This window comes from Helianthus annuus, chromosome 9, assembly GCF_002127325.2.
Source record: "Helianthus annuus cultivar XRQ/B chromosome 9, HanXRQr2.0-SUNRISE, whole genome shotgun sequence".
NCBI classification, from domain to species: domain Eukaryota; kingdom Viridiplantae; phylum Streptophyta; class Magnoliopsida; order Asterales; family Asteraceae; genus Helianthus; species Helianthus annuus.
The window spans coordinates 76,084,388-76,156,476 of NC_035441.2; the positions used below are offsets into that span (position 1 = coordinate 76,084,388).

At 39.4% G+C, this 72,089-nt stretch overlaps 2 protein-coding genes across 2 annotated transcripts; both read right to left on the reverse strand.

The window, feature by feature from the left end:
• Positions 1-30,106: 30,106 nt before the first annotated feature.
• Positions 30,107-30,892, reverse strand: LOC118481736 (WAS/WASL-interacting protein family member 3-like). Its single transcript, XM_035976956.1, has one exon. It carries the CDS (start codon positions 30,890-30,892, stop codon positions 30,107-30,109), a length of 786 nt encoding a protein of 261 aa, XP_035832849.1.
• A 3,913-nt stretch (positions 30,893-34,805) lies between these two features.
• LOC110875918 lies at positions 34,806-35,822 on the reverse strand. Its single transcript, XM_022124110.1, has one exon. The coding sequence runs from the start codon at positions 35,820-35,822 to the stop codon at positions 34,806-34,808; it is 1,017 nt and encodes a 338-aa protein (XP_021979802.1).
• Positions 35,823-72,089: the final 36,267 nt, after the last annotated feature.

Sequence of the window (72,089 nt, forward strand, 5' to 3'; positions counted from 1 at the left end):
ATCAAACATGATCAAGAGATGGGGCCCACCAAATTTTCGGCCATAATGACCATGGGGGGAGGGGTATTTTGTAAATATTTTATAAAAACTTACTAAAAATGAAGATATTTTGGTAATTAGGCAAAGTATGGTGATTACGGTTAATCTTTCACCATTAGGGGGTAATTAGTGTTTTGAAACCAAAATTAATATTAACTAGTTCACCAAGCTAGTAAAAATCATGTTCTGATGCCTTGGATGCCTTTCGTTCGGTCGTCGGTGGGTTTATGGCACTTTTGTGGCGTACCGACGGACGTTGTCGCAAGATGTTATTTCACGTCTAAGTGATGTATAAAGCAATTCCGAGTTCCAAATTTGGCTTAAATAGTTCACTAGAGTTGTCATTTGGTTGTTATAATGGCGGAAATATCGCTTGCTAGTTCGTCAGTTCGCTAACGGACTAGTTTAGTGCATAGCGATATAATATCGGAAGCTTATGATTTGAGACACCCCGTTATCATACTTATATTGTGTTCATATGATTGATATCATTTGTCATAATTCAGAGTTCCGGAAATGCTAAGTTATAGTTTCGGACGAGTTAAAATGTCATATTTTTAGTCGAAACGGACATTTTTGCAATTAGGACGTTATACCGGAAGGTCTTGTATCTTTGCAAGATATGCTTTCGTATTATTGTTTTCTTATTATAATGGACTCAGTTATGTTATCCGTGTGTCGTTTTTCAGTGTTTCGTTCTGTTTTCACGGTTTTGCTGGCATGAATAGTGTAACCGTGAATAGTGCGCGCAACACTTTCTACCAACACTTTTAGGACATTGTTTGGCTGGTTTCGAAATACGACGAAAACCAACATATGTTTTAGCATTGCTTTCTTGTCCTAACTCTGTTATCTGATTTACGACACAGTTACGTAATTAAATTACGCTAAATGCATGAGATTATGAAATAAAAATAATGATTAGTTTGTACAGAATTATCGGTTATTTGCCAGTTGTCACAGATTTTACCATAGATTTACACTTAAATGAGTGTATTTGGCTAAGCTTTAGCTTCCCAAGATGTAGATCTGAATATCTCACACTCACCAAGTGTTTAATCCAAGGAAAAAGTGTTCTAAACTCGATTTTTACACTAAAACGGACCAAAACAAACATATGTTTCGTTCACTGGATAGTGGAACGAGGTGGTTTCGAAACCGTCATGAAAAGCACTTGAAAACACATCCGATTCAGGTGAAAACACAGCTCCGAACGCCAAAAATAGCCACTTATGCGAGCCAGACTGGTTTGTACGAAGCCCGGCTTTGTACGAAGGCACCGGCTTCGTACAGCCCAGCCTATGCTCCCACATGTGACTGAACAGTTCAAAAGACCTCTCCGGCTCTAAGTTTAATCAGTAGCTTGAGGCTGGAGGGATGAACACTCGATTTCCTGAAGAAAGACGCGAAGAACACTCGATTTTGGACACGGAAACAAGCCACTAGTATGAAAGCACTGGCTTCGTATGAAAGCATTGCCTTCGTACAAAGGTTCTGTTTTCCCACTCGACACTTCAATTCAACCGTTTCAGCACTTTGGAAGACTTATGCACTTTTGTTCCTGTACAAATGCTGACCCAGCGCTCTCTCCACTCCATTCCAGACCGTGTTTACTGGTAAACACGCACAGTGAGTATACTTGAACCTTTTTCGCTTAACGTGTGACACCTGTGTCACTGTGACCGTCGAACAAGTGCCAAACCAATGAAATTTTGTGTTTCATATTTGGGATTTGTGAAAATATGTGTATCATTTGCACATATCAATTCTTGTTCGATTTCGGGCTTTAAATCGCTTTCTGGAAGGTTATACGCGATCTGATGCATAAATATAACCAGTTTAATGCAACAAACACTCCGGAATAGTGACATAGGCTTAACATACCTTAAATAACCTTTACATAACTTAGAAATAAGTTTTGGATGGTTTGGTATGCCGAAATCAAGTTTATTCGCTTACAGGGACTAAATTCGACAAACTGCAAAAGTATGCCGATTTGTACTGTAATGAACAATCCGGAACTTGATCATAAGTTAAACATACCATATATAACCTAAACATGGCTTAGAAATAAGCTTTGATAGGTTCGGTGTGTGAAAACATGCTTATATGATCTTACAGGGACTAAAAGTGTCAAAAACGGCGTAAGTTTGCATTTTCTCGCATATCTTACGTTCTGACCACATCTGGACATCCAAAATTTTTGTACACATTAAAATATTTTTATTTTAGTGATTGGCATGATAAAATTCCATTCGTCGCTTAATTTGGACCGTTTTTGCGTTCGTTACGACTTCCGTCGTAATTAACCGAACAACGCGATCGTACGACCAAACGAACCGACATCCAAGATGTTTTTGAGTATGTTTTGAGTTCTCTATACTTTAACTTCATTTTAGAGCCTTGAAATGAGGTTAACGAGGCTTAAACGTGTCAAAAATGAGCCGAAATGCAAGTTTTGCAAGTTCAGGGGCTAAATTGTCATTTTTGAAAGTTGCTGGTCTGCATGTCCCTTACGAACCGTATGGACATGTACTTACAGTCCGTAAGCAGTCCCCAGATCAGCAGAATTGCAGAAACACTGAATCTGGTCATTTCCTCTTGTTCCAATGGTTTTGATCAATGGTTTTTCATGCTATGGGATGGTTTGTGTGGAGAACAAGTCCCCCAATCATTCTTTGACAATTGTATGGCCTAGATCATGCCCTCTTCTCCAAGAAATGATCCTAACGGTTGCGAAAAACTATATATAGGCCATCCCATTTCACTTGTTCCTTGCTCATTTCTTCTTTCTCTTCTTCACATCTGACTTGGGAGCTCTCTCAAGCATTGGGACTTTGTCTTCTTTGTTGAAAAGATAGCAAGGACCCTTAGTGAGCATTCTTTCATTCTTTTTATGGCTTTTTCCTTATGTAGTGCAGAAAGTCAAACGTTTGGCCAACAGTTTGACTTTCGGTTTTGACCATCAATTGGTCAAGTCAAAGTTCAATTGAACTTTGAAACGTGATTGTAATCACGATAGTTATAATCCTTCGCGGTTATAGCTGCTGATTACCACGTTAGCTAGTTGTAGTGTCGAGTCAAAGTTTCGGTCAAAATGCGTTTTAGCACGCATTTTGCCTCGGAACTACTTTAGGGTATCAAAACACTTTGTTTTGATACCAAATCAGTAGGTTGGACATGTTTTGACATGTCTAACTCGACACTATTAGTTTGTGCTTGTTTAGGGTCGTAAGTTAAGCGGTCTAAACAACCGCTTATACTTCCGAACCCGACCCGTTTGGTCGATCTTTAGGATCCGACCAAGCTTAGTTAGTGATTATAGTTGCATAGGGAATAACCACTGAGGTTATACCTTATGATCACATAGGATTGGTTAGTCATTTGCTAGTTAGCTTGTATGCCCATAGGAAATGACCAAAACGCCCTTTTGAAGCTAAAATCCGTATTTTGCCTATGTGAACATATTTTTGACATATAATCTGATTTAGTAACATGTTTAGGGATAATTGGGCATGTAAGACTTGGCATAGCACATAGTTAACCATCCGAATATAGTTTTACGCTAACGACGCCTTATAGTAGCTTATGTTACCATAATGTGTCGAAACGGGTCAAAAGCACTTAGGTAGACTTTCCAATCAGAATGTAAGGTCTATTAAATCATACCATATGAGTTTAATTACTCATTTGATTTATAGAACCTCATTCTATCCTATCTCCCGATTTAGGTCCGGTTATTTACATAGTTACCTATATAGGGTGCCGTTTGATTCCCTGATCACTCTAGCTTTGCTTGGTTGTTGTTCAAGACTTCTAAGCACCCTCAAGTGAGTACATAGTCCCCTCTTTTACTGTTTTCAAACTGTTTTGGGGTGGAACACATGTGCCTACTTGATACTTTCATGTTTCCCATGTTTTTATATCATATACTTACTATGTTCAATAGTACATTATTAGTACACGATTTCATTATGTTTTGCTATGTATGTTCACTTAACATGCTAGCATATTGATTTCCATATACTACATTTTGTCGCATATGCTCATCCAGCATATGGACACATTGTTTTACATTTTGAACCGTTGTAACCATTTGATCATTTGAACCGTTGTAACCATTTGATCTTGTGAACTGTTTGTAATCATTTGACTATGTAAACCGTTAGTAACCGTTGCTTATGTGAACCGTTTGCAACCGTTGACTAGATAAACCGTTGGACTATGTGAACCGTTTGTGACTACTTGACTATATGAACCATTTGTGACTACTTGACATTGTGAACCGATTGTAACCGTTGATTGACATGAACCGTTTGAAATCAGTTTGAACTGTTGGGTTAGGGAAGTGATTAGGTAACGGGGCGGGTGTAATGTGTTAAAAGCATGGTGGATACGCCGCTCGTATGTCACACCCCGGCCGCGTTAAAACAACAAACCGCGGCGGAAACGCCGGGGAGTGAGGCGACTGAATTATTGTTCCACAACCATGGTAGTTAAAAGTTTTGTTTTATTGAAATATTAGGAAATGTTCATTGTCATTAAACCAAACAAACAAACTACATATTGTTTATAATTGTTTTTAAGTCACTAAGGCCTTGTCCAGATCCTAAGTGAACTCGCTTCCTAGTAAGCAACATCAAGCAATACCACCTGAAACATATGTAAAAATAAAGTCAGCAAAGAAATGCTGGCTAGTACATAGGTTTTATGGGAGTATCGGATTCATGGCTCGTTTATATGTTGCAGTATCTCGTTAGACTACAAGAGTCAAAATACAAACCTTGTTTTGAAAAGTGTATTGCAACATAAATAACCAACACAAATCAAATTGGTTATAGTTTATAAAATCTCGTAGCCATGACTCTTAACTCAAAAATATTTGTTTTAGTATAACAACTTGTAAACATCTCGTAAAAACTCGTTAATAAAACTCGTATGGTTTATATCGTTTCGAAAACCTCGTGGTGTGACATCGTTTCAAAATCGTTTCCCCAGTGAACTAAATAATGACACGCAATGTAACATGATAGAAGCACTTATATATAAGATGTACCAACGGCGTATCTACCATGATTCTATCATACTACACCCGTCCCATTATCTAATCACTACCCAAAACCAATCGTTTAATTCGTTTAACTTGTTTCAAATCGTGTATCTCGTTTCAAATCGTTTAACTCGTCCCAAAATCGTATTCGTTTTAATAGTGAAACTACTTTTGGTCGTCTCGTTAACAACATTCAAACCTTCGTGACTCGTCAACTCGTTTCTCGTTTCGTATTAACAAACCACCAAAGGGTAAGTTAACAATCATCAGGTTTGGTCGTTACCTACATAACCCCCATACATAACCATGGGTGTAGTCTGATAACGGGATTTGTCAGATCCTATGGTACCATAACCTAATACTGGTCGGCTCGACCAAAGCTAATGAATGTCATTCGTTATGTAATCACAACCAACAAGTCTTGTTCACCTTATTGAAATCGTTGTTAGTTTAGTATAAACCATCGTTTTCGAAATTATCGTTTAAACCTTGAAATTCGTTTTGTACATATGAATCACCCCAAAACAATTGAAAACAGTAAAATAGGGGAACTATGTACTCACTTGGGATTGCTAATTAGTCTTGAGAATAAGACCAATTTAAGCTCCAAGGGTCACGGAATCAACCGGCACCTAGTATAGTAACTATGTTAATAAATCGGCTCCTAAATCGGGAGATAGGATAGAATGAGGTTCTATAAATCAAATGAGTAATTGAACTCACATGGTATGATTTAATAGTCCCAACATTCTGATTAGAAAGCCTACCTAAGTGCTTTTGACCCGTTTCGACACATTATGGTAACATAAGTCACTATAAGGCGCCATTAGCGTAAAACTATGTTCGGATGGTTAACTATGTGCTATGCCAAGTCTTACATGCCCAATAATCCCTAAACATGTTACTAAATCAGATTACTTGTCAAAAATATGTTCACATAGGCAAGATACGGATTTTAGCTTCAAAAGGGCATTTTGGTCATTTCCTATGGGCATACAAGCTAACTAGCAAATGACTAACCAATCCTATGTGATCATAAGGTATAACCTCAGTGGTTATTCCCTATGCATCTATGATCACTAACTAAGCTTGGTCGGATCCTAAAGATCGACCAAACGGGTCGGGTTCGAAAGTGTAAGCGGTTGTTTAGACCGCTTAACTTACGACCCTAAACAAGCACAACTAATAGTGTCGAGTTAGACATGTCAAAACATGTCTAACCTACTGATTTGGTATCAAAACAAAGTGTTTTGATACCCTAAAGTAGTTCCGAGGCAAAATGCGTGCTAAAACGCATTTTGACCGAAACTTTGACTCGACACTACAACTAGCTAACGTGGTAATCAGCAGCTATAACCGCGAAGGATTATAACTATCGTGATTACAATCACGTTTCAAAGTTCAATTGAACTTTGACTTGACCAATTGATGGTCAAAACCGAAAGTCAAACTGTTGGCCAAACGTTTGACTTTCTGCACTACATAAGGAAAAAGCAAAAAAAAGATATGAAAGAATGCTCACTAAGGGTCCTTGCTATCTTTTCAACAAGAAGACAAAGTCCCAATGCTTGAGAGAGCTCCCAAGTCAGATGTAGAGGAGAAGAAATGAGAATGAGCAAAGAACAAGTGAATGGAGTGGCCTATTTATACTTGTTGGTGATCAACAAGATCATGACAAGTGGTTTGTTTTGCCATTAAGCAATGAAATCTGGCCATACATGTGTAATTGACAGCTATACTTTGCTTGGAGAGGTGCTAACTTGGTCACCACACAAAGGAATTGCAAGAAAGGCCCCTGAATTTACAAACTGATGCTGAAAACTGTTGGAACCCGAAGGTTTATTCATGTAGGTTAGCATAGTTTAAGGGTTGATTATGTATTTGTTTAGCTTTTATGTTTTGGGTCGATAATGTAAGGTTTGGGCTAGTCCTCTTGGTGTCGCATGGACTTAGGTTAATGGCCCAGTTGTTTTGTATTTAAGCACATCTCAACATCTTGTTTGTGGTTGTTGATTTGGTGAAGTGTGGGTTGCGACACAAAGGGAAGGAACCGAGTTCCTGTTGATTTCTTGTATCAGTCATTGCTAGCCATTGAATGCAAGATTTCGGTTTGTGTTTTGTTTATTGTTTTCATCTTGATTATTAGTATATATTCTTGAATCGATTTGTGATTGATTTCCGCACTTTCACAAATTAAAGTTTGATATCATTGAGAGATCCTAACGGGTTTTACAATTGGTATCAGAGCCATTGAAGCCATTCAAGGGCTCGGTTTTGATATCATTCGGATTCAAGAATTGTTTGTGCTACTAATCCAGTTTGTTGCTTGTTTTTGCAGTGAAAACCATTGAAATATTTAGTCTGTTCCTGATCGATTCATTAAAAATTTACTGATTTTGGTTTGTTGATCTTTGAAAAGGTGTTTGCTGATTTTACGGGAAGTTGGTGGTCAACAAATTCAAAGATTACAATATCTTTGAATTTTGGAAGTGCTGAAAAATAGGGATTGCGAGTCAACAGATCTTATCTTTTATTCTTTTGCAGGTTTCGACTCGCAACCATCACCGTTGCGGTTCATCACGTTTGGTTTCGACTCGCAACCATCACCGTTGCGGTTCATCACGTTTGGTTTCGACTCGCATCCATCACGGTTTCGGTTCATCCTGTTTCAGTTACGACTCGCAACCATCAGTCAGTCTCCACTCGCAACCAAAGCTGTTTCGACTCGCAACCACAGTTTCGGCTCATCCTGTTTTAGTTACGACTCGCAACCATCAGTCAGTCTCCACTCGCAACCAAAGCTGTTTCGACTCGCAACGACACTGATTTACGGACCTTTGAACTGTTGACTTTTTGGACTTAAAAATATATTTAATTAATTAATTAACTGATTAATTAAACATGTCGACAAACAACAGTGAATTGACTGCCCTTAATCAACAACAAGAATTGGATTCAAAGCTTGGAACCACAACACGCATTCCTAGGTTAGCCGATGCTAATGATTTTCCCGAGTGGAAGTGGCACTTTGAACAGCACTTGAAGGTTAAGGATTATAAACTGTGGCGAAGCATTTTGAGAGGTCCTAGGGAGATTATGATGGAAAGCTCCACTGAACCAGGTCTTAAGGTAAAGAAACCTAGAGATCAGTACACTGAAGATGATTTGCTTATTGTTGAAGAAGATGATCGAGCTCTTTCTTACTTAACCATGGGTTTGGGTCCTGATATTGCTATTGGATTTCGCACCTGCAAATCTGCCAAAGAATTGTGGGATTCTCTGATCGAAGTATATGAAGGAAACGAAGATATGAAAGAGAGCCGAAGAAATCTGCTGCAACAAAACTTCAACAATTTCAACCATATTTATGGTGAAACGATAGACAATCAGATTCAGAGATTTGTGAAGCTGATCACCCAAATGCAAATGGAAGAAATTCATACAACAAATGCATCCACAAACCGACAACTTCTTAATGCACTACCAAAGAGTTGGGATCATCATGTTGCTATGATCAAGAAGACTAAAGACCTCGCTAGATGCACTCTGTCAGAGATGATCTCTCACATTAAGGCATGCGAACTGGATGATAAGCAAAGAGAAACAAATTACAAGAATAGTATGCTAGCTGCTGGTTTCTCCATTGCTCCTACTTCCTCTAACAACAGCAACACAGCCTTATTGTCTCAAGGAGGTTTTCAGATGTTTCGCAATACTTCATCCGCTACTCCAACTTCAGCAAAGGTGCACTCATCTGGATCCTCTAATCAAGTCGTTTCTCCAGCTTCTCCTGCTTCAATTCCAAATTCTGGAAATATCTCTACTGCTGCTTCTGCTTCCGCTGCAAACAACGAAATGATAGCCTTCTTTGCTAAGCAATCAAAGGAAAACTTGGATATCGCAGCTTCAGTGATCAACTGTTTGAATGCTTTTATTGCAGGAAAACTTGATCCACCAAAGTGGAGTCCTGATGATCTGACACAGATTCATCCAGATGATGTTGAAGAAATGGACATCACCTGGCAGATGGCAATGGCAGCTTTCAGAGCCCAAAAGTTTGTGAAAAGAACAGGTAAAAACAGGTGGGGAAATGCATGGAATGGAGCTGCTAAAGCGCCCTTTAATCTTTGTTGCTTCAACTGTCATGAGGAAGGACACTATGCTCGAAACTGCCCGAAGCCACTTATAAACAGAGATCAAACTCCTGCAACTCCTGCCCAACCTGCAACTCCTAATCGAGAAAGAGCTCTTGTGACCACTACAAGTATAGCAGATGCTGCTGCTTCTGGAAGTCCACAGCCGTAAGGATTAGCACAAGCACTGGTGGTTCAGCCCAACCTCAATTTTGAGTGGACTTCAGAAATTGAGCGTCTGAACATATCAGCTCCAGAGAATCAAACTGCTACATCCAACATTGCATTCATGACTTCAAGCGAACATAGCCCAAAGCCAGAGGAAGAGACTGCAGCTGATGACTTTGCGTTCATGACTCAAATTCTTTCAGCTCCTGTTAAAGGTCTCACCAAAGAAGAGGTAATTTCCGTTTTCTGTACTCCTGAGTGTAGGGAAAGGGTTGAGGCTTATAGAATACACAACGCTGAGCTCATTCAAGATTATAATGACATAAAAAATAAGAACTTTACTTTGTCTAAAAATGAGAAACTGTATAAAGAAAAAATTGAGGCTCAGCGAAAGGACATCATCAAACTAAAGGATGATGTAAGTGTAAAAACAGCCCATTTCCTAGAAGCTCAAGAAAAGGTGTGCATTTTAACAAAGGAACTGGAAGATATTAGAAACAGATATCAAATTAATGAACTTAATATCAAGAAGTTTGATTCTTCCAGTAAATTGGTTAAAAATCTTTGTGATCAACAAATCGCTTTTAAAGAAAAGAAAGGGCGTGGCTTGGGTTACACTCAGACTCCTCCTCCGTACAATGATAATTATACTTATCTACCAATGACCGAGGAGGAGATGATAAATGAGAGTAAAATGACGTATGGTTCGAAAAACCACAAATCGTCTGTTCATGACATACATGTTGAGCCACAAAAGTCTACTCCATTGAATTTTGTTCACAAAGGCACAATTGATCCTAATGTTTCATCTTCGTGTGCAGATGATAGCTCTGAAGTAAAGTGTGATGATGTTCATGGGAGTGAACCGGTTATTATTTCAAATGTTTCTGAACCATATTTTGAACATTATTCTGAACCAACTGAGTCTGACATTGCTTTTACTAGTTCTTTGTTTGCGTCGTTTTCAGCTTATGTTTCGTCTTGTGAGCCTGTTGTTTTGGGCAAAACTGATAATGTTTGTGTTGATGATTTGAACAATAAGTGTGGTGATGATTGTTTTTCAGCTAATGTTTGTGATCCTAACATCTCTAATGTTTCAGCTTGTGAAAATCTTACAGGTGAGGTCCCTCAGGATGCATTCAGTGAAACCACTGAAACGACTTCTCAAGAAAATCAAGAGTATCCTGATTCTTCTTCTGAATCTGTCTCAGTGGGTGTCCCTAATGTTGAATCTAGTGGGACCCCATTGGAAACTGAATTAAACAATGAACCTGAAACTGTGTTGCATGATCAATGCTCTGAGGGAATGCACATTGATGAAACTTCTTCATGTTCAAAAAAGGAACCTGATTCAGTTTCACATGACAAATGCATTGAGGAAGAGCATATTGTTGAGACTTCTTGTTCGGGAAGTGAACCTGAATCAGTTTCATATGATAAATGCCTTGATAAAACGCATTTGGATGAAACTCATACATGTTCAAATTCTGAATCAAGATTAAGTGAAAATGAAAAGGATGCTGATCTAAGAGAGAAATCTTTAAAAGAAAATTTATCTAAAGAAAAACCACAAGTCAAATCATCTAAATCCTCAGAGCAATCACAAGTCAAACATGTTCAGAAAATTAAAACATCAAATCACACGAAATCAAGCAAACAGAGTCAAAATGTCAAGAATATTCAAAATATGAAACGTCAAACATGTTTTAACTGTGGCATTGCTGGTCACATTGCCAGAAATTGTGGTAAACTCCCAAGGACATCGAACAAGAAAACATCAGGGCGAAATCAGAAGGTCACGTATAACCGATATCACTGTTCGGAGTCCATGATGTCTGCAAGGACTAAGACAATGAAGAACAACTATCATAGGACTAGACCTTCTGATCAGGATTGGAATGCAGCCAAACGCTATAATCAATATCAGAATAGACAAACAAATTTTCAGCGTAATCGAAGTAATTCTTTTGGTAATGCTTTTGAAAGTTTCAATTCTAACTGGTCAAGACAGTTTTGGAAACCTAAAGCTAATGGTATGCAATCCAATTTAATAAAATCATGTCATCAAAATGTCGCCAAAAGGGATGTTTCAAAATTTCTGAATAAAGATAATTTAGTGTGGCAGAGAGTGACGTATATTGATGCACAAGGAAAACCCAGATCCACTATGGGCTGGGTTCCTAAATCTAACTAATCCCGCTACTCGTGCAGGAACAGCTGTGGAGGACTACCGTGCGCCTCTGGTACATGGATAGTGGCTGTTCCAGGCACATGACAGGAGACTTATCCCAACTGGTAAATGTCAAAGAGTTTAATGGTGGATATGTCTCATTTGCGGGAGGAGAGTCAGGCAGAATCACGTTAAAAGGAACTGTTCAAAACGGCGTCTTAAGCTTTGAGAATGTTAATTATGTTCCAGAACTGAAACACAATCTGTTAAGTATTTCGCAGATCTGTGATCGAGGGAATTTAGTTCATTTCACGAAGAAGGGGTGTCATGTTCTTAAGCCTGGGATTGTTATTCCAGAAGACTGGTTCTTGATGACAGCTGAGAGAAAGGGAAATGCTTACGTTATTGATATGAACAAGAAACCGTGTGAAGAGATCACTTGTCTCTTTTCAAAGATTTCGGAGCATGATGGTCGGCATCGTCGACTTGGGCATGTGAATATGAAAAACCTGAACCGTCTAGCTAAAGGTCAACTGGTACGTGATCTTCCAATCAAGGACTTCATGTTGGTGGAGAAATGTGTTGCTTGTGCGAAAGGGAAAGCTCATCGAAAACCCCATAAGACTAAACCAGCACCTTCGACAAAAGCTGTACTCGAGCTACTTCACATGGATCTTTTTGGCCCAGTGAATGTGCTAAGTATTGGGAAGAAAGCTTATTGTCTAGTAATCGTCGATGATTACTCTCGCTACACCTGGGTGTACTTTCTCAGTCATAAAAATGAAACTGCTGTATTGGTGAAACAATTCATCACTTTGGCTGAAAATCAAGCGAGTGCTAAGGTGAAGGTCATTCGATCAGACAATAGGACAGAGTTCAAGAACATTACTTTGGATACATTCTGCATTGATAAGGGAATAGATCGTCAGTACAGTGCGCCACGAACTCCTCAACAAAATGGAGTTGCTGAAAGAAGGAATCGTACTCTCATCGAGGCTTCACGAACTATGTTGGCGGATTCGAAGCTTCCTAGCTTCTTTTGGGCTGAGGCTGTTAGCACGGCTTGTTACATCCAGAATCACGCTTTAGTAAACAAACGTCATATGAAAACGCCTTATGAGATTCTGGAGGGACGTAAACCTTCGGTTTCACACTTTCGTATCTTTGGTTGTCCATGTGTATTATTACTCATGGACTCCAACGGAAAGTTTGAAGTCAAAGGGGACGAATGTTTCTTTGTTGGATATGCTAAGGGCTCTGCTTATAGAGTATACAACAAAGTAACTAAAAAGGTCGTCGAGTCGTGCAACATAGAGTGGCTTGAAGAGAATGCTACGGATGCTAGAGTCGGTCCAGATTGGTTATACGATTATTCTGAACTGTTTAAATCATTTAACCCTTTGTCAAGTGATTTCTCAGGTGCAGGTACGTCCATTCCCAAACAACCATTGTCATTTGAAGACACTGAAGACGAAGAACAGATGCAAGAAAGCGTGAGACATCATACCATTGATCCACCGGGAATGTCATTTACGCAGCATCCTACGCCTCCGTCGACGTTCAATCGATCCCCTGAAGGTGCCTCAACTGGTGGTTCTGCATCAAGCAGTTCTGACAATGTACTGTTTCCTGAACCAATTCCTGAGGATTGCATTGTCACCACTCCTTTAGCTCATAGTACAGCAGCACCTAATGAGGGGGAGTCTAGCAACACCACCACTGAAGAGGAGATTGTACCTGATTTGGCCATACCTACGAGCGTTCAACGCAATCACCCAATAGAAAATGTGATTGGTCTTGTAAATGCAGGAATTTTAACCAGGAGTCAATCAGGAACCATTAACACTTGCTTATATTCTTGTTATCTTTCTCAAATCGAACCTAAAACCATTGATATAGCTTTGCAGGAACCTGGCTGGGTAGATGCTATGCACGAAGAGCTGAACCAGTTTGAAAAACTTGGAGTATGGAAACTTGTCAAGTTGCCAACAGGAAAATGTAAGCTTGGAACTAGATGGGTATTTCGAAACAAGCAGGATTCTGCAGGAGTCATCGTTCGAAACAAAGCAAGGCTAGTGGTTCAGGGATTTAGACAAATTGAAGGACTGGACTATGATGAAGTATATGCTCCGGTTGCACGACTTGAAGCCATCCGGATCTTTTTAGCTTACGCGTCTTACATGGGATTCACTGTTTATCAGATGGATGTCAAGACCGCGTTTCTCTATGGAGATGTGAAGGAAGAAATTTTTGTCGAGCAGCCACCAGGGTTTGTGCATCCAGACCATCCTGAGTACGCTTACAAGCTAGACAAGGCATTGTACGGGTTACACCAGGCTCCTCGAGCTTGGTATGCTACCTTAACAGAGCATCTTTTGGCTCATGGGTATACGCGTGGCACCATAGACCAGACTCTGTTTATCAAGAAGGTAGGAAGTGATCAAATCTTGGTTCAAATCTATGTTGATGATATCATTTTCGGATCTACAAGTGAGGATCTTTGCAAGGAGTTCGAGAGAGTTATGAAGAAGAAGTTTGAAATGAGTGCTCTGGGGGAAATGACATTGTTTTTGGGTCTACAAGTCAAGCAGAGTTCGCAAGGGATTCTTATTCATCAAGGGAAGTATGTGGATGATGTGTTGGCAAAATTCAGATTTACGGATGCAAAGCCTGCTGAAACACCAATGGCAGAGAGACCACTGTTGACTGAAGATGAAGAAGGAGAGTCTGTAAATCAACGTCAATACAGGTCAATGATCGGGTCATTGATGTATCTCACAGCTAGCCGTCCGGACATCATGTTTGTTGTTTGCAACTGTGCACGCTATCAGGCTAATCCTAAAACTTCTCATCTTACTGCTGTTAAAAGAATCTTTCGGTATCTTAAAGACCGACCTCGGTTTGGCCTGTGGTATCCGAGGGATTCCAATTTTGACTTGTTTGCTTTCTCTGACAGCAACTTTGGAGGTACTGACAGTGACAGGAAATCTACATCTGCGGGATGCCAATTTTTGGGTGATCGGCTCATTTCCTGGCAATGCAAGAAACAACAAACAGTGGCGATATCTACAGCTGAAGCCGAGTATGTTGCTGCTTCTGCTTCTTGCTCTCAAGTGGTGTGGATGCAACATCAATTGCAGGATTATGGTTTGACTTATCTTAACACTACTATTTACTGCGATAATGATGCTGCAATACAAATTGTTCGAAATCCTGTCTTTCACTCCAAAACCAAGCACATTGATATTAAAGTTCATTTTATCCGAGACTGTTTTGACAGAGGTCTTATTACTCTTGAACAAATCGACACAGATGCAAATGCTGCTGATTTGTTCACCAAACCTGTCAGCAGCTCGAAATTCAGAGTGCTTGTGGATTTTCTAAAAATGATCCGTTTTACTGATTGAGCATGTTTTTTTGTTTTCCGTAGGTAAATTTGTTCATAAAGTTTTCTATTCTTAGGTAGTTTTTTATTTATGCTCAAATTTAGGGGGAGAAAAATCGAAAAATACAAAAACATTAAAAAAATCGAAAAATACAAAAACATTAAAAAAAATTGAAAAATACAAAAAGAAGTGTGGCTGGACTGGGAAATGAAATGAATTTTCACATTATGGTCGAGGGCTGACTCATGTAAGACCAGTATCGAAAAAGTTTGACTCTAGTATGATGTGTTGGTAGGCTCTATCCTTAAGATTGGAAACATTAGCTGTTTCTGTTCAGAACTAAACTAGTACATGACCTCAGAAAAGAAAATCACTTGGAATTAGCTCATGTCTATTTGAATGTCTGTATGTTTTTCCCGATACACACAATTTTGATCTGAGTCTGAAATCTTATCTGAAAAAGTCGTGTACCTCCCCTGCTGCATCCAGATACATGCTGACCTGGAGGTGCTAGGCAACTACAGCTTCTGCTGCATCCAGATACATGCTGACCTAGCTGTACGTTGTCGATCTGTAGATCAATTAACACCCGAAAGAGGCCCTCAAGTGCCCAAAAGAAACCCATGAAACCTATATCAAATTGAGAAAACTCATTTGATTTGTATATTACACCATCTCTGCTTAAGATCTATTATGTTCTCTTCTCAATCTAATCCCAGTTAAGATTTCAGAAATTTGGATTGGACTTGTGAAATATGTGGTAGGGAAACTGCTTGCATGATAGAGTGAGCTGTGCATAATTCCAGGATTTGATTAGTATTTGTTTGGGTGATCATTATTAAAATATCAAAACATGATAAAATGAGATACAGGCAGTGATATGGAAAAGGTCTAGGGAGATGAGTTTAAGAGGACAAATATACTGGCAGTTGTCTAGATCATCCTGTAGTAGATCAGTGTTGATAAGTGAAGTCAAGCCCGAAACCTTGTGATTTGATCCCTGAGTATCTATGCAAATTTCCTAATTTATTTTTGTAAATAATATTTTATTATTTAATTTTGTTTTAGGTTTTTATTTTGCAAACATTGCTCAGAAGGTTAACGGATAATTTTTAAAATTAAATCTGATTTTGAAATGGGGTTAAAGAGAAGGTTTAATAAATCTGTTTGAGCCCAAGTTCTTAAGGCCCAAGCCCATAAGACATGGGCCCGTGATAAAAGTGGAGTATAAAAAGGTGGTTTCGAGTCATAACCTATGTTTCGACTCGCAACTAAATTTTATTCTCTCTCCATTTTCCGGTCATCATTGAGGATTCCGACCTGTCTCCGGTTGCGACTCGCAATCTGCTTTTTGATAATCAAGGTATTATGATGTCATTATTCAAGTTTTTGCAGAAAATTATGAATGTTTGAAGAAGCTCCGACGAAGATTTGAAGATTCCGATGAAGATTTGAAGTTTCCGATGAAGTTTCCGATGAAGTTTTGAAGATGTTGACTCCAATCAAGAACACTTAGTTGAAGTTTATGTGTTTATGTGGTTGCGACTCAAACAATACAAGGACTCGAAACCAGTGATTACGAGTCGCAACATCAAGATTGCGACTCATGGTTGCGACTCAAAGTTGTTAGTTGCGACTCATGATTGCGACTCGAAATCTGTTGGTTGCGGCTCATGGTTGCGACTCGCAGACAAGTGGTTTCGACTCGAGACCTTTTAGTTTCGACTCATGGTCTCGAGTGAACAGTGACAGTGTTTATTTTTATTTTATTTTTTATCACTGTTATAACCAAAATTGGAAACTTATTTGACTTGTGTTGTGTGCAGAAAAATGGATTTAAAGTTTATATCTTCTCATAATCAAGTTGGATACTTAGCACCTCCACCAGAGAAACACAAGCAGTTGTATACGTCGTTGATGAAAGGCCTAAATACATGCCGGATTGTTCATGCTCTTCGTGAGAATCCAGTTGTTTATGAAAGCCTTATCCGAGATTTTTGGAAGAGTGCTAAAGTTGAAATCGTTGAAGGAAAGGGAGCTATAGTTGCTGAGATTCAAGAGATGAAAGTTATAGTGACTGAGCAGATGATTAGAGAAGTGTTGAAGTTTAATGATCAGGAAACAGATCCTATAGAACTTCCTGCTGGAACAGTGGAAGCAATTCTACCTCGTTTAAGCTATGAAGGAAAGTTTCCTCCCCTGGTAAAGAAGTTTGTGCATCCTTACTGGCGTCTATTACTGCACATGTTCCTTTTGTGCATGACAGAAAATAGAGGGGGAGTTGATCAGTTGAATATCACTCAGTCTGCTGCTTTAATATGTGTGATTACAAATGAGCCGTTCAATTATTCAAGATATATCTTGGAAGCAATGAAGAGAAATGCAATTGGTCTTCGAAAGGATAAGTTTCTTATGTATCCAATGTTCGTGCAGATGATTTTGAATGAGTGTTATCCAGGATTGAAGAGATCTGGTAATACGTTGGAATTAAAGCCTATGGGTCCTTCCTGTTTTGGTGCTCTTACTACAAAGAAGGGAACTGAGAAAAGGTTTGAAGGTTTGATTGAATTGGAGAAATTTGGTCAGTTCGCAGAGACGGAAGATGTAGGTGAGAATCCAGTAATGACACGATCTGTTCCAGAGCATAGTGTATCTGCACGTGCTATTGTTGCTGAAGAACATGATATTCTGAGGAGAGTTGAAGGTGAGCCTGAGACAGAGCGTATTACAATTAACTCTGACGATGAAGGTGTTGAAATAATGTGTGACTCTGATAATGACATAGAACTTCCTCCTGAAGTTGATGCTGTTTCTACGGCTGAACCAGTGATTACTGCTGAAAGCTTGGCTATGCTAATAAAGTCAGTAACTGACAAGATGGGAAATCCTCCTTCCAATCTGTCAGTATCAACTGAAGAGCCTGTTGATAGCCCTATGGATTCTGATTCCATTCCATTAAAAAGGAAAAGGAGGGATCCTAGACCTGGAATGTTTGTTGAACAAGGAAAAGATCAATCCGAGAACGTTGCTGATGATGACGAAGGTTTGTATGACTTCGATTTTGAAAAGAATGTTAGCGATACTACCACCACTACAGAGAACATCTTTGAGTTTGACGTTGATACTCAAAGGGATGAGATAGCTACGATGAATGTTGAAGTTCACAATGACGCTGGGCCCTCTGGAATTGTTCATGATGAACCTGGCAGTTCTAGTGGTAAAAGACCTGAAGAACCACTAAGAATGCCATTTGATGATGATTCAAGTGATGAAGATGAATTTATCAGCATGAGAGATATGAAGAAACGAATGGTTGTGCTTGAGCAAGATTCGATTCATAAAGATGCAAAGATTATCCAACTTGAAGATACTATTGTAAAGAAAGATCAACAGATTGAGCAACTTCAAGGAGATGTTAGTTTGTTGTTCAATATTGTTTATGATTTACGAGGAAAGTTGGAGAAGAAGTTTGGGCAAGAATTTTCTGATCCAACTGATGTTGAAAACAGAAGAAAAGCTATTGCTAAAGATGATGCTGAAAGAAGTGCTGCGATGGAAAAATATTTCACGAGAGTTACAGATCCAGTTGCAGACAAAGAGAAGGCAGAGAGGATGAAAAAGAAAAGAGAGTTAGTGATCTTGAAGAACAAGAATGTGAATCCAGATGATGAAGATGCTCATGCAACTCATCATTTAATGGATGTTGGTGAAACTCTCTATGATAAAGTTGGTCATCGTTCTGGTGTAGTTAGCTGGGGATATGACCATGATCGTAAGAGATGGTGGATAAAGAGAAAAGTTGGTCCTGTCGAGTGGTACAAACGTTCAGGACAGTTTCAGTCTTTCACTAAGGTGGATTTGACAGATTTGTCTAATGCACCTTATGTGGATGATAAGCCTGGAGGTGTTGGATATGCATTTTTTGAGAGGTTGAAGAGGGAGGTTCTTAAAGGTTTTCCTTCAATGCGTACGGCAGATTCCATTGTTAAACCAGCGAAAGGGATTAGAGATCCTTACACAAACAAGCGTATGAAGATTGTGCATTGGCCAGCTACGGATAAAGAGAAGACGATTCCGTTAGTGAGAAAGATTCCCAAAGGTGCACTGAAAACATTACACTTTTGGGCATATGATGAACGTCTTGGGCAGGCGGTGATTGTTTGTGATGGAGATGCAAGTTTTTGTTTGGTCGATCAGATTGACTTGTTGAATCTTGCTGTTGAAGATCTAGAAGTATTGGCATGCAATCAAATCAGAGCTACAGAGAAATATGAAGAAATTGCTAAGGGTTGGACGTCTGCTGTAGCGTCTGTTCTGCATATTCATAAGAAGGGATTCGGTGGATATAAAGATCGTATAAGTGGTGGTGATCAAGGCAATTGAAGTCAGAAGAACCTTCATGCATAAACCTAGGGGGAGATTGTTGGAACACGAAGGTTTATTCATGTAGGTTAGCATAGTTTAAGGGTTGATTATGTATTTGTTTAGCTTTTATGTTTTGGGTCGATAATGTAAGGTTTGGGCTAGTCCTCTTGGTGTCGCATGGGCTTAGGTTAATGGCCCAGTTGTTTTGTATTTAAGCACATCTCAACATCTTGTTTGTGGTTGTTGATTTGGTGAAGTGTGGGTTGCGACACAAAGGGAAGGAACCGAGTTCCTGTTGATTTCTTGTATCAGTCATTGCTAGCCATTGAATGCAAGATTTCGGTTTGTGTTTTGTTTATTGTTTTCATCTTGATTATTAGTATATATTCTTGAATCGATTTGTGATTGATTTCCGCACTTTCACAAATTGATCTACATAGTTTAAGGGTTGATTATGTATTTGTTTAGCTTTTATGTTTTGGGTCGATAATGTAAGGTTTGGGCTAGTCCTCTTGGTGTCGCATGGGCTTAGGTTAATGGCCCAGTTGTTTTGTATTTAAGCACATCTCAACATCTTGTTTGTGGTTGTTGATTTGGTGAAGTGTGGGTTGCGACACAAAGGGAAGGAACCGAGTTCCTGTTGATTTCTTGTATCAGTCATTGCTAGCCATTGAATGCAAGATTTCGGTTTGTGTTTTGTTTATTGTTTTCATCTTGATTATTAGTATATATTCTTGAATCGATTTGTGATTGATTTCCGCACTTTCACAAATTAAAGTTTGATATCATTGAGAGATCCTAACGGGTTTTACAATGTTTCTGCCCAGATGTGATCATCGCGTAGCGCGACCACAAGGCCTTACGGCCGTCGCGTAGCGACGATGTAGGCTGAACTTTCAAAGTTTGGCAGAAATGGTCCCTGCACGTGTTTTAAGCCCATTTCAGGCCTTTTTGACCCCCGTTAAGCCATTTTCAAGGCTCTACAAGGTCGTTAAAGTGTAGGGGACCTGAAATATGCTCTGAAATATCACGGATGTCGGTTCGTTTGGTCGTACGGTCGCGTTGTTCGTTAAATTACGACGAAACTCAAACGGACGCGAAAACGAACCAAATTAAGCGACGAATGGAATTTTTTGCATGCCGATCACTAAAATAAAAATATTTTAGTGTGTACAAAAATCTTGGATGTCCAGATGTGTCCAGAACGTAAGATATGCGCGAAAATGCAAACTTACGCCGTTTTTGACACTTTTAGTCCCTGTAAGATCAAATAAGCATGTTTTCGCACACCGAACCTATCAAAGCTTATTTCTAAGCTATTTTTAGGTTATTTATGGTATGTTTAGCTTATGATCAAGTTCTGGACTATTCGACATCATACGAATCGGTATAGTTTCGCAGTTTGACACAAATAGTCCCTTCGATCGAACAAACTTGTTTTCGACACACCAAACCATCCAAAACTTATTTCTAAGTTATGTGAAGGTTATTTAAGGTATGTTAAGCCTATTTCACTATTCCGGAGTGTTTGTCGCGTTTAACTGATTGCGTTCACGCACCAGTTTGCGTATAACTTTCCAGAAAGCGATTTAAAGCTTGAAATCGAATCGGATCGAATTGTAAAATCATCAAACACATAAAACACATATAATAACACCAAAACACATTGATTTATTGATAACTAACATTGTTTTGCATTGTTCATCAATTAAAGAGCACAGTTGTCACATGGTACTTCCTATATATAAGTGCTTTTAACACATTATATATCGTTGCGTTATCTAGATCACTTGGGCAATGGTAAACAAAACAAAGTTGTAATACAAGGTTTTTCCAACAATATATTATACTATTCGATTTTTTATTCCAAAAACGATTTACAAATCTGGATTTAATCAAACAATTGTTTTGGGGTTAAGAATCATGGCTACGAAGTTTTTTTTTTAATAAATTATAACCAATTTGATTTGAGTTGGTAAATTATGTCGCAATACTATACTTTTCAAAACAGGGTTTTTAAATAAGTATTGCAGCATGCAAACTAGCCATGAGTCTGAAACTCATACAAAACCTATGTACTCGCCGGCATTTTTATGCTGACGTACCTATTTTCACATGTGTTTCAGGTACAATAGTTGATGATGCTTGATGATGATATTGGTGTATTCTCACATAGGAATGGACAAGGCCTTAGCGACTTTAAAACTTGGAGGATAATAGTTGTATTTATCTAATTTGTATCAAAACATTTAATTTAATAATTCAATAAAACGAAACTATTTATTCCATGGTTGTGAAACAATGATTCTGTTACAACACTCCCCGACATTTCCGCCACGTTTTGTTGTTTTACGTGGTCGGGGTGTGACATAACGCACTTTTGATGTCACACCTTGACTTTTGCGGAAGCATGGTTATTTGGTGTGACTTCTTAATACCATAGCATTCAATCATAACAACACTATATGATAAAACATGAGATGTTCATCCATTAATTAAGTTTAGAAAATACCACAACATACTTGTCTTGAAAACATCGACACCAAATTAAGTTACAAATCATAACACGTTCAAATGAGTTCACAAGGACTTGACAAAAGAACTTAAACAAACCCGAGCTTGTATCCCGTCCAGGAGTAGAATACATCCCCTAAACTCTACAACCACGGATGACATCTTTTATTTATACGCAGCTTGAAACACATGCAACACTTGCCAGATCCACTAGTTCCCTGAAATACATGTAATTTAAAAACATCAACAAAAGTTGAGCGAGTTCATATGTATGTGTATAACCTTTAAAGTATGTCTTGTATGAATGAAAGTCCCTGGTATGTAGCAGTAAGGAAAAAGAAATCACCAATGGGTTGCAAAGCCAATGGTATGTGTGAAAATGGTGCAGGAAGACTCAAACCTAGCAAATTTGTCTCCGGGATGAAGACATAGTCACCACATAGGCCACCCTGGTCCGCATGGGTGTGGGCTCGCTACACCCAAATAGATCTATCACTCATGTCCCTTGGTCCTATAGTGAGGATTAATGGCCTTAAGTGTTATACCCACCACTCACATGATCACGCAGTAAAACCCTCCTTAAGCTAATCATACCATGTATAAAGCGTTCGTAATAATCATAACATGTATTTCACCCCCGAAGTATAAAACTAAAAATAGTTAAAAGAAAAAGGGGACATGAACTCACAGTAGTGCGTCATGTACCGGCAACTCAAAATCTTTGCAGCTAATCACGACTACCTACAGTGTACTAACGTCTATTAGACGAACGAGCCGTGCCTTGGCTTAGAGTTTAACGTTTTGAGTTGCGTTTCTTATGTCTCCAAGTATTATTCCAAGTTATAATTATTTGTTAAAATAATTAATATTTCAACTTAAATTATATTTAGTGTTTGGAATAATTGTTAAATCAATATTTTTGGTATTAATACTTCAGAAGTATTTTAACTCCGTATTTCCTTCCCAAGGATGGGGTATTTATACATGTATATTGTAGTTCTGAAATATTATATTTTTAAGTCCCACTTAGAAAATATATATTACTTATTGTCAAAAATAATGTATTCCCAAGAAAATATATATTTTTCCCAAAAATTATATATCTTCTAAATATACTAGGAAAATATATATTTTTATCTCCCAAAAATATAATATATTTTCTCTTTTTTGAAAATATGATATAGCTTAGTAATATTCACAAAAATCACATTTTCACCTCTTCCGTTTCCCAAAATAATATTTACCAAAATATATTGTAAAAATAAATTCCGGAATATATCATAAGTTAAGTTTTCACGTTTGGTTTCACAATATCGAGTGTGTAACTTAAATATTTATTCCTTATAATTTTTGGTATTATTTTGGAGTTGTAATTTCATGGTATTTGTTAAGATATATTATTTTACCCTTAAAATAATATAACTAATCCACAAATCATACAAGTATTCACATAAGTGTCTTAATATAAAATATATATTCTAAATATATATTTATCCATTTTTATTTACAAAAACCAACCTCCAATACTTGTATTTTCGTTACAAAAATCCATGGCAAAGTTTATATTTGAAAAACAAGGTTAAAATACACTTGTAAATACTTGTTAGAAAATATTTTTCTAAGTGCTGGAATTTTTAGAAAATTTCGCCATAGTTTCCCCTAACAATGGAGGTGTCCATGCTATTTAGCATATCATTTTCTTTTTCAAAAATCATCCAAACAATCAACAACAAATCACTAATAATCTTACACTTACCAAGTGCAAAAACAATACACTTTACATAGTAACATGAACTTGATCTTTCATAAAAGTGTGTAGTAACTTGGTAAAGTATTTAGTAGCCTTTGTTACCCTCTAAAGTGGGTTTGTTTCCTTAAAAATCCCATTCTTAAAGAATTTAAGTGTTTACAACTTGTAAACACATTTTGCAAAAATGTTTATTTATAACATCTTCTTGTTTTAAAAGTATCTCTACACTTGTATTGTTACCAAAAATAGTGTAGGTTTAATAAAAATCTTAATCTTTCAAAAATCACATTTTTAACTTGGTTCTTTTAGAACAATCATCCACAAGTCTTGGATTTACAAGATTATTAACTTACTTTGTTTATTACTTTTTCAAGAAATCACTTCATCATCAAGTTCATGTCCTAATAAGAAGATGATCATTTTATGTAATCACATAATCACCTCTTATCTTGTTAGATCATGTTTTTATACATAATCTAACAAGTTTCACATGATGATCAAATCATATTACCAAGAAATCAACAAGCAATCATCAACATATATCAAACAACATGATACTAACAATATTTCATCATATTTTCATCTTTATGTTTCAAGATTCAAGTTAAAGTCTTTTAGTGCTCTTGTATAAATCAACATACTATGACCTTTTAACCATAAAAAATATGAAGTAAACAAAGATTAAAGAGTCTTACTACTAGCTTGAAGCTAGGGAAGAACAAGGTTGAAAATGTGGTGGATAAAAGCACACAAGAGAGGTCCTTCAAGTTCCGTGAGCACCGAGCCTCCTGAATCACCTTGGTACACCTTGTGATAACCTTGGATTGGATTGGATTGAACCGAAAATGGTGGTGTGTGGGTAAGGGGGGTCGGCCGTAGCTTTGAGTGAAGAAGATGAGTTCTTATAATCCTCTAATTCTAATGTCCATTGGTTATTGTATTCCTCATAGTACAAGCCATATCTTCATCAAATCCAATAGAAGATTACTAGAGATTTAGGAAGATTTACAAATCTTGGGTGTGGGGCCATGCTATGAGCCGTAAATAATACATGGGGGGGGGGGTAATTGTAATTTGAATGGTAAATAAGTTAATTGGTGGAAGGTTAAAGGTAATATCTAATGTTTAGTGTGTAGGATGTTTTATGTAATATGTTTAGGTGTTCGGGAACCATAACTAGCTCAGAAAAATAAAAACAATGCTTCTAGCAATATTTTAGTGTTCCAGGTAATGTTCGGTTGTTCGGTTAAATACTGGTTTGTGAAAGTGTCAAGTTATACCATATAGTGTCTTTTATGTAACTTTTTGTGACGCTTTCAATTCCCGACACTTAGGAAAGCATACAAGACCATCTTGCCATATTTTTGCACATTACTAGCATGTTAAAATGCTGAATTTTGATGTTTTAGTGCAGAATTCTGCACTTTGAGTGGGTTTTAGGCACTTTCTAGCACCTAAACTATCACCAAGTGACGCAGTTTTATGGTCCTTACTTCCCTACACTCCATACTAGTGTAGTACCTTGTCTCTGGCTCATACTGGGCCTCAAAACACTGTCTGTCTATGTATTGGCACTTGTCAGTATATTTCTGAGTTATTCGCTAACTGTGCTAACTGTGATTTGTGCATCAAGTATGTCACTAAAGTTTGTATGTAATAAATGGTGTGACAGTATGAAATGTGATGCACATGTATGTATGATACAAAAATCATAAAGCAGTTTATATCATTAGTTTTAATCAAGCACAGTCATTAAGAACAAATTTAATATTAAATAATTGTACGGATACCTGTATTTGTGAGGGTTGTCACATTCTCCCCCCGTTAAGAAAATTTCGTCCTCGAAATTTGTACTACCTTAACTACTTAGGGTTTCATTACGCGTGCATGCATATGAATAGTACTGAGGTAGATAACCAAATCAAATCTTATTCATATCAGGTGAATCCTAGGATGTATTTCGACAACAATAACCCAATGGTTAAAAGGTATGTGTCCTAGCATTAGATGTCAAAGGACATGAGACGTATAGATGAATAATCTAGCGTAACATAGTTACCAGAGGTGTAACAAAGGAGTTTTGACCAACGGATTTTCAAACAATCGGTCACAATACACAAACGAGTTTTCACAAACCATAGCACCCGCTATAAGAACCCAAAATTAACAACTTGAATACGAACATGTTCTGTCAACTTTTGAATAATTAAATGGCAAGGATTTGTGCTGACATTCTTCGATTGCGAAAATACACCGAATGAAATACATGCGAATCTGGTGTATCACTGTCTTGATTCGTAGTTGCATCAGGAATGTTTAAATAACGAGTCAAACAAAGTATATGCAGTTTTGTGTGAAATGATTGACCATGATTAGCACAAGCTACAAGTTTGTAAGGACACCACAAGGTGTCGTTTCGACATAATTCAATAATAGTGATGACTGAACAACTTCACTGTGTTTGAAACCAAATGAAAGTGTACTGAAACGATCTGAAGATTTGGTTTACACAATGTCATAGAGTTTTCAATTGGGTACAGAGCATCAAAGAATCACTGTTTCCGATCGAAGGTGAAAAAGTAACAAGTATCGCAAAGCATTCGGTTGATAATGAAAGAATCGCTATGAGGTACACCGTGATATAAAATGAATCTATGTACCATCGTCTTAACACACAACTGTGTTGAGACCGCTTTAGTTGATAAACAAAATGGGTTTAGGGCAAGTCAATGAATAAACAATTAAATCCGTGTATGAGGTGCGTAACCAAATTAGCGCAAGGTTCAATTTCGTGAAAGTATTACTGTAAAGTATCCAAATCAACAAACGATTTAAAGGAGCTGCAGGCAAAGCAAGTCTACTACGGCTCGAAGCAAAAAAACACTTGAAAAAATATTTGAATATGATGCTCCCAATACATCATATGATGTTTTAAATTGAATATGCGAAATGGATAAGTTCAAGCAATTGATCTCGGTTTCAGCGTAACCCGACAATAAACGTATGTATCAACAAGGGAATTTCAGCATGGTTACGAAGACAAACCATGAATGCAACTTAAAATAAAAGGGGTTTCAAGAAAATGTTATGGCTTGACAGCATAAAGGAGCCAACAATTACAAGAGCGTTGGTTATTCGAATCATTGACCAATAGTTACTTTAGCAAAATAACGTTTGAACTTTAATGAAGCGTTTATTCGAAATGAAACCACATGCATAGCAAACGTTGCATGTGTGACATATAAGTTTCCGAGTACTGAAACGATGAGTATTTGCTAAAATGAAGAAATGTTCAAGTGTCAAAGCAAATGTGTGTTCGCTCTCAGCGAAGAAAATTGGCGTGATGCAACTACCATTAAAGGGGGAGTAGGGACGCAAGCCTCTACTCGCTAGAAACAAAAGCGGAATTTCCCACAAAAGTAGTTTGAGCACTTTCTGTTTGGTTAACTGAAGGAGCATATTTATCAGGACAAAGGGATTTGCTAGAGTTCACAGGTGTGGTTCCTAAGTGACGACCTTTCCGGGTTTTGACCTGGGTTCCTAAAGGACTTAGCACATGATTTGTGCGTTACGCATGAATCACAATTCTTTTGCGTAGCTTTAAAACAAGTTATTGTCCCACCATTTCCCGGTATTCTTTCTTCCTGAATTCCCGTATCATGACGCTCAATCATCAATCAGTCTTAAAATAGTAGTTGGATCCTCATAATTAGTTAAGTAAGTAACTCGTTAATTCTCTTCAGGGGTCACCGACTCTTGTTGGCTAGCTCGTTCGGCTCCTTGTAGCTGATGCTCATTTGAAAATCGTCGTCCTTCTACTTGACAGGCGAAACCGGGGTTACTCCAAAATGGGAAACTTGGTCTGTTAGCTTCTTTCTCTATCATCTACTGAAGCTATACTGTCAATCCTGACCTCTCCGAAGGTGTAAGTCGCTAAGGTGCCTTGACTATAGGCGCGACGTCTGGAATCAAGTGGGTGTGGAGTTCGACTTGTCGTTGGAGTGGTAATTCAGGCAAGCCTTCGGCTTCTTTGTCTGTGACATGAGCCGAGAAGGCAACATATTCCGTGCGCGAAATTCTCGTGCCTCCAAGCACTAGTAGTTTGTAGAGGCGTATCCTGCTTCATGAATCACGATTGCTTTGTCGTTCGACATCGGGATGCAGATAACGATATCCGCTTGGTTGCTCGACAATTGGTCCATCCCAGTTACCACGTCGAGGCTTCCTATTAACTAGTTCTATCGAGTGCAAGTTATATAACTTATCCTTTTACCATACCAAGTATATTCTTAGATTCATGAGGTACGAAGCTATGGTCGGCACTGGTATCAAATAACGTAGACGTAAAATTGTGGTTGATAGAGAATGTACCAGCAACCACATCTGGATCTTGGAGTGCTTCACGAGCTCCGATGTTCGGTGCTCCTTCACGGTCTTGGTTACTTCTTCTTGGGCAATCTTTTCTAAAGTGCCCCACACTTCCACATCTGTAGCAGCCCGGACCCTTATTATTATTTTCGGCTTGGTTGTTGTCACCACTTCCTCCTTCTATGGGACTCTTTGGCCAACAAGCATCCTTGTTGTGTTTCCACTTTCCACATCTACCGCACTTAGGCTTCTTGCATCGACCTTCATGGTGAAATTTGCACTTTTCACATTTCGGCTTAGTTCCCAAGTAAATCTTATCATCGGTTGATTGTTGTTGGGGCAATCTTTCTTGAAATGTCCTTTGTCCCCATATTCAAAACAACCTCGAATACGTTTTTGTTCATCATTGGCCCCATTTCGATAGTCGTTGTTGCCGTTGTTTACTTCGTGATTACCGTCGCCATCTTGACCTATGTTTCCATGTCCCGTACCATTCTGACATATCTCCTTGACATGCCCTACTTGGTCGCAGACATTACTTCTTCCTTCCCTACATGGCTCAGTGTGATGAAATGGGCAGTTATTGCACTTAGGTAGGATGCCCCTGTATTCCTTTTTCTTTTTGGCTTTGTTCTCGTCATTCGTTCGGGTATCCTCCTGGGAGTCCGTGAGCTTTCTTTTCTTCTTTTCGGATGATTCTACCTGCGTTTCCTTCATCTCGACAGGGTTTGAAGGCTTTTCCAGTCTAACCGCTCCTTTACTGAGTGCCACACTCAATTCGATCACATCGATAGCTGTTCGCGGAGCTGATTCCATCATTAAGCGCAGGATCTGAGGCGCCAATCCCCAGATGAATGGCTCCCCCCTTTTCATCTCTGATTCCACTAGGTATGGAACAACTCGCGACAAATCGTGAAGCCTCTGCACGTACTCCACCACATCGGAGAACAATACTCCTTACGCATCATTTCCTTCAGCTCACCCCATGTTAAAACATTCGTAGCAGCTCTGCCCAGTTTGAATCTGAGAGTTCCACCATATCCAGGCCCTATCTAGAAACAATCCTGACGCATATAGGGCTTGTTGCCCTGGCGTACATCCGCTCATCCGAAAAACAGAATCCATGTCTGCAGTCCATTTCGCAAAGGCTATGGCACCTCTAGTTCCGTCGAAATTCGGAGGCTTGTAATCAAGGAACTGCAAGTAGGTACAGCCATGAGGTGGGTTTCTTTAGGAGGTACCCCTGCTGGGTTCAGAGCGCAGGGCCTCGTGCTATGCTATCGCTTGTGCGATGTGCGCTTGTAGTTCTGCCTCGATCATGAGCAGCTGAATGATCTTTTGAGACATATTCTACGAAAAGTTTGGGTTGGTCAGGTCATAATAAGTATAGTAAGTATGTAATACGCGCATGTAATAACATTCATCAACACAAGTATACACATAACATCCCATGTCATAACACAAACAAGTAATCCAACAATGTATGTAATGAGAATGTTGAGATTGAGCTATCATATATCAGGGCCACAAGGACAGTTTTACAAGTTTCACAACATATCATACATCAAAAGGAACTCCGGGGTCACATCACCCCTGTCCAAATCGTCTACCAACTACCATAGTCAAAAGTCAAAAGTCAGCATGTGTTCTTCGAAAACTGTGTAATCAGGCTCAATAGCTGTACTCTCATCAAAAGTATGTTATCTGCATAAAACCAAAAACCTCTAAGCTAATGGGGGAGGAGGAGGAGGTGGAGGAACGAAAATCAACCTGCGCAAGTGCGCCAAATCCTCCTCAAGTGCATGAACAATACGCAGTAGGTAAGCAATCTGTTGCTCCATCGTGAGGAAACGGACATCAAAATCAGGGTACGGTAGGAGAGGAGCTGGTGGTGTCACGAATGGTGGCTGGCAATGACAAGGCGGAGGACGCAGGATCCTCTCCAACTCCATGACTCTCCTACATAGCATCTCCTGCTGGAGATGTAGAGATAAAAGCAACTCATCCCTCGAATATCCAATGTGGAAGGGGTGGTATGGATCAGATATAGGCATTACGTTGGGCGGAAACCAGATAAGTGGCTCGCCCGTGGGTGCAGAAGAAGAAGCCGTGTGTGGAAACGGTGGCATGAAATGATCGGCTGCTGACAAAAAAGGTACATAATCAGACGGCTGACTCGTTGGTCCTTCCCCTGGACGGGGGCGGGGGGGGGGGGGGAGGGATATCCTGAAGAAATGTGACTGGCAAATCTATGCGGTGCGCATCTGACACGTGTGGGTGAAACTGGGTGACATCAACGGGTGCCTGGGTAGATGCAGGAGGGGGAGTAACTGGTCTGACAAAAGGAGGATAGTCGTCGTCCTCCTCAATCCACCCATTGCGGGTGTGAGCATATCTGGGGTCAATGTGGGTAGCAAAAGGAGCACGGTCAACAAGTGCAGGGATCGGATTAAGTAAGGGTGGTGTAACAATTGGTATGTCAACATGATCACGCTCCGGTAGGGGATCATGAGCAGGTATGGGCTCTGGTGTAATCTCAGGCTCTGGGTCAGCTGGAGCAAGCTCATGATCAGCGGGTATATCGAAGAGCTGATTGTCAGGAATAACAGGTGCCTCAAAAGGTGGCTCGTCAGGTACAAACACAATCTCAGGATCTGGGTCAACGTCATGTGGAAATATGGGTGCAGCAGACATCGCCATGTCGGAATCAGTGTCAGTGGGGTAATGTTGCACGCCCCGTGCGTATAAAGTAGCGGATGATACAGACTCAAACGAATCGGGACCAGACGGGTCAGATAAAACCTCCACAACAGGAACCTCGACAGGTGGAAAAACAATGGCATCGACAACTGGAATCTCATCAAGAAGAATAACAACATCATCATCAACTGGAATTTTGACAAGTGGTAAAATAACGTCGTCATCGACTGGAATCTCTGCAAGCGGCATAGCGACATCATCATCAACTGGAGCCCCACCATCCTAGGCATCCTCAGGGGGACCCTCGATGAAAAGATCGATGTCGTCGTCAGACATAGCATCAAGAGGCAGATCCTCCAGGGGAAATGCAGCAATAGGAAAAGGAGCAGGGATCGGAACAAGAAATAGATTCCCATCAGGAAAACCATCAGCTATAGGTATGTCATCTCCAAAATCTGGTAAGGCGAAGGGCTGAAAGTCACCGTCGTCGCTACTCGTGGTGTCAGATGTAAAAACCTCGTCCTCTGGGATGATCTCGTCATCCGATACTATAGCTATAGGGTCTATGGTGTCTGATACTCCACTCTCGGAGGAAGATGACATGGTGTCTGTGACAAAACAATCACACATATGCACATATATCAACAATCATCAAGTAAGCATGTAAGTAATAACAATGTAAGCAAGTAATCATCCTAGTCTTCTCCAGACTATCCCACCCAGCCTCTCAGACTGAACTCCCTAGTCTCTCAGACTAAACTCCCCAGTTTCTCAAACTGAACTACCCAGTCTCTCAGACTCAATTTCCCCCAGTCTCTAAGACTTAATTTCCCCAGTCTCTAAGACTAAACCTCCCCAGTGTCACACCCCCAAAAACCACCCGCGGAGTACCACCGCTTGGAGGCATGACATGACCAGGATCAAGCCATCAATCATATCAAACATAGTGCATAATAGTTAAAGTAGTTCATAAAACCCAATTCAATACGATTGATGTTCAAACCAAACTTTGTTTAAGTAGCGGAAGCATGTAAGTAAAACCCACATAAATAATAATGTATGAAATGTCATAAGTGTTTAGCAAGCATTCACGATCCATGTCCCACAACGACCTGCTCCTCCCTGTGCAAGCTCCATATGTACCTAAGGTCCTGCAAGGCATGCAGCAGAGAGTCAACAACTAGTTGAGCGAGTTCACAGAGTATAGTTCAGTAATTGTAACAATATGAGTAGCATTATGTTCGTTCGTTAAGTCATGTATCGTATTAGTTTCCATCGCGGCCTCCCAGGCAGGTATGCGAAGATATTAGGGGATGTTTTTCCCAAGTATTCTAGACTAGGTTTATTTGTATCGCGGCCCCCAGGCAGGTGTGCGAAGATTAGTAAATTTAGTTAGCGGCCTTCCTAAGGCAGGTATGCGAAGTCAGTTATAATATCGCAGCCAACCCTTGGCAGGTGTGCGAAGATCAGTTCAATAAGTGTTACTAGTCTAGCCGTATCTTGTCGTTAGGTTCTATCATCCGAGTATATACAATAAGTCATCCAATCCCATTCCCACCCGGGAACCCATGCCTTGGCTGTGTGAACTCACCTTGGTTTGCTCGGCAGATACACAGAAAGTTCGAGTAAGCTATAGGGTGATCAACCACGTCCTAGCATGGTTATCATACAAGTCAGGTTCGTATTCGAATATAGCACATAGGTTCTACACGTATTGTGGCAAATATAATCATGGCATACACAAGTATTCATAGCAGTCCAATAGCAGTCACGTAAACAAGTCCAAGTATCCGGCCCAATCGGTTGGGCTCGTGACAGTGCAAGTCCAATAATAATGTGCAAGTGTTCACGGTCTCGAGTCGTACTGGTTTTTTTTTTTTTTTGGGTAAAGGGTTACCCCGGTGAATTTTATAAAACACAATAAGCACAATAGTGCAACTGAAGTGTTACACCCCCTCTAGACTTGACATGCCAAGACTAGAGAAAAAGAAAACAACCAAAAAACAACCAAACAACGACTAAACAGACACAGCCCGGCCCAGCCTAAACAACCCATAACAAACACGCAAAAACTAACTAGCCAGGATCAATATCCAAGTTACTGCTAGGAATGTTCCACTTCCGAAGGAAACTTCTATTCGCAAATCCCTGTTTGAATTTGAAGGTCATGAGCCGCATACGAACAGTTTTAATGATTTCCTGAGATAAGACAATTGTTGTACGTTGATTCCGAGTGAAAAGCCTAGAGTTCCGTTCTTGCCACACGAAGTAGGAAGCCGCTGCAACCACCAATCTGCTCACAACATTGACTGGTTGACTAGTAGAGTTTTGATCCATCCAATTCATTATATCATCCCAACGGTAATTAACATCGCCCATATTCGCCAATTCCCTAATGCCAACCCAAACCTCCTTAGAATACGAACATTCAAAAAATAGGTGATCCCTCGAGTCCCGGTCATGATGACATAAAGGGCAACACATGAGATTCAGGTTTGTAGCACTACCCGCCTCCCAAATGGACATTCTATCCTGAGTTTTCAACTTATTTCTAATGACCATCCACAAATGAAACGAGTGCCTTGGGATGCATTGTTTACACCAAACCATATGTATCCATGAAACGACATTCTCACGATACCGAATATTGTTCCAGACCTCCCACGAAGAGAAGTGACATGATTTTCCTTCAGAATTAATCCAAATCAGCCGATCCTGCATGTCATGAAGAACCGGAACATGAAGATTGATTAGAACTGGGAAAAGATCATACCAAGCAACCGGCCACCTCCAATTGCCACTAGAGTCAACCATATCCGCTACAGAAGATTGCAGGTTGAAACCTGCAATTGCAATGGTTCTTGGACTAATATGAGCACGAAGAGGACAAGCACTGCACCAAGTATCACTCCAAACATTTGTATTAGCACCATTACCGATAGACTTCCACAAAAATGGACGGATTAAGTCACGCAAAGCAAGGATTTTCCGCCACCCCCATGTCATACGACCACGACAAGGTATCTCCCAAAAACTTCTCCCTTTGAGCTTATGGATATGAATCCATTGCACCCAAAGAGAGTTTCTGTTCACTAAGATACTCCAAATATGATTCGAGACAAGAGCTTTGTTAACATCAGCAATGCATCGAACTCCTAACCCCCCTTCGTTCTTAGGAAGACAAACTATCTTCCAAGCAACCTTGGCCTTAACATTCAGCTGATTCTTACCAGACCATAAAAAAACACGCATACGCCTTTCAAGATCCGTCACAATTTTAGCTGGCAATAAGAAAACTGTGGCCCAGTAGATGTGCATAGCAGAAAGAACCGAGTTAACTAGCTGCAATCTACCTGCAAAGGACAAAGATCTCGTCATCCAGTTATCAATCTTCTTTTCCATTCTATCAACCAGAATTTTACAATCCTTATAAGAAAGTTTAGACGATATTAAAGGAACTCCCAGGTAGCGAACAGGCAGCGAACCCTCTCGAAACGGCAAAACATGAAGAATTTCCTGCTTAACCGATTGAGGAACATTGCCAAAAAACACCGTGCACTTCGGAATACTGGGGACAAGACCCGAAAGGTTCGAAAACTGCTGGAGAGTGTCCCTAACCACTTTGACCGAAGCAACATCACCATTCACAAAGATGAATAGGTCATCCGCAAATGAGACATTAATAATCTTTTGTTTTTTACAGTGAAGATGGTATCTGAAAGCATTACTATTTCTAGCTGCATCTTTTAGGAGAAACGATAAAACCTCCATCACCAAAGTAAACAAATAGGGGGATATCGGGTCACCCTGTCTCAACCCTCTTTTACCTCTGAAATACCCATAAAGATTACCATTAATGCTTAACGAGTAAGACACCGTGGTAACACAAACCATGATCCAATTCACCATCTTCTGGTGAAAACCAAAAGCACGCAAAATACTTTCAAGAAAAGACCAGCTAACCGTGTCATAGGCCTTCTGAATGTCAATCTTCAATGCACACCTCGCTGGGCCAATTCTCAAATGATAGTTGTGCATTAATTCCTGAGTAAGAAGGATATTGTCTGAAATTTTCCTACCCGGAACAAAAGCCGACTGGTTAATATCGACTAGAACGCCCAAACTTCCTTTAATTCTATCAGTTAAGATTTTACTGATGCATTTACAAAATCACATTGCAACACGAAATCGGCCGGTAATCAACCACAGAGTTAGGGGTAGGGACTTTCGGGACAAGAGCAATTATCGTATGGTTAATTTGCTGCAATAACTTACCATTATCAAAGAACTCCAAGATGGCTTTAGTAACCTCATCCCCCACAATTTCCCAAGAGTTTTTAAAAAACGCCGAAGTGTACCCATCCGGACCCGGAGCCTTATTTTCACCAATAGAGAACATAGCATTTTTAACCTCCTCACGAGTTACTTGGCGAACCATGTTACTAGCCGCAACTTGGTCTAGAACATTAGGGAAGGCAACATTACTAGGTAACGAATCCACCTGATCCTCCATACCCAAGAAAGCCGAATAATGAGAGACCAGAACCCCATACACACTATCACCAATAAATTGGGTTCCATGCATCTTCGAACAAGCATTTCTCATTTTGACACAGTTATGGAAGTATTTAGTGTTCGAATCACCCGCAGCCAACCAATCCGCTTTAGCTTTCTGTTTGAGGAAACATTCTTCATCATATGAAGCGGCTTGAAACTCTTGAAGACATTTAGATTCAGAATCTCTAAGAGTCGTATCCGAGGGATTAGCATCAATAGCCATATGAATATCATCCAGCTTAGTTCTCAACAACTTGACTCGTTCATGCAAGTTACCTTGCTTGAAAAGAAGGCGTCTCAACGGGGACTTCAAGAAAGAAAGCTTCTTGACGACCGAAAACATAGTCACACCTTGCACCTCCTTAGCCCATTCATCCGAAACACAGTTCACAAAACCCTCTTTCTTCACCAAGAAATTGGCAAATTTAAAAGGTTTAGGCCTATTATGCTTTATCGTATGGAAATTAACAATACAAGGCGTGTGATCAGAAACTCGGAACGGGTGAAATAACACAAAGGCATCTGGATAAGCATCTAAAAACTGAATGTTGCCCAATACACGATCAATCTTCTTTAGAATACCCACACCATGCTTTGGTTTTTGGTTCCAAGTAAATTGCATCCCATCACTTTTGAGATCTGGTCGAGACTTCACGGTCTCGAGTCGCAACCGGACTCGCAAACGCTGGTCTCGAGTTGTGCTGTTTGTGTGCGAGTGTTGTGGTCTCGAGTCGAGACTAAGGGTTCTCGACTCGCAACCCTGGTCGAGACAAGCAGATTGTAACAACTTTCCATAATTCCAGTTCATCCATTCCGTAATGTTAGCAAACAGATTTGGCAGTTTCACAATCAGATCAAATCAACAACATTCACAGTTTCATAACATCTTCAAACATGTTCATATACGTTCATATCATATTCAAGAACAACCATTTACCAACATGCAGAACATATGATCGGATTCATGTGATTAACCAAGTTATAAACTATCATGCAACCTAACTCATAGTCACAAATCATAACATCACAGCCGACTAACAACCATACACTCAAACCGATTAGCATATTACCAATCCATGTTAATCATACAATCTTAGCATCATTCAACCCTTGTATAGCATCTAAACACATGAACCGAATACCTAGTATTATCAATCAATATTACTAGTATAAAACCCTAGTTTATACATGACAAGATCACCTAGCATGGCAACTAGATAACAATGAAATACTAACCAGAAGTATGATTCGACAAGCTAATCAATATTACTAGTATAAAACCCTAGTTTATACATGACAAGATCACCTAGCATGGCAACTAGATAACAATGAAATACTAACCAGAAGTATGATTCGACAAGCTTGATCGTGAAAAAAGGCTTCGAGGGAAACAAGGGCTGCCTTCGGTTCGGTTAGAGAGAGTGTGTGTTCTAGGGTTTGTGTGTGTGCTAGGATGTTTTGCAAGTTGTGAGAATGTTACTAACATTCTAGGTATAATTCGGTTAAGGGAGGGATGGGCCGAACCCAACTTGGGCTGCCCATTCGGTTCAAGCTTAAGGAATGCGGCCCAACCAGGCTTGTGTGCATTATGCGGTCGAGTGAGTCTTGTGCGGTTCGGTTCATGTAAACACATAAAACAAAACATTCCCGTAACATGTAACATTATCACGAAATCACCAACAGTTCATATAGTTAACACGTAATACAAGAAACGGTTAAATACGAGTTGTCACATTATCCCCATCTTAAAAGAAATTTCGTCCCGAAATTTGGTACGCACTCACTGAGGAAGCTAAGTAAGTTGTATCGTTCACTGATTTTCCTGGGGTGTCACATCCTCCCCCCGTTGATCTGGAATTTCGTCCCGAAATTCCGCAGTAGTAGCTTCAGCCTCAGTAGTGGTTGTATTGGTTCCGAATAACTGGGGATACTTTTCTGTCATCTGGTCTTCGCGTTCCCAGGTGTACTCTGGGCCACGTTTGGAGTTCCAACGAACTCGGACAAGAGGGATTCTCTTGTGTTTGAGGACCTTAACATCCCGGTCCGTGATTTCTACAGGTTCCTCGACGAAGTGCAACTGTTTGTCGATAGTGAGCTCTTTCAAAGCAATTATGAGGGTCTCATCTGACAAGCATTTCTTCAGATTCGACACATGGAATACGTTGTGAACTGCCCCGAGTTCAGCTGGTAGGTTTAGCTTGTAGGCCACTTTGCCAATTTTCTCAATGATTTCAAATGGTCAGACGTACCGTGGATTTAGTTTGCCCCGTTTGCCAAAACGTACCACACCCTTCCAGGGTGAGACTTTAAGTAAAACCCGGTCCCCGACCTGAAATTCCAATGGCTTTCTACGCTTGTCCGCGTAGGCTTTCTGACGGTCACGTGCTGCCGCCATGCGTTGTCGTATTTGTGCAATCTTTTCCGTGGAGTCCACTACAATCTCTGGACCCGTGGTCTGACTATCCCCCACCTCTGCCCAACAGAGAGGTGACCGGCATTTACGCCCGTACAATGCCTCGAATGGAGCGGCTTGTATGCTGGTGTGATAACTGTTATTATATGAGAACTCCACCAAAGGGAGGTGCTTTTCCCAGCCGTTGCCGAAATCAATAACACATGCCCGAAGCATGTCTTCAAGAGTTTGGATCGTTCGCTCAGACTGCCCATCTGTCTGAGGGTGATACGCTGTACTCATGTCTAACCGTGAGCCGAAAGATTTATGCATCGCTTGCCATAGCTCTGACGTGAATCATGCATCCCGATCCGAAATGATGGAGGTGGGCACCCCGTGCCTTGAGACTACTTCCTTCAAGTATATGTCTGCTAGTGTGGAAAACTTGTCCGTTTCTTTGATTGCCAAGAAGTGGGCAGTCTTGGTGAGTCGATCCACGATCACCCAAATAGTATCGTTCCCACGCTGAGATCTAGGCAGGCCTGTAACAAAATCCATGGAAATTTCCTCCCATTTCCACTGTGGTATCTTTGGTTGCTGAAGTAAGCCTGCTGGTTTCTGATATTCTGCCTTGACTCTTGCACAGGTCAAACATTTGCCGATATAAGTGGCAATGTGGGCCTTCATGCTAGGCCACCAATAAGTAGTTCTGATGTCCTGGTACATTTTATCTGACCCTGGATGTACCGAGTAGCGAGACTTGTGCGCTTCGTCCATCACAAGTTCGCGTAGACCGCCATACAGTGGGACCCAAATACGCCCCGTTACGTAGTAGGCGCCGTCTTTCTTTTGTTCCATTCGTTGCCTTGAGCCGCGTAAGGCTTCAGCCTTGACGTTTTCGGGTTTTAATGCTTCTATCTGAGCAGTTCGTATCTGTGCAGGAAGACTAGACTGAATAGTGAGCTGCAAGGCTCGTACGCATCTAGCTAGAGTGTCCTTCCGACTGAGGGCATCAGCCACAACATTGGCTTTGCTTGGATGGTACTTGATGGCGCATTCGTAATCATTAAGTAACTCGACCCACCGTCGTTGACGCATATTCAATTCCTTCTGCTTGAAGATATGCTCGAGACTCCTGTGATCGGTGTAAATTGTGCACTTGGTACCGTACAGGTAGTGTCGCCATATCTTAAGCGCAAAAACAACAGCTCCCAGCTCTAAATCGTGCGTCGTGTAGTTTCGTTCATGAACCTTGAGTTGGCGCGAAGCGTAAGCAATGACCTTGTCGCACTGCATTGATACACATCCAAGACCCTGAATGGATGCATCATAGTAGACTACGAAGTCGTCCGTGCCCTCTGGTAATGAGAGGATAGGTGCACTGCAAAGTCTATCCTTTAAGTGCTGAAAAGCAGTTTCCTGAGTATTACCCCAACGGTAGGTGACACCCTTCTGTGTCAGTAGTGTAAGCGGCTGAGCAATCTTTGAGAAATCCTTGATGAACCGTCTGTAGTATCCCGCCAAACCCAAGAATTGGCGTATTTCCGTTGGTGTATGCGGTGCAGGCCAGTTCCTGATCGAATCTACCTTGGATGGATCAACATGAATCCCATCCTTGTTTACCACGTGGCCTAGGAAATGGACTTCACGAAGCCAGAAGTCACATTTCGAGAACTTGGCGTACAGCTGTTCCTTTCGAAGGGGTTCCAAGATAAGACGCAGATGCTGCTCATGTTCCTCCTGACTCTTGGAGTAGATCAGAATGTCGTCGATGAATACAATCACAAAGTTGTCAAGATACGGTTTGCATACTCTGTTCATCAGATCCATAAATACGGCAGGCGCGTTCGTTAACCCAAATGGCATGACAAGAAGCTCGTAGTGACCATAGCGAGTTCTGAATGCGGTTTTGGAGACGTCCTCATCCCGGACTCTCAGTTGATGATACCCTGACCTCAAGTCTATCTTGGAGTAGTAGCACGACCCTTGCAACTGGTCGAATAAGTCGTCTATGCGTGGAAGAGGATAACGGTTCTTCACCGTCACCTTGTTGAGTTCACGGTAGTCGCTGCACATCCTGAAAGTGCCATCCTTCTTTTTCACGAAAAGTACTGGAGCTCCCCAAGGCGATGAGCTTGGACGAATAAAGCCCTTTTCCAAGAGCTCTTGTAGTTGCTTCGACAGTTCTTCCAGTTCGGTTGGAGCTAAACGATACGGTGCTCGAGCTATGGGTGCTGCTCCAGGAGCGAGCTCGATTTGAAATTCGACCTGACGATGAGGAGGTAAACCAGGTAAATCTTCAGGAAACACCTGAGGAAAGTCGCGTACAACTGGAATGTCCTCTAATCTCTTTTCCCTCGCTGATGCATCAGTAACGAGTGCCAAAATAGCGGTGTGACCCTTGCGCAAACATTTCTGCGCCTTCAAGAAAGAGATGATGCCAACCACAGCACCACTCTTGTCGCCTTGAACTTCGAGAGGTTCTTGACCAGAACGTGGAATACGAACAATCTTCTCTTTGCACAAAATCTCTGCATGATGTTGGGATAACCAGTCCATCCCTATAACGATATCGAAGCTTCCCAAGACTATGGGAATAAGGTCAATGGAGAAAACTTGATCGGCTAAGACAATATTGCAACCCCTGACTACCTGCGTGGCTTCTAGACTCTTACCATTTGCTAATTCTACTACATGTTTGGTGGTTAAGAGTGTTGGTGCACGTTTTAGCAATTTACTGACTTTTAGCGATATGTAACTTGTATCAGCACCCGAATCAAACAAAACAGTAACATAAATATCGTCGAGAAGAAACTTACCCATAACCACATTGGGATCATTCCTTGCGTCGCCCTGACCTAGCACGAAAGCACGACCCCTAGCTTCGTTGCCATTGTTGTTGTTGTTTCCCCCGTTGTTGTTGTTCCCGTTGCCCTGGTTATTGTTGTTGCGATTCTGGTTCTGGTTCAACTGAGGGCAATCACGTTTGAAGTGGCCTTCAGCCCCACACTGGAGACATCCCTGGTTTCCACGCTGTGGCTGCTGCTGCTGGTTCTGTGGAGCTGGCGGTGGGAGTTGCTGGTTCTGATTTGCTGGTCGTGAGCTTCTACAATCCTTGGCCTCATGACCCATCTTGAGGCGTCTTTGACAACGTTCCCTGCGACATCTTCCACTGTGGTGTTTGTTGCACCTACTACACCATGGGTGAATTCCCCGATATCCACCCTGTCCCTGACTGCCTGATGATTGCTGATTCGGACTCTGGTAGTCATTTGCCTTGCGCTGCTGTGCTTGAGACTGAACAGAAACTGATCCCTTGCTGGAATCCCCATCCCATTTTCTCTTGTTGTCGCTAGGTGTACCAGAAGTAGTGACAGCGGTAGTGGTAGCACTGATGCCTTTGGGCAGCTTGTTCTATTCCACCGCCTGATCCGTAAGGCGATGAGCAAGACGCTGAATGTCTTGGATATTGTCGAGGTTTGCCGATGTAACATGGCTCTGAATTTCTGATGCTAGACCCTTGAGGTACAACTCGATACGCTTGATTGGAGGGTCCACCATGGTTGGACACAAGATGGCCAGTTCGTTCGATCGTTTCGTATAAGCCTCGATTTCTGACCCCGTCATCTTCAGATGGTAAAGCTCATCTTCCAACTTGTGGATGTCATCACGCGTACAGTATTCTCGCTTGATGAGTTCCTTAAAATCGTTCCAAGGGGTGGCGTTAGCAGCTGCCAACCCTAGAATCTGAACTTGCGCGTTCCACCAGGTTAGCGCGATTCCTTCCAACGTACCAGTGGCGTACTTGACCCTGCGAGCCTCAGGGCATTCACACATCTCAAATACCGACTCGAGCTTCTCAAACCAATGGAGTAGTCCCACTGCTCCCTCCGTGCCACTGAACGTGCTTGGACGACAGTCCATGAAGTTCTTGAAAGTGCAAACTGGTTGTGGTGCATGTTGACCTATTGTGTACGAATAGGGCAAAGTTAAACACAAGAGTTGGTTTAGGAGTGTAGGATCTAAAGATCCTAGTGTGAGTTATGACTACGGGATATACCTCCTGCTTGTGCGGCTGCAAATGCCGCAGCAACTTGTTCGTTAATGAGAGCCGTCAACTGGGCTTGAGTCATGTTAATTCGTCCAGACATGATCTTCATAGCAAAGATAACATCGGTAAGAGAGAGGTTCGCGTAAAGTGCGATGACAGAAGAGTGTAAGCACATAGGTATTCTCATGTAATAGGGTCATGTGTATCTAGGCATACTACGAGCAAAGTTCTATATAGTTCTAGCATGTAGGCAATAAACATAAACCATATTACCTAGGATGTCGAGTCTTGCACGTGGAGCGAAGCGTCGTTGTGGATCGTTGAGAGCACTGTTCTGGTTATAGTCTGGTTTTAATAAAAACGTTTTCCCCATATTAAAACCAAGTTCTCTATAACCAATGGCTCTGATACCAATCTGTCACACCCCCAAAATCCACCCGCGGAGTACCACCGCTTGGAGGCGTGACATGACCAGGATCAAGCCATCAATCATATCAAACATAGTGCATAATAGTTAAAGTAGTTCATAAAACCCAATTCAATACGATTAATGTTCAAACCAAACTTTGTGTAAGTAGCGGAAGCATGTAAGTAAAACCCACATAAATAATAATGTATGAAATGTCATAAGTGTTTAGCAAGCATTCACGATCCATGTCCCACAACGACCTGCTCCTCCCTGTGCAAGCTCCATATGTACCTAAGGTCCTGCAAGGCATGCAGCAGAGAGTCAACAACTAGTTGAGCGAGTTCACAGAGTATAGTTTAGTAATTGTAACAATATGAGTAGCATTATGTTCGTTCGTTAAGTCATGTATCGTATTAGTTTCCATCGCGGCCTCCCAGGCAGGTATGCGAAGATATTAGGGGATGTTTTTCCCAAGTATTCTAGACTAGGTTTATTTGTATCGCGGCCCCCAGGCAGGTGTGCGAAGATTAGTAAATTTAGTTCGCGGCCTTCCTAAGGCAGGTATGCGAACTCACCTTGGTTTGCTCGGCAGATACACAGAAAGTTCGAGTAAGCTATAGGGTGATCAACCACGTCCTAGCATGGTTATCATACAAGTCAGGTTCGTATTCGAATATAGCACATAGGTTCTACACGTATTGTGGCAAATATAATCATGGCATACACAAGTATTCATAGCAGTCCAATAGCAGTCACGTAAACAAGTCCAAGTATCCGGCCCAATCGGTTGGGCTCGTGACAGTGCAAGTCCAATAATAATGTGCAAGTGTTCACGGTCTCGAGTCGTACTGGTTTCGAGGTCTCGAGTCGCAACAAGGGCGGTCTCGAGTTGTCATGGTCTGGTCGAGACTTCACGGTCTCGAGTCGCAACCGGACTCGCAAACGCTGGTCTCGAGTTGTGCTGTTTGTGTGCGAGTGTTGTGGTCTCGAGTCGAGACTAAGGGTTCTCGACTCGCAACCCTGGTCGAGACAAGCAGATTGTAACAACTTTCCATAATTCCAGTTCATCCATTCCGTAATGTTAGCAAACAGATTTGGCAGTTTCACAATCAGATCAAATCAACAACATTAACAGTTTCATAACATCTTCAAACATGTTCATATACGTTCATATCATATTCAAGAACAACCATTTACCAACATGCAGAACATATGATCGGATTCATGTGATTAACCAAGTTATAAACTATCATGCAACCTAACTCATAGTCACAAATCATAACATCACAGCCGACTAACAACCATACACTCAAACCGATTAGCATATTACCAATCCATGTTAATCATACAATCTTAGCATCATTCAACCCTTGTATAGCATCTAAACACATGAACCGAATACCTAGTATTATCAATCAATATTACTAGTATAAAACCCTAGTTTATACATGACAAGATCACCTAGCATGGCAACTAGATAACAATGAAATACTAACCAGAAGTATGATTCGACAAGCTTGATCGTGAGAAAAGGCTTCGAGGGAAACAAGGGCTGCCTTCGGTTCGGTTAGAGAGAGTGTGTGTTCTAGGGTTTGTGTGTGTGCTAGGATGTTTTGCAAGTTGTGAGAATGTTACTAACATTCTAGGTATAATTCGGTTAAGGGAGGGATGGGCCAAACCCAACTTGGGCTGCCCATTCGGTTCAAGCTTAAGGAATGCGGCCCAACCAGGCTTGTGTGCATTGTGCGGTCGAGTGAGTCTTGTGCGGTTCGGTTCATGTAAACACATAAAACAAAACATTCACGTAACATGTAACATTATCACGAAATCATCAATAGTTCATATAGTTAACACGTAATACAAGAAACGGTTAAATACGAGTTGTCACACCCAGTCTCTAAGACTCAATTTCCCTAGTCTCTAAGACTAAATCTCCCAGTCTCTAAGACTAAAATTTTCCCCAGTCTCTAAGACTGAACCTCCCTCAGCTTCTAAGACTGAACCTCCCTCAGTCTCTAAGACTGAACCTCCCTCAGCTTCTAAGACTGAACCTCCCTCAGTCTCTAAGACTGAACCTCCCACAGTCTCTAAGACTGAACCTCCCTCAGCCTCTAAGACTGAATTATAAATATTAGTTTTGAAATGTGTTTTGTGCCCTTTTGTTTGTAAAAATATTTGTTTCCCTGGATCTGGACATTTTGTGTATGCAATGTAAACACATTTGACAATGTTTTCGTGAGAGCCCTAATGATCGTAGTCTAGACTCGAGAAAGAATCCTAGTTCGCTATGATCGAAGCTCTGATACCAAGCTGTCACACCCTGACTTTTGCGGAAGCGTGGTTATTTGGTGTGACTTCTTAATACCATAGCATTCAATCATAACAACGCTATATGATAAAACATGAGATGTTCATCCATTAATTAAGTTTAGAAAATACCACAACATACTTGTCTTGAAAACATCGACACCAAATTAAGTTATAAATAATAACACGTTCAAATGAGTTCACAAGGACTCGACAAAAGAACTTAAACAAACCCGAGCTTGTATCCCGTCCAGGATTAGAATACATCCCCTAAACTCTACGACCACGGATGACATCTTTTATTTATACGCAGCTTGAAACACATGCAACACTTGCCAGATCCACTAGTTCCCTGAAATACATGTAATTTAAAAACATCAACAAAAGTTGAGCGAGTTCATATGAATGTGTATAACCTTTAAAGTATGTCTTGTATGAATGAAAGTCCCTGGTATGTAGCAGTATGGAAAAACAAATCACCAATGGGTTGCAAAGCCAATGGTATGTGTGAAAATGGTGCAGGAAGACTCAAACCTAGCAAATTTGTCTCCGGGATGAAGACATAGTCACCACATGGGCCACCCTGGTCCACATGGGTGTGGGCTCGCTACACCCAAATAGATCTATCACTCATGTCTGTTGGTCCTACAATGAGGATTAATGGCCTTAGTGTCATAGCCACCACTCACATGATCGCGCAGTAAAACCCTCCTTAAGCTAATCATACCATGTATAAAGCGTTCGTAATAATCGTAACATGTATTTCACCCCCGGAGTATAAAACTGAAAATAGTTAAAAGAAAAGGGGGACATGAACTCACAGTAGTGCGTCTTGTATCGGCAACTCAAAATCTTCGCAGCTATTCACGACTACCTACAGTGTACTAATGTCTATTAGACGAACAGATCGTGCCTTGGCTTAGAGTTTAACGTTTTGAGTTGCGTTTCTTATGTCTCCAAGTATTATTCCAAGTTATAATTATTTGTTAAGATAATTAATATTTCAACTTAAATTATATTTAGTGTTTAGAATAATTGTTAAATCAATATTTTTGGTACTAATACTTCACAAGTATTTTAACTCCGTATTTCCTTCCCAAGGATGGGGTATTTATACATGTATATTGTAGTTCCGATATATTTTATTTTTAAGTCCCACTTAGAAAATATATATTACTTATTGTCAAAAATAATGTATTCCCAAGAAAATATATATTTTTCCCAAAAAATTATATATCTTCTAAATATACTAGGAAAATATATATTTTTATCTTCCAAAAATATAATATATTTTATCTTTGTTGAAAATATGATATAGCTTAGTAATATTCACAAAAATCACATTTTCACCTCTTCCATTTCCCAAAATAATATTTACCAAAATATATTGTAACGATAAATTCCGGAATATATCATAAGTTACGTTTTCGCGTTTGGTTTCACAATATCGAGTGTGTAACTTAAATATTTATTCCTTGTAATTTTTGGTATTATTTTGGAGTTATAATTTTCATGGTATTTGTTAAGATATATTATTTTACCCTTAAAATAATATAACTAATCCACAAATCATACAAGTATTCACACAAGTGTCTTAATATAAAATATATATTTATCCATTTTTATTTACAAAAACCAACCTCCAATACTTGTATTTTCTTTACAAAAATCTATGGCAAAGTTTATATTTGAAAAACAAGGTTAAAATACACTTGTAAATACTTGTTAGAAAATATTTTTCTAAGTGTTGCAATTTTTAGAAAATTTCGCCATAGTTTCCCCTAACAATGGAGGTGTCCATGCTATTTAACATATCATTTTCTTTTTCAAAAATCATCCAAACAATCAACAACAAATCACTAATCATGTTACACTTACCAAGTGCAAAAACAATACACTTTACATAGTAACATGAACTTGATCTTTCATAAAAGTGTGTAGTAACTTGGTAAAGTATTTAGTAGCCGTTGTTACCCTCTAAAGTGGGTTTATTTCCTTAAAAATCCCATTCTTAAAGAATTTAAGTGTTTACAACTTGTAAACACATTTTGCAAAAATGTTTATTTATAACATCTTCTTGTTTTAAAAGTATCTCTTCACTTGTATTGTTACCAAAAATAGTGTAGGTTTAATAAAAATCATAATCTTTCAAAAATCACATTTTTAACTTGGTTCTTTTAGAACAATCATTCACAAGTCTTGGATTTGCAAGATTATTAACTTACTTTTTATTACTTTTTCAAGAAATCACTTCATCATCAAGTTCATGTCCTAATAAGAAGATGATCATTTTATGTAATCACATAATCACCTCTTATCTTGTTAGATCATGTTTTTAATCATAATCTAACAAGTTTCACATGATGATCGACATCATATTACCAAGAAATCAACAAGAAATCATCAACATATACCAAACAACATCATACTAACAATATTTCATCATATTTTCATCTTTATGTTTTAAGATTCAAGTTAAAGTCTTTTAGTGTTCTTGTATAAATCAACATACTATGACCTTTTAACCATCAAAAATATGAAGTAAACAAAGATTAAAGAATCTTACTACTAGCTTGAAGCTAGGGAAGAACAAGGTTGAAAATGTGGTGGATAAAAGCACACAAGAGAGGTCCTTCAAGTTCCGTGAGCACCGAGCCTCCTGAATCACCTTGGTACACCTTGTGATAACCTTGGATTGGATTGGATTGAACCGAAAATGGTGGTGTGTGGGTAAGGGGGGTCGGCCGTAGCTTTGAGTGGGAGAGGGAGAGGTAAGAAGTGTTGGTGATTAAGTGAAGAAGATGAGTTCTTATAATCCTCTAATTCTAATGTCCATTGGTCATTGTGTTCCTCATAGTACAAGCCATATCTTCATCAAATCCAGTAGAAGATTACTAGAGATTTAGGAAGATTTACAAATCTTGGGTGTGGGGCCATGCTATGAGCCATAAATAATACATGGGGGGGGGGGGTTAATTGTAATTTGAATGGTAAATAAGTTAATTGGTGGAAGGTTAAAGGTAATATCTAATGTTTAGTGTGTAGGATGCTTTATGTAATATGTTTAAGTGTTCGGGAACCATAACTAGCTCAGAAAAATAAAAACAATGCTTCTAGCAATATTTTAGTGTTCCGGGTAATGTCCGGTTGTTCGGTTAAATACCGGTTCATTAAAGTGTCAAGTTATACCGTATAGTGTCTTTTATGTAACTTTTTGTGACACTTTCAATTCCCGACACTTAGGAAAGCATACAGGACCATCTTGCCATATTTTTGCACATTACTAACATGTTAAAATGCTGAATTTTGATGTTTTAGTGCAGAATTCTGCACTTTGAGTGGGTTTTAGGCACTTTCCGGCACCTAAAGTATCACCTAGTGATGCAGTTTTATGGTCCTTACTTCCCTACACTCCATACTAGTGTAGTACCTTGTCTCTGGCTCATACTGGGCCTCAAAACACTATCTGTCTATGTATTAGCACTTGTCAGTATATTTCCAAGTTATCCGCTAACTGTGCTAACTGTGCTTTGTGCATCAAGTATGTCACTAAAGTTTGTATGTAATAAATGGTGTGACAGTATGAAATATGATGCACATGTATGTATGATACAGAAATCATAAAGCAGTTTATATCATCAGTTGTAATCAAGCACAGTCATTAAGCACAAATTTAATATTAAATAATTGTACGGATACCTGTATTTGTGAGGGTTGTCACATTTGATGTTACATACGTTCTCTATCAAAACACAATGCACCAACGCTTAAACTCTTTTACAAATGCTAACCGCTCTCGCATGTTATACGTGACTAGTTGAATGCTTGTTTGCTAGTTTACACAGTGATGACTTGCCCTACCACCCTTTGCAACGATAGTACTATTGTTTGGACTCAACATCTGTTTATTCGGGGGTTGTTAAGGTTTACTTACTTTACATGCTCACTTCGGTGGACACGTATCGCGCACACTTTACTCGTAGTCATGTTGGTTAGCTTGTATCATTGTCGATAGCTTACTTGGTTCACCCCTTTACGTGTTATATGTTGGTTATGCGTAAACCCTTTATTACTATACTTATGCAAACTTGTGTACTCACCTTTACATTATTGTATTGACTTTTATTTTAACGTATGTGACAGGTTGATGGATTACTGCTGGAAATGGTTTAGGAATGCTAGAAACCCACCTAAACTTAAATGCAAATTTTGTTAAGTTTTGTTTTGTTGCTTGAGAATTTCTGAATTTCGTTTTGACTTATGTGAGGATATTGTTTGATTGTATTGGAAATTAAACCTTTTAAATATTGTCACAATTAGTCGTTATGGATTCTCTTGAGCAACCTATTCGCATCATGCCACATCCCAATGATTCCGCCATTGGTTGGGGTGTGACACGCCCCAACCCTCCGACAACCACGAGCATCACCACCCCAACCCATAGATCTGAACGCATTGTAGATATTAACCTCAGATCTACGCAACCTCCACTTAATCAAAAAACCCCCACCTTTTCTCACCAGGAAGTAATGGCGGTATCAACCGAACCACTCTCAACAACCTCTACAACACTCCCACCACCTCATTGTCACCGATCAACCGAACCACTCTCAACAGCACCTCCGACACTCCCCGGTAACGTATTCGAGCCCTAAATTTTGTGTTGAAATTGAACTTGTTTGGTTGAATATTCGAGTAAATGAAGCCGGAATGATGGTTGTTAAGAATCAGAGCGATGGTTGATGGTGGTGTTTTCTCGACATACAAAACCCATAGCCGGGTTGGGTGGGGACGTTTTAGGGTTTTCCAATTTGGAAAAACAAATTGATTGGCTGGATTGATGGTGGCAGTGTACATGTTTGTAGGCCTTCTTCTTCCGAAGTTCGTCACTGGCGTCTGACTATAGGCTAATAAGGAGGGTTGATTTCGATTAAGCGGCTGTGATGACTGAGTTTAGGAGCGTTGCTTGGTTAAGTCACGAACTAGATGGAGGCTGTGGTGTGATAGATCTGGTGTTGGTGGCGGCTGATTTGGTGGTGGTGGTTATGGTGAAAGAAGAAAGGGGAAGTGAAAGAATGGAAAAAAGTAAGAGATAAGTGGGTTTTTAATCTTTTCTTTAATTTAGTTGGTAAAATGATTAAACTACCCTGACTGGTCAGCTTAGCTTAAAATTTTAATCTAGTTAGTGCAAAATGACCTAGGGTGTAATGAGTTTTCTAAATAAAGGACTGTGGCTATAATTATTGAAGTTAAAGGTCACCATTGCAATCCGGTACAAACACAAAGGACGAAAACTGTAATTTACCCTTTTATATATAAGTATACAAGTTTGGGAATCATATGTAAATTAGTGAAAGATAGATGTGTGTTAAATGTTAAAAACCCAAACTTAATAAGACAAAAGATCAAATACAAATAACTTTAACGTACAAAACGTACGAACTGAAGGTTTTGCTGGAAAAAAACGCAGTGACATTTTCGTAATTATTAGTAGTTATCAAAATTACTCTACAAATGATCCTCTAGAGTAATTTTGATCTTGTAGAGTAATTTTGTAAAATGTTCTTGTAGAGTAATTTTGATCTTGTAGGGTAATTATCAAAATTACTTTACAAGTGTATGAAAATTACTCTGTATCAAAATTACTCTACAAGTGAATCAAAATTACTCTGCAAGTTTATCAAACAACATACAATTCAAAATTACTATACAACTGATCCTGTAGAGTAATTTTGTAAAATGTCTTTATAGAGTAATTTTGTAAAATGTTTTTTTTGTGGGGGGGGGGGGGTAGGTTTTTTTAAGGGTTTTTGGGGGTTCTTTATCTGTAACACCCCAATCGCGTAATATACAACAACACGCGATAGAAATATTGGAGAGTCACGTTACAAAATGTTTCATAACACATGGCTCTTAAGGTTTTGTTTTATTGAGTTAATTGTTTACATTGTTTTGGAGAATACAAATAATACACAACAATTGTTTTGCAGGTTTTAAAGTCACTAAGGCCCAAGTCCACCCTATGTGAAGCCTGCTCAAAGTCAAACATAAGTTCCTGAAACATATGTGAAAGTAAAACGTCAGCATAAAAATGTCTGTGAGTAACATAGGTTTTAGTGACGAAGAATCATGGCTTATAATGTTAAAAGAAATGTTTGACTATTTCAAAAGTAGGCTTATAATGTTAAAAGAAATGTTTAACTATTTCAAAAGTGGCCATGAACCTTTATAAAAATGTTTTCTTTTGTAAAATCATATGAAAATCAAATGATTTAAAAAAAGTAATGCATGGTTAACTTAATAACCAAAATATGTCATGTCTTGTATAAAATGTGTCATGTCTTCTATAAAATATGCCATGTGTAAAACAATATCTTGCGTAAACCAAATGTCATGTGTAAAACTATGTCATGTGTAAACCAAATGTCATGTATAAAACAATGTCTTGTGTTAACCAAATGTCATGTAAACCAATGTCTTGTATGGGAAACAAAAAGGTCTTTGTTTAAACCATAGGAAATAATGTCTTGTATAACCAAAATGTCTTGTATAAAACAATGTTTTTGAATGAACAAAAGTTTTGTTTAATCAAAGGTTTTGTTTATAAATCAATGCTTTTATTGTGTAAATATATATATGGATTGTTAGCGAATACATTCATGAAGCCTTATTACATATTTCCTTAACCCCTAAAGTTAATTACATATTTCCCCTTCCTAAAGAAGCCTTATCTCTCATGTTACAAAAGATGGCTTCAAACCCTGAGTTTAAGTTTCATAGACATTGTTCAAAACAGAAGATTATCAACGTTTCTTTTGCTGATGACCTTTTTGTGTTTGTAAATGGGGATGTTGGTTCGGTTCAGCTTATTCGGAATGTATTGGAGAAATTCTCTAGTGTATCGGGCCTTGTTCCTAGCTTGCCGAAAAGTACAATATTCTTCTGCAATGTTCCAGGTCATGTTAGATTGGAGATTCTGAGTATGTTTCCGTTTCGGGAGGGTTCTCTCCCGGTCCGCTATCTTGGGGTTCCCCTAATCTCTACTAAACTCTCATTTAGAGATTGTCGAGTGCTAGTGGAACGCATGGAGAGAAAGGTTGATAATTGGATGTCTAAATCGTTATCATTTGCAGGGAGGTTGCAGCTTCTCAATTCAGTTCTTGCAGCTATGTATACGTACTGGGCCTCGGTCTTTATTTTGCCAATGCGTATTGTGAAGGATTTGGAAAAGAGAATGAGAAGATTTCTTTGGAATGCGGGGGCGCCTGGGAATGTTCGGTCGAAAGTCGCTTGGAAAGACATTTGTATGCCTAAGGATGAGGGTGGTCTTGGTATCCGTAGTATCTCAGATGTTAACAAAGCCCTTATGATGTCGCATATTTGGAGTATCATAACCAACCGTGAATCTCTTTGGGTTAAATGGATCCATTCTTACAAGTTGAAAGGCAAAAACTTTTGGGAGGTTCAAGGCCGTGGGAGTTTGACTTGGAGCTGCCGAAAGATTTTATCTATTCGTCCGTTGGTTAGACCTTATGTATTATGTACGGACGTTGATTGGTAGTGGTTCCCGGACAAATGCGTGGAGCGACAACTGGTGCTCGTGTAGTCCGATCCGTAATTTTATTACTCCTAGGAGAATAGCTCAAGCGGGTTTTGTGACATCTGTGCTTGTGATATCATTTTACAAACTCTGAACAATACAATATTAATAAAAGAGTGTGTTTTGATCCCAATGTTTGTCATTTATGTTTGGTTTTGTGCCCATGTTGATTTTTGATCGATTTTGAACTCTATATCGTTTTCTGGAAAGTTATACGCAAACTGATGCGTAAACACGATCAGTTTAACGCGACAAACACTCCGGAACATCATCATAAACTTAACATACCTTAAATAACCTTTACATAACCTAGAAATAAGTTTTAAAGGCTTTGGTATGGCAAAAACAAGTTTATTCGCTCTCAGGGACTATTTGCGTCAACTTGCGAAAGTCTGCCGTTTCGTAAGGCAACGTACAGTCCGGAACTTGATCATAAGTTAAACATACCATAAATAACCTAAACATGGCTTAGAAATAAGCTTTGATAGGTTCGGTGTGCAAAAACATGCTTACATGATCTTACAGGGACTAAAAGTGTCAAAAACGACGTAAGTTTGCATTTTCGCGCATATCTTACGTTCTGGACACATCTGGACATCCAAAATTTTTGTACACACTAAAATATTTTTATTTTAGTGATCGGCATGCAAAAATTCCATTCGTCGCTTAATTTGGTTCGTTTTCGCATCCGTTTGAGTTCCGTCGTAATTAACCGAACAACGCGATCGTACGACCAAACGAACCGACATCCGAGATGTTTTCGAGCATATTTCAGGTCCCCTACACTTTAACGACCTTGTGGAGCCTTGAAAATGACTTTACGGAGGTTAAAAACGTCAAAAACAAGCTTAAACACGTGCAGGGACCATTTCTGTCATTTTTGAAACTTTGCTGAATCAGACACATGGTAGCGTAGCGCAACCATCCCCTGCCTATTTCGTCGCGCTACGCGACGATCACATCTGGGCAGAAAGTTTGTTTTCAGCATCAGTTTGTAAATTCAGGGGCCAATCTTGCAATTTCTTTGTGTGGTAGCCAAGTTACCACCTCTCCAAGGCTTTGCACCTGCTCCTAACACTTGTATGGTTGTGATTCATTGCTTAATGGCTAAACAAACCACTTGTCATGATCTTGTTGATCACCAACAAGTATAAATAGTTGGCCAAACTCCTCAATTCTTTGCTCATTCCTCTCATTTCTCATCTCTTATCTGATTTGGGAGCTTTCTAATCTGCTTGGAACTTTATTCTTTGTAGAAAAGATAGCTAGGACCCTTTGTAAGTCTTCTTTCATGCTTGTTCTTTATGTTTAAGCAGAAAGTCAAACAGTTTGGCCAACAGTTTGACTTTCGGTTTTGACCATCAATTGGTCAAGTCAAAGTTCAATTGAACTTTGAAACGTGATTGTAATCACAATAGTTATAATCCTTCGTGGTTATAGCTGCTGATTACCACGTTAGCTAGTTGTAGTGTCGAGTCAAAGTTTCGGTCAACATGCGTTTTAGCACGCATTTTGCAACGAAACTACTTTAGGGTATCAAAACACCTTGTTTTGATACCAAATCAGTAGGTTAGACATGTTTTGACATGTCTAACTCGACACTATTAGTTTGTGCTTGTTTAGGGTCGTAAGGTAAGCGGTCTAAACAACCGCTTAGACTTTCGAACCCGACCCGTTTGGTCGATCTTTAGGATCCGACCAAGCTTAGTTAGTGATCATAGTTTCATAGGGAATAACCACTGAGGTTATACCATATGATCACATAGGATTGGTTAGTCATATGCTTGTTAGCTTGTATGCCCATAGGAAATGACCAAAATGCCCTTTTGAAGCATAAATCCGTATTTTGACTATGTGAACATAATTTTGACATGTAATCTGATTTAGTAACATGTTTAGGGATGATTGGGCATGTAAGACTTGACATAGCACATAGTTAACCATCCGATCATAGTTTTACGCTAACGACGCCTTATAGTAGCTTATGTTACCATAATGTGTCGAAACGGGTCAAAAGCACTTAGGTAGGCCTTCCAATCAGAATGTTGGGACAAATAAATCATACCATATGAGTTCAATTACTCATTTGATTTATAGAACCTCATTCTATCCTATCTCCCGATTTAGGAGCCGATTATTAACATAGTTACCTATACTAGGTGCCGATTGATTCTGTGACCCTTGGAGCTTAAATTGGTCTTATTCTCAAGACTAATTAGCAATCCCAAGTGAGTACATAGTTCCCCTCTTTTACCGTTTTCAAATACTTTGGGGTGATACACATGTACATACATGTTACTTTTGTGTATTTCATGCTTTTATGACATAAACATGCTACTTTCACCTAGTACATATATAGTACATGCTTTCCATTGTGTTTTGCTATGTATGTCAAGCATGCTAGCACATTGATTTGTTACACATTTGTTGCATATGTTTACTTAGCATATGTAACACATTGTTTTACATGACGTTTCTGCTATGTATGTTTACTGAGCATGCTAGCACATTGCTTTTACATGAACATTTCTACTAGGCATGTTTACTTAGCATTCCTAGTACATGGTTTTCACATGCTACATTGGTTATGACATTTGGTATGTTCAATCGGGACAATAATACATTCATTAACATTAGCTACGCCGCTCGGACTTATGTAATGGTACCATAGGAATTGACAACTCCCGTTTCCGACTTCCTGGGTTTGTTTGGAAGTTGGGGATGACAGAATCCGACTACATAACTTTAGATGAACCTTTAATTCGTTTAAGGGTTTGTCGCCACAGTCTCAAGGCTTGAATGTATGCGATTAACATTACTGCATAAATGTTTATAATCATAAAGCATTGTTTTTCTGCAAAGCATAACATTTGATTTAAACTTAGGTTTATTCAAAAACATGTTTTGTACATTTTCTATGGGGTTGAGTAACTTCTAGTTATTCACCATACATGACATTTGTTTTCACATTAGACATCATTACATAGTTAAGTAGAGGATTTCCTACTTGCTATGCATTTCATTGGTTTTACATGATACACATGACATTGTACATGGTTTACACATACACATATTGACATGGAACAAGACATTTTGGTTGGTTATTGATAAGTGACTTATGTAACGGGGCTATGTGTTATATGATAAAAGCATGGTGGATACGCCGCTGGTACTTCCTATATATAAGTGCTTTTATCATATTATACATCGTTGCGTTATATAAACCACTTGGGCAACACATGAAACATTTCATACATAAACATGACATTGTTTTACAAATTACATATTTTATACAAATTCACTTTTACTTGGTTATTCATTTAACCATGCATTATCATTTCATCATCATTTGATTTTCATTGATTTTCACATGGTTTTACAAAGGAAAACATTTTACAAGGTTCATGACTACATTTTATTAAACTCTCCTTTCAAATACAAGTCATGAATCTGCATAAACAAAACCTATATATCTCACAGGCATTTTTATGCTGACGTACCTATTTTTACATGTGTTTCAGGTGCTAATGCATGATGATGCTTGTACTTCACTTAGGCGGACTCGGGCCTTAGTGACTTAAAAGACAGTTATTATGTTAGTTTAGTTTGAACTCAAAGACAATGTAACTTAAATTTTAATAATACATAACTTTAATTGCCATGGTTGTTGAAACAATAATTCTGTCGCCACTCACCTCCCCGGCGTTTCCGCCGCGGTTTGTTGTTTTACGCGGCCGGGGTGTGACAGAAGAGTTGGTATCAGAGCCAATGGTTATAGGGAATTAGGTTATTAGCAATGCTTTGACCTAGACTATAACTTTTTAGGACCCTAACACAAGTTTACTTGTGTTTAGATCTTAAAACAATACCCGTCACCTATCCTTAGGTGATTACCAAAACTTGAACACGATTTTGAAATCAATCATCTATCCTTAGATGATTTCTTTTGGCCTTGTGCCTTCCAATTTTTCAAAATCTCGTCAAAGTTTTGGGTCTAAATAATGTGAACACGTGCAAACTGGAAGAGTGAATGCCTGTACCCTGAGTTTTCTGTCTAAGGCTAGAGTGTTCGTACAAATCCGCAGTATCGGACCAGTCACTCTTACCTGGGAACTCTTGGGGTGAGTGTTCACTTATAGGCGAGCATGTCTTCGCGATACATTATTATGACTCATTTACTTTGATTTGTCACTGTGTGTTGTTTGTTTGCTTTGTGGTAACAAACAAATGACCACCTTCCTTGCTTTTTGTCAATTTTATTGTTATCTCATCTTTTCATCACAACATCTCACTCGTTTTCTCTCATGTTTCCTCTTTTAGAATGCCTCCTCGACGTAACGTTCCACAACCTGATGCCGAACTGGCAGCTATTATAGCACAGCAGATGGCTGCTATGCTACCTGGTCTCATAACTCAAATAAACCAAGCCACCAATAACAATGTTAATGCACCTGCTCCGTGCAACTTTAAACAGTTTAACTCGGCTAAACCGCTCAAGTTTAGTGGTACTGAAGGAGCAACTGGGCTTCTCCAGTGGTTTGAGAGTCTTGAGAGCACGTTTCGCCATGTTCAGTGTCCGAACAACCGTAAGGTCGAGTTTGCTTCGAGTGCATTCCAGAAGAGGGCTCTTACCTGGTGGAATGGGGTAATGAGAGACAGAGGTGCTGATGTTGCTTTGGGTCAGACTTGGGAGGAACTCAGGACTCTCATGATGAGAGAATTTTGTCCTCGACATGAGCAGAGGGCACTCGAAGATGAGTTCAATGATCTGAAGCAAGTCAGTGGTGAACACCGGGCTTACACTGACAGATATGAGGAGTTAAGCTTGCTCTGTCCGACTATGGTCACGCCTTTGGATAAGGCTATTGAGAGGTACATAGACGGTTTGCCAGATCCTGTTCAGGATATTGTAACTGGCAGTCACCCTACTACCGTCCGACAGGCCATTGAGCTAGCTGCTACCCTTATTGAATCCCAAATCAAGAAGGGTAAACTCCACAGGAAAGGTGACAAGAAGCAGAAACAGTCTGATAGCGCCAAGGAGAGTAAGGGCAAGAAGGCTGCTGAGTCTTCAAAGAAATCTAGGAAGCGTAAGGCTTCCAAGAATTTCGCGGTCACTGCTCAGACTAACCAGGCTGCTACCAATCAGGCAGCACAGAATCAGGCTGCACAACCTGCTGCCAAGAGGCAGTATGCGGGAAATACACCTCTGTGCAACAGATGTAACAGCCACCACCAGCCACAGATGCAATGCCGTATCTGCACGAATTGTGGCAAGTCTGGTCATCTTGCGAACACCTGCCGTTTTGTTCCTAATCTGAACCCAGCTGCACAGAACCCTGCCCAGAATCCTGCACGACCTCACTTTCCGCCTGGTTCATGTTTCAACTGTGGGGATCTGACCCACTATAGGAACAATTGCCCGAGGTTGATAAATGCAAATCAGGCACCAGCTCGTGGTAGAGCTTTTAATCTGAATGCAAATGAGGCGCGTGCGGATAACGAAGTGGTGAACGGTACGTTCCTTGTTAACAACCATCCTGCTTCTGTTCTATTTGATTCGGGTGCCGATAAGAGTTTTGTGTCCTTAGCATTTGAGCCTTTGCTTGCGATGACTAGAACAAAACTAGGAAAGCCCTTGACAGTAGAAGTAGCTAGTGGTGAACCTGTTGTCCTCGACTCGGTTCTTCGAAATTGCCAGTTGAATCTCGATAACAATCTTTTCCCTATCGACCTCACACCAATGCAACTTGGGAGCTTCGACATTATAGTAGGAATGGATTGGTTATCCAAGTACCATGCTGAGGTGGTATGTTTTGAGAAGTTGGTTCGTATACCGCTTTCGACTGGTTAGATCTTAGAAGTTCATGGGGAGAAACCCGTTAAACTCATGTCATGTACCCAAGCCCGCAAATATCTACGCAAGAAATATGTTGCTTTCTTAGCACATGTCGTAGAGGATAAAGGCAAGGGTAAGACAATCCAAGATATCCATGTTGTTCGGGATTATCCAGAGGTATTTCCTGAAGAATTACCTGGTTTACCCCCTGTGCGCCAAGTTGAGTTCCGCATTGATCTTGTACCTGGTGCAAATCCCATTGCTAAATCACCTTATCGTCTTGCACCGTCTGAGATGCAAGAGTTGTCTAAGCAGCTTCAGGAGCTATCTGACAAAGGATTCATCCGTCCAAGCTTTTCACCTTGGGGTGCTCCTGTCCTATTTGTGAAAAAGAAAGATGGATCTTTTAGGATGTGTATCGATTACCGTGAGCTTAACAAGCTTACCATCAAGAATCGATATCCCCTACCTCGCATTGATGATCTCTTTGATCAGCTACAGGGTGCTACATGCTTTTCAAAGATTGATCTACGTTCTGGGTATCATCAACTTCGAGTTCTCGAAGAAGATATTCCCAAGACAGCTTTCCGTACTCGATATGGTCATTATGAGTTTACTGTTATGCCATTCGGTTTAACAAATGCTCCTGCTGTTTTCATGGACTTGATGAATAGGGTTTGTAAGCCTTATTTGGACAAGTTCATTATCGTCTTCATTGATGATATTCTGATTTATTCTAAGACTCGAGCTGATCATGAGCAACATCTTCGTCTTACTATGGAGCTCCTAAAGAAAGAACAACTTTTCGCCAAGTTCTCCAAGTGTGAATTCTGGCTTAAGGAAGTTCAATTTTTAGGGCACATCGTCAACGAACAAGGTATTCATGTAGATCCCGCCAAAATCAGTGCGATTAAGGATTGGGATACTCCTACTACTCCTACCGAGGTTCGTTCATTTCTTGGTCTAGCGGGTTACTACCGCCGTTTCATAGAAAACTTCTCCAAGATTGCGGTTCCTCTCACTGCTTTAACTCAGAAAGGCAAACCTTTTGAGTGGGGATCCAAACAGGAAGAAGCTTTCCAGACCTTGAAACAGAAGCTTTGTGATGCGCCTATTTTATCTTTTCCCGAGGGTAACGACGATTTTGTCGTGTACTGTGATGCATCCAACTTAGGCCTAGGCTGTGTTCTTATGCAAAGAAACAAAGTTATATAGCCTATGCATCAAGACAGCTGAAAGTGCACGAGAAAAACTACACAACTCATGATCTTGAGTTAGGTGCAGTAGTCTTTGCTCTCAAAATCTGGAGACACTACCTTTACGGTACAAAGTGTGTAGTGTTTACTGACCACAAGAGTCTCCAACATATCTTCAATCAGAAAGAACTTAACATGAGGCAACGACGTTAGGTTGAACTCCTAAACGACTACGATTGCGAAATTCGCTACCATCCTGGTAAGGCGAATGTCGTGGCTGATGCATTAAGTCGTAAGGAACGTGTCAAGCTTCACTGTGTTCAGGTTCGATCCGACCTTCTCGCATAATTCAGGCTCAACATACTTGTGTTATACAAGACTTGATGGGTAAAGAGTTACCCTGTCATACTAATCCTAAGCTTGAACTGAGAGATTTTGGGATTTTCTATTACATGGGCCGTTTGTGGGTCCCAAGCATAGACAATCTTCGCACCTTGCTTATGGATGAAGCTCACAAGTCTCGTTATTCTATTCATCCTGGTGCAGACAAAATGTATAAGGATCTTCGAACCCAGTACTGGTGGCCGGGTATGAAGAAAGACATTGCCTTATATGTTTCAAAATGCCTTACTTGTCTTAAGGTTAAGGCAGAACATCAACATCCCTCTGGATTATTAGAGCAACCAGAGATTCCGGTTTGGAAATAGGAAAACATTTCTATGGATCTCATTACCAAGTTACCGCGCACTAAGAAGGGTCATGACGCCATTTGGGTTGTTGTTGATCGTCTTACAAAGTCAGCACACTTCTTGCCAATCCGTGAGAGTCTATCTGCTGACGATCTCGCCAAGATATATGTTGATGAGATTGTATCTCGACATGGTGTTCCTTTGAACATTATATCAGACAGAGATGCTCGATTCTCGTCTCGCTTTGGAGAACCATGCAATCTGCCATGGGTACTCAACTTCATTTAAGCTCAGCGTACCATCCGCAGACAGATGGTCAATCTGAGAGAACAATCCAGACACTGGAGGATATGCTTAGAGCGTGTGTGATTGACTTTGGTGGTAGTTGGGATTCGCATCTACCTTTGATCGAATTCTCTTACAACAACAGTTATCACTCTAGCATCAATATGGCTCCTTTTGAAGCTTTATACGGTCGAAAATGTCGTTCACCGGTCTGCTGGAATGAGATAGGTGAAGCTCAGCTTACTGGACCTGAACTCATTCTAGAGACTACAGATAAGGTCAAGAAGATTCGTGAAAACCTTCAGACAGCTAGAAGCCGTCAGAAGTGTTACGCGGATCGACGACGCAAGCCCTTGGAATTCCAAGTTGGTGATCACGTCCTACTCAAGGTATCCCCCTGGAAAGGTGTGATTAGATTTGGGAAGAAAGGAAAACTTGCACCTCATTATGTTGGACCATTTAAGATCGTTGAAAGAATCGGAAAAGTAGCCTACAGACTTGAGCTACCTCCTGAACTTGGAAATGTTCATCCAACATTCCACGTGTCCAATCTCAGAAAGTGTTTAGCTGATGAGAACCTCCACATACCACTTGATGAAATTCGTGTTGATAATACAATGCACTTCGTTGAGAAACCTGTGGAGATAGTGGACCGTTCGTTTAAACAGTTGAAAGGCAAGCGGATTAAATTGGTCAAAGTTCGCTGGGAATCTAAACGTGGCCCAGAGTTTACTTGGGAACGTGAAGATCAGATGAAAGCGAAATATCCGCATCTATTCTCACAAGTTTCCTCTAAATAAATTTCGGGACGAAATTTCCTGAAATAGGGGAGACTGTGGCATCTGTGCTTGTGATATCATTTTACAAACTCTGAACAATACAATATTAATAAAACAGTGTGTTTTGATCCCAATGTTTGTCATTTATGTTTGGTTTTGTGCCCATGTTGATTTTTGATCGATTTTGAACTCTATATCGTTTTCTGGAAAGTTATACGCAAACTGATGCATAAACACGATCAGTTTAACGCGACAAACACTCCGGAACATCATCATAAACTTAACATACCTTAAATAACCTTTACATAACTTAGAAATAAGTTTTAAAGGCTTTGGTATGGCAAAAACAAGTTTATTCGCTCTCAGGGACTATTTGCGTCAACTTGCGAAAGTCTGCCGTTTCGTAAGGCAACGTACAGTCCGGAACTTGATCATAAGTTAAACATACCATAAATAACCTAAACATGGCTTAGAAATAAGCTTTGATAGGTTCGGTGTGCAAAAACATGCTTACATGATCTTACAGGGACTAAAAGTGTCAAAAACGACGTAAGTTTGCATTTTCGCGCATATCTTACGTTCTGGACACATCTGGACATCCAAAATTTTTGTACACACTAAAATATTTTTATTTTAGTGATCGGCATGCAAAAATTCCATTCGTCGCTTAATTTGGTTCGTTTTCGCATCCGTTTGAGTTCCATCGTAATTAACCGAACAACGCGACCGTACGACCAAACGAACCGACATCCGAGATGTTTTCGAGCATATTTCAGGTCCCCTACACTTTAACGACCTTGTGGAGCCTTGAAAATGACTTTACGGAGGTTAAAAACGTCAAAAACAAGCTTAAACACGTGCAGGGACCATTTCTGTCATTTTTGAAACTTTGCTGAATCTGACACATGGTAGCGTAGCGCGACCATCCCCTGCCTATTTCGTCGCGCTACGCGACAATCACATCTGGGCAGAAAGTTTGTTTTCAGCATCAGTTTGTAAATTCAGGGGCCAATCTTGCAATTTCTTTGTGTGGTAGCCAAGTTACCACCTCTCCAAGGCTTTGCACCTGCTCCTAACACTTGTATGGTTGTGATTCATTGCTTAATGGCTAAACAAACCACTTGTCATGATCTTGTTGATCACCAACAAGTATAAATAGTTGGCCAAACTCCTCAATTCTTTGCTCATTCCTCTCATTTCTCATCTCTTATCTGATTTGGGAGCTTTCTAATCTGCTTGGAACTTTATTCTTTGTAGAAAAGATAGCTAGGACCCTTTGTAAGTCTTCTTTCATGCTTGTTCTTTATGTTTAAGCAGAAAGTCAAACAGTTTGGCCAACAGTTTGACTTTCGGTTTTGACCATCAATTGGTCAAGTCAAAGTTCAATTGAACTTTGAAACGTGATTGTAATCACAATAGTTATAATCCTTCGTGGTTATAGCTGCTGATTACCACGTTAGCTAGTTGTAGTGTCGAGTCAAAGTTTCGGTCAACATGCGTTTTAGCACGCATTTTGCAACGAAACTACTTTAGGGTATCAAAACACTTTGTTTTGATACCAAATCAGTAGTTTAGACATGTTTTGACATGTCTAACTCGACACTATTAGTTTGTGCTTGTTTAGGGTCGTAAGGTAAGCGGTCTAAACAACCGCTTAGACTTTCGAACCCGACCCGTTTGGTCGATCTTTAGGATCCGACCAAGCTTAGTTAGTGATCATAGTTTCATAGGGAATAACCACTGAGGTTATACCATATGATCACATAGGATTGGTTAGTCATATGCTTGTTAGCTTGTATGCCCATAGGAAATGACCAAAATGCCCTTTTGAAGCATAAATCCGTATTTTGACTATGTGAACATAATTTTGACATGTAATCTGATTTAGTAACATGTTTAGGGATAATTGGGCATGTAAGACTTGACATAGCACATAGTTAACCATCCGATCATAGTTTTACGCTAACGACGCCTTATAGTAGCTTATGTTACCATAATGTGTCGAAAGGGGTCAAAAGCACTTAGGTAGGCCTTCCAATCAGAATGTTGGGACAAATAAATCATACCATATGAGTTCAATTACTCATTTGATTTATAGAACCTCATTCTATCCTATCTCCCGATTTAGGAGCCGGTTATTAACATAGTTACCTATACTAGGTGCCGGTTGATTCCGTGACCCTTGGAGCTTAAATTGGTCTTATTCTCAAGACTAATTAGCAATCCCAAGTGAGTACATAGTTCCCCTCTTTTACCGTTTTCAAATACTTTGGGGTGATACACATGTACATACATGTTACTTTTGTGTATTTCATGCTTTTATGACATAAACATGCTAATTTCACCTAGTACATATATAGTACATGCTTTCCATTGTGTTTTGCTATGTATGTCAAGCATGCTAGCACATTGATTTGTTACACATTTGTTGCATATGTTTACTTAGCATATGTAACACATTGTTTTACATGACGTTTCTGCTATGTATGTTTACTGAGCATGCTAGCACATTGCTTTTACATGAACATTTCTACTAGGCATGTTTACTTAGCATTCCTATAACATGGTTTTCACATGCTAAATTGGTTATGACATTTGGTATGTTCAATCGGGACAATAATACATTCATTAACATTAGCTACGCCGCTCGGACTTATGTAATGGTACCATAGGAATTGACAACTCCCGTTTCCGACTTCCTGGGTTTGTTTGGAAGTTGGGGATGACAGAATCCGACTACATAACTTTAGATGAACCTTTAATTCGTTTAAGGGTTTGTCGCCACAGTCTCAAGGCTTGAATGTATGCGATTAACATTACTGCATAAATGTTTGTATTCATAAAGCATTGTTTTTCTGCAAAGCATAACATTTGATTTAAAATTAGGTTTATTCAAAAACATGTTTTGTACATTTTCTATGGGGTTGAGTAACTTCTAGTTATTCACCATACATGACATTTGTTTTCACATTAGACATCATTACATAGTTAAGTAGAGGATTTCCTACTTGCTATGCATTTCATTGGTTTTACATGATACACATGACATTGTACATGGTTTACACATACACATATTGACATGGAACAAGACATTTTGGTTGGTTATTGATAAGTGACTTATGTAACGGGGCTATGTGTTATATGATAAAAGCATGGTGGATACGCCGCTGGTACTTCCTATATATAAGTGCTTTTATCGTATTATACATCGTTGCGTTATATAAACCACTTGGGCAACACATGAAACATTTCATACATAAACATGACATTGTTTTACAAATTACATATTTTATACAAATTCACTTTTACTTGGTTATTCATTTAACCATGCATTATCATTTCATCATCATTTGATTTTCATTGATTTTCACATGGTTTTACAAAGGAAAACATTTTACAAGGTTCATGACTACATTTTATTAAACTCTCCTTTCAAATACAAGTCATGAATCTGCATAAACAAAACCTATGTATCTCACAGGCATTTTTATGCTGACGTACCTATTTTTACATGTGTTTCAGGTGCTAATGCATGATGATGCTTGTGCTTCACTTAGGCGGACTCGGGCCTTAGTGACTTAAAAGACAGTTATTATGTTAGTTTAGTTTGAACTCAAAGACAATGTAACTTAAATTTTAATAATACATAACTTTAATTGCCATGGTTGTTGAAACAATAATTCTGTCGCCACTCACCTCCCCGGCGTTTCCGCCGCGGTTTGTTGTTTTACGCGGCCGGGGTGTGGAGGGATGACAGACTGGGGTGGAAAAATGTGGAGGGAAAAATTATGCATTTTAGTTCGTGGGAAGCTTGGAATAACCTTCGGGTTAGGGATAACAAGGTGGCTTGGGAGAGTATGGTTTGGTATGGCCAATGCATTCCAAGGCACTCGTTTCATCTTTGGTTGGTTTTAAAGAACAAGCTGAAGACTCAGGATAGGTTGGCGGTTTGGGAAGCGGGGAGTGAGACAAATCTTCGACTTATGTGCTGTCCTCTTTGTAACTATGGACGAGACTCTAAAGACCACTTATTCTTTCAATGCTCTTATGCGGCTAAGGTATGGAACATTGTTAAGGGAAGGATTGATATGGGGAATGTAAATGATACGTGGAACTCAATTCTGGTGTGGATTGAGTAGAATGCGGCTTCTAAGAAGCTGGAACACATTGTTTGTAAGCTTGTTGTTGCGGCCTCTGCATACTTCATATGGCAAGAGAGGAATAACCGACTGTTTTCAAACATACAAAGGAACGAAGAGAAGGTGGCTCAAGTTATCCTTGATATGGTACGGCTACGTATGATGGGATTCAAGATCGGAAGAGACACTAACCATGGGAAGCTTTTGGAAACATGGAGACTGATGGGAAACGAACCGGGCTGATTTTGAGTCTAGATTTCTAGTGTTTTTCGCGTCTAGTTAGCTGTGTTTTTCGGGTTGTTTGTTTTTTGTTGGCTGTGTGTTGGGTTGCTTATTTTGTGTGCCTAGGCTTGGCCTGTCAAGTCTAGTAGTGTGTGTCAACTTTTGCCACACCCTGGTTTTTGATTTTTTATAAAATTCACCGGGGTAACCCTTTACCCAAAAAAAAAAAGAAGCCTTATTACATATTTCCCCACCTAAAGAAGTCTTATTACATATTTCTCCAATCTCTAAATTTAATTACATATTTCACCTTCCTAAACCCTATATATTACATAATCATCCATTTCATTAAAAATACTCTTATAGAATTACTATTTTACTCTTAGTGGGTTTATTAAACGACTAATTACATATTTCCATTCATTATAAATGTTGACTAAGTCAAAGGTGGAGGTCGCTCGTCCTTCAATAAGTTGCACAAAGACCATCTTCTATCTTCTAGTTATAAACAATTTCCAAAAGTTATTTTTCTTTTACCCATTGATTTGAGTTTTGACTTTGAAAATATAGAACTCGACGATTGAACCAATGGTTTACCGTTAAAAAAAAGAATATTGCATCATAACCAAGTCAAAATACCAGCTATTACATTGACAACGGAATACCAAAATATATTTGTTTTTGAACAAAAAAATATCAAAACTTTAATGGTAAAAAACATGTTGAAATACAAATCCAACAAAAACACATTAATTCTTTTCTGAATATGTTCCTTATTATTATTAAAGGATTTTTACATATTTCCCTCTCCTAAGAAGCCTTATTACATATTTCTAGAAGGTTTGTTGTTTTTTAATTTTGAAAAGTTATGGAGAGAGTTGAAGGGTAAAATAGTAATTCTATAAAAGTATTTTTAATAAAATGGATAAATATGTAATATATATGGTGTAGAAAGATGAAATATGTAATTAAATTTAGAGATTGGAGAAATCTGTAATCACGTTTCTTTAGGTAGGGAAATATGTAATAAGACTTCTTTAGAAAGGGGAAATATGTAATTAAATTTAGGAATTGGGGAAATATGTAATAAGACTTTTTAGAGGGGGAAATATGTCCCTTTCGTGAATATTGAAATTTACATATTTTATGAACATGGTACAGGGAACAACCATAGTGGATCAGTTTGTTTGACAATATATTTCCATTCATTGCTACACTGATGAGGAGATCTCAAAGATAGAGCTGCAGCTGCGATCGTACTAACATATATGTTTTGAGAATCATATTGGGCTATTCGAGCTTCACAAGTCAGTTGTCTAGATTTCAATTCGGAAAAGGTTGGACATTCATTGTTGCTCTCAATATTGATGACAAACTATTCAACCCTACGATCTAAATCTTGTAAGATTTGTAAAACAAGGTTTGAATCTGTAATGGGATCACCAGCAGCCACTAAAGAATAAAAAAGTGTTAGGCTTGATCACAATACCATTTAATAGAGTGGCCATTTTGTTTCATTAATTAAAAGCGGTTCAAAGTTGCATTTGCCCAGCTAACAATTGTTGCATAGATATTTCATTCTATAGCTCAATTGGCATCGAATCTATAGCTCAATTGGTTTTGAAGGGGAAGTGAAGATTTGGGTTTATGACTATAGGTCTCAAGTTCGAATATGATCCCAACCGGGTTTTATTGCAGTGGGCCTTTGGGCGGTTTCCTCGGAACTCGAGATGGTGGGCTTGGGCTACCTAGCGCTGTCTGCGATTAGGGCATATGAGGTCGCATTTTGCCAATATGTTACCCCAAGTAGTCGGGCTTTTATTCGTTGCTCGTTTAAAAGAAATCACTTTCTTGTTTAACTTTTCAGTGTGAATCCTAATGTAAGCAACATGAGCTTTACGAGTATTTGTTGATCAAGTTAACAAACCATTATCATTTAATTTGTTTTTTTCTATATGGTTTTTACATTTGCACAAGCAATCAATATAGAATGTAATCTATATATAGAACAACAAACCTTGGATTAGTTGTTGGTGTAAGTCATGTGACATAGACTACCCAAAAAGATTAAATATGCCTTATGTTTATAATTTGTTTTAATCATTTTATGGGTTGACTTATTGTGAACTCCGCCGCAACGTGCGGATTTTCCACTGGTGTTAAAAAAATAGAACAATCAATCTTGTATATAAATAGGTATTTGAAAATTATGATGTAATGTTGTAATTATTTCTTTTTTGAATATTGTATTTAAATTATTTATCTTTAAGCATTCCAATTATCTTATCATTGTTGTTATAAAATTTGATTTTGGCTATATGATTATAAATGTATGTGTTAATTCATTGAATTTCTTTATAGCTTTCTTATTTATTTTATTTTTTGTTCTAACTATGTAATACAAGGGTTCTAACCTAGTCTTAAATAAGACACGAAATTATGTCCTTTTTCGTAATGGTTTTTTTTAGAGTAAACTGTCATTTTGGTCCCTGTTATCACACCCCGATTTCCACGTGTCTCACCGGTGGGCCCGGTGGGGGATTACCGTGACGTAGTTGGCAACAATATAGTCAAACCACACAATATATGAATGCACAACGGAAGCATAAAGATAATTATATTTCAACCGTTGTTTGTAATATCAATGTATTACGAATAGTCGAAAGGTATCCACAGGGGATCAAATAAAAATATAAGTATTGTTCAACAGACGTAGGCATCTTAAGCTTGCGAGACTCTTTATGATGCTAAGGAGAATATCCAGCCAATTACGCTTAGTACCTACATTTAGTCTTTTTGGGAAAATACGTCAGTTTACACTGGTAAATACATTCAACCGACACTTTTGTAAAATGTTTATTAAAAATTGATTTGAATGCACAAAGCACAAACTCTTTTATAACTTGGGAGAATTATTTAAATTTATAATCTTGTGAACGGATTACATGTTCCTTATGCGTTCAGTAGCCATGATCTTGTCCGGGTTAAAGATCAATAGACACACCACATCAACTATTTATGCACTGACGAGTGTACGCCTACACTCCGCGCTTAGGTCGTGGCCATTTCGTAAAATGCTGCCAGGGATATCCGGGACATGGTCATTAACCCCCTAAAGGCTTTAAGTAACAAGACTGTTTAAACGAGCCGATCAAATTTATTCAATTACCCACTCAACGGTGGAGAATTTGATGCCCGATCAAGCGGTATGCTATATACCGTAACCCAAGCCCGTATAACGGAAAATAAGTTAAAAGTATTTACCTTTGCAAGTATAAATCCTTAACCGAATAAATTGCAAATAGCTTTTACTGGTCTCCTATTCTGGAAGAAGGTTTAAAATAACCTATTAGAATACTAACGGGTCTTTAATTTAGCCGTAGCTTAGACCGGTCAGTTTCAAAGGATAGATACGGTTTAATCACGTGAAAGGCGAAAATCGGGAATGGAATGTGATTTGGACCCAAAAAGTTTGAAGACTTGTTTTATATGGGTATAATAACCACACTCTGGATTTTGGGGTCAAAACAATATGGTTTGATCCGTTTCGGCTAGTTTATGTAAACTAGTTACATAAGCCGAACCGTGCGCGCAAAAGGCGTAACGGGTAACCGTAAGAGTCCTACACTGATTTCTTAAGTCAATATGCTTTAAAGAGGTTGTGGTATCAGTAGGATACCTTCCATAATGCCCGTAACGAGTTTAAGTTCATATTATGCCCCGAAGGGGTATTTCGGTCTTTTTAAAGATTATAAAAGAGGTTTCTGAGTTCTACAGGAAATCTGAGTTTCCCGAACAGTTTATAAAGTCCAAAATACTTTATTTATTATTTAAAATCAGTAGTAACTGGAATCGGTGTCACACCCCGGCCGCGTATAACATGCAACCGCGGCGGAAACGCCGGGGAGTGTTGGGACAGAATTGATTGTTTCATAACCATGGAAATTAAAGTTACATTTTTATTTATCAAACAGAAGTGTTACATTGTCTTAAACAGGAAACAAAGAGTTCATAACATAATTAAACTAGTCTATCTTCATTTTTAGTCTCTAAGGCACAAGTCCGCCCTAGTGTCATGATCATCATCCTATGGAATAGCTCCTGAAAACACATGTGAAAGTAGGTACGTCAGCATAAAAATGCCTGTGAGATACATAGGTTTTGTGAAAATGGGATTCATGACTTGAGTTTAAAGAAATGTTTAATAACAGTCAGTCATGAACCTTGTAATTTGTCTTGTTTTGTAAACCTTTTGAAAAACGATAATATCGGATGATATGTATAGATAAGTGTAAGGTTAAACGAGTAACCAAGTAAAAATGAGTTGAATAAGATAACTTGTTTGTAAAAATAATGTCTTGTGAAGAGTATGTTATTTGTGTAAAATGTAATGTGTCTAAACTGAAATGACTTAGATAACGCTACGATATGTAATATTATACAAGCATTTATATATAGGAAGTACCAGCGGCGTATCCACCATGTTTGTATCATATTACATACGCCACGTTACTCCAACCATTTACCCAAACCAACCACCATGTAAATTGTTCATGTATAAATTAATTGTCAAGTGTTATTGTGTAAACCATATCAAAATGTCTATGTTCAATGTAAACCACCAAGTATGTATATCAATGTCAAAATGTTTATGTTTAATGTAGATCATGTAATGTGTACCCAAAATATATCTTGTATAGTAAGTGAGATGTATCAACTAAACCATATGTAAAATGCACAAAACAAGGTGTTGAAGTAAAACATGGTTTAAATCAACGTTATGTTTTGTGGAACAATGCATGCTATACTGATACAAACATTTATGCGGTATTGTGAAATATGCATACATCCAAGCCTTGAGACTGTGGCGATAAACCCTTAAACAAATTAATGGTTTATCTAAGTTGTGTATATCGAATTCGGTCATTCCTTCCAATCCAAACAAACCCAGGATTTCAGGAATGGGAGTTGTCAATTCCTATGGTACCACTACCTACTAACGAATGGCGTGATCAATGTTAATGAATGTATTGTTCCATGTTAAACAAACCAAATGTCATACCAAAATGAAGGCATGTGATGTAACCAATTGTACTAAGTATGCACACAATGGGCATAAATAGTATGAAATGTAATGTAATGTAAGTAATGTACTAAGTACGCACACAATGGGCATACATAGCATGAAATGTAATGTAAAGCAATGTACTAAGTACGCACACAATGGGCATACATAGCATGAAATGTAATGTAAAACAATGTACTAAGTACGCACACAATGGGCATACATAGCATGAAATGTAATGTGAAACAATGTACTAAGTACGCACACAATGGGCATACATAGCATGAAATGTAATGTAAAACAATGTACTATAATGTACTAACGAACATAGCAGGTTTATGATGTGAAAACATGGAAAGCATGAAAGTAACAGTAGGCACATGTGTTTCACCCCAAAACAGTTTGTAAAACAGTAGAAAATGGGGTTCTATGTACTCACCTGAGATTGCTTTGAATTCCTTGTGTAATAATCACACAATGCTAGAGATCACGGGATATCAAACGACACCTAATAGGTAGCTATATTAATATACCGGACCAAAATCGGAAGGATCGGATAGTATGCGGGTTCGTAAACCAAACGAGTATGGAAACTCGTGTAATATGGTTTAACAAAGCCTACATACTAAAATGAAACCTAACCTAAGTGCTTGCGACCCATTACGACCCGTTTAGGTAGCTTATGCTATCTTAACGCGTCGTTCGCGTAGAACGCGTTTGGAACGCCTAACATCGTGACCACAAGGTATAACCTCGGAAGGTTATAGCTATGGTCACCTAATGTGTTTGGTCGGATCCTAATGATCGACCAAATGGGTCGGGTTCGAAAGTATAAGTGATTGTTTAGATCGCTTACCTTACGACCCTATATAAGCACTATACTAAAAGTGACGAGCTAAGCATGTTAGAACATGCTTAACTAAGTTTAGAAAACAGGTTTGACATCAAAACAAACGGATTTGATGCTCACGAGTAGTTTGGTTACAAAATACGCAAGAATGCGCATTTTGGCCGAAACTACGACTCGTCACTGAGCCTGGATAACGTGGTAATCAGTAGGTATAGTCACTACGGACTATAACCATCGTGATCACGCTCACGTTATGAAGTTCTAATGAACTTCGTGTTGACCATAAGCTGGTCAACGTAGAAAGTCAAACAAAGTTTGACTTTAGCACTAGAAAGCGAGTAAAAGAACGAAAGAACACTTACGAAGGGTCCCCGAATGCTAATCTAGATCAAAATGGCTCAGGTGTGAAACAAAGGTTCCAACTTAGAGCTTTAGATCAAATTTTTGTGGGTTTTAGCCAAAAGGGGGGGGGGTATTTATAGGAAAAGCAAAGCCGTTAGGATCGTTTCTTGAATATCGTGCCATGATCCAAGCCGTACACTTGTCAAGATGTTGTGGTGGCTTAATGTGACCTTAACCCCAAAGTTGGTGAAAGGGCATTGCCCTTTGGAGAGTTTGAAAGGCCAATTTTACCAAGAAAACAAAGTTTCTGCAACTAAAGGGGCCATGCGGCCCGCATCAGGATCAGACAAAACTCAGGCGGGCCGCCTGGCTATGTCTGATCTGCACAAAGTTTCAGAAATGGCAGTTTTGGTCCCTGTTGCATGTTTAAGCCATTTCCGACACTTCTAAGGCCCGTAAAGCCAACTTTAAGGCCCTAAAATGATGCCTAAACATTGTGGACATGAAACATGCTCAAAATATGTCGGATGTTGGTTCGTTTGGCCGTACGATCGCGATGTTCGGTTAATTACGACGGAATGCGCATAAGCGCGAAAAACGATCCAAATGACGCGACGAATGGATTTTTCTCATGCCAAACACTAAGGCATAATATTATAATGCTTACATAAATTTTGGATGTCCGGATGTATTCAGAACGTAAGTTATGCGCGAAAGTGCAAAC

What these genes read in the sequence shown, in the direction of transcription:
- LOC118481736 (XM_035976956.1), bottom strand. Translation starts at nt 30,892, where the DNA reads ATGCCGCTTGCAGAGATTCCAGTCGATGACGACGTTATTTTACCACTT.
- LOC110875918 (XM_022124110.1), bottom strand. Translation starts at nt 35,822, where the DNA reads ATGCAATTTACTTGGAACCAAAAACCAAAGCATGGTGTGGGTATTCTA.